The sequence below is a fragment of the Strix uralensis genome, chromosome 25 (genome assembly GCF_047716275.1).
Source record: "Strix uralensis isolate ZFMK-TIS-50842 chromosome 25, bStrUra1, whole genome shotgun sequence".
Taxonomy (NCBI): domain Eukaryota; kingdom Metazoa; phylum Chordata; class Aves; order Strigiformes; family Strigidae; genus Strix; species Strix uralensis.
The window spans coordinates 5,114,825-5,185,000 of NC_133996.1; the positions used below are offsets into that span (position 1 = coordinate 5,114,825).

General features: G+C 42.5%; 2 protein-coding genes across 15 annotated transcripts in view; both read right to left on the bottom strand.

The window, feature by feature from the left end:
* Positions 1 to 5,461: 5,461 nt before the first annotated feature.
* On the bottom strand, positions 5,462 to 38,521 carry CLIC4 (chloride intracellular channel 4). The gene is made up of 6 exons (XM_074894180.1): positions 38,360 to 38,521; positions 19,176 to 19,285; positions 13,374 to 13,499; positions 11,909 to 12,015; positions 10,519 to 10,700; positions 5,462 to 9,706 (listed from the first exon to the last, which is right to left on the bottom strand). Exons 1-6 carry the CDS (start codon positions 38,429 to 38,431, stop codon positions 9,542 to 9,544), a joined length of 762 nt encoding a protein of 253 aa, XP_074750281.1. The 5' UTR covers positions 38,432 to 38,521; the 3' UTR covers positions 5,462 to 9,541.
* A 17,965-nt stretch (positions 38,522 to 56,486) lies between these two features.
* The window catches only part of SRRM1 (serine and arginine repetitive matrix 1), a 19,875-nt gene continuing 6,185 nt past the window's right edge, over positions 56,487 to 70,176 (bottom strand). For 3 of the 14 annotated variants that reach the window (XM_074894642.1, XM_074894656.1, XM_074894655.1), the window contains 15 exons: positions 69,617 to 69,787; positions 69,281 to 69,393; positions 68,639 to 68,839; positions 67,982 to 68,185; positions 67,301 to 67,420; positions 65,503 to 65,774; positions 65,274 to 65,354; positions 64,840 to 64,926; positions 64,029 to 64,173; positions 63,732 to 63,773; positions 61,744 to 61,848; positions 60,938 to 61,399; positions 59,860 to 60,046; positions 58,927 to 59,121; positions 57,730 to 58,712 (listed from right to left, as the gene is read on the bottom strand). In XM_074894642.1, coding sequence (XP_074750743.1) covers positions 58,608 to 58,712; positions 58,927 to 59,121; positions 59,860 to 60,046; positions 60,938 to 61,399; positions 61,744 to 61,848; positions 63,732 to 63,773; positions 64,029 to 64,173; positions 64,840 to 64,926; positions 65,274 to 65,354; positions 65,503 to 65,774; positions 67,301 to 67,420; positions 67,982 to 68,185; positions 68,639 to 68,839; positions 69,281 to 69,393; positions 69,617 to 69,787 — 2,490 coding nt within the window. In that variant the 3' untranslated portion in view covers positions 57,730 to 58,607. Of the gene's footprint in view, positions 56,506 to 57,729; positions 58,713 to 58,926; positions 59,122 to 59,859; positions 60,047 to 60,937; positions 61,400 to 61,743; positions 61,849 to 63,731; positions 63,774 to 64,028; positions 64,174 to 64,839; positions 64,927 to 65,273; positions 65,355 to 65,502; positions 65,775 to 67,300; positions 67,421 to 67,981; positions 68,186 to 68,638; positions 68,840 to 69,280; positions 69,394 to 69,616 lie in introns of those variants that run through there. The other 11 variants (XM_074894653.1, XM_074894652.1, XM_074894651.1 and 8 more) reach the window with 9 other exon arrangements.

Consider the following 70,176-nt stretch of genomic DNA (forward strand, 5'->3'; position numbering starts at 1 on the left):
GTGCAGCAAGACAAAGAGCCAACCGCTGCCTTAAAAAAAACACAACACAAACTACAGGAACTCCCAGTCCCTATAAGAAATATTGCCTGAGGAAATTAAAACTAAGAAGTAGCTGAAGCAGCAAATGCCTGCCTACACCTTAAACCCACATACACAAGCAGGAGCTGTAAAAGCTCTCAGCATTTTCCTACCCTATGTCCTTGCATGGTGCATCCTGGCTTTACATGCTTGTTTGTCACAGGTAACGCCACCCAGCACGCAAACAGCGGTGTAAGTTGTCCCAAGTGCCCTGAATGACAAGAAGAAAAGGACAAGCTTCATCATTAAGGTTTGTTTCAAACATATCCACAGCAGGAGCCCATGGATACAGATCAATCCATCCAGACCAAATGAAAAAAAATCAGCTACAAGCCACAGAATCTGTATGAACGCTAACGCAGCTTTGTTGCACTGATGTAACTTCATTCCCAGCGAGCCAGTAAAGCAGATAAACAGAAGTCACTGTGACCAGCAGAGCTAATAAAAGCCGATTTCCTTAGGGCACATGCTCTTGTCCTCAAGCACCCCTCTGTACCACAGCAACTTCAGCTCCCCTCTTCACCCCACGAGCCTCCTGACACGAGGCAAGGTGCAGCAGTGCCGTGACTTGTCTGTAGTACACGTGTGCTTAGGCCAGCTCTGCTGCCAGACAGCAAATACATCAGCTGAGCTCTGCTCTCCAAAGGGACTTCATGTAGATCTCAAAGGGAGATGATTGCCTGTGATACTTTCTTCTTTAAGTTTCCTCGTTGGCAGCTACAGATGGAAAACACTAGCAAAATCTTTTAAAGGAAATTGTTCCCCTTTTAAGAAAGCAAAACTGAGACACTACAAATGGAAACAGCTTGCCCAACACAGACAAGAAATGAACTCACAGCCCCTAGAGTCAAGTCCAGGGAACTATTGTCTAGACCACTCTTCTTCCCCATTAGACTCTTCCCAACAAGAACCTCACCCCAGAAATAACCTCCAACAACTGTGCAGCTACAGAGAAATAGCTCGACTTGTCAGCTGTTCACAGGGCCCAGCTCTACTGCTTTAGAGGCTTACTGCCTTTAAATATAATGAGACTCAAGCCTCAGGCAGTAAATTGTTCAGGAAGAAGGCCATGGTCTTTGTCTTTTGCCTGGCATTCCACAACAACTGCGGGAGTATCCAGGAGTTTAAATTCTCCTCGGAAAGCTGCGCGCACACAGCGTGACACGTACAGAGCAGCTGGGCCTCCGTGAGAAGGCTGTGTTCGGAGCTACCGGGCACTGGGCAAGGCTGCCTCGCCAGGAGGCTGGGGTGGGCTGCTCTGTATTAAAGACAGGAGCCAGCTGCAGCTGTGCTCCACATCCAGCTTAATGCATCGCACAGCAAAGGCTCCAGCCAGCAACAGAGGTACTGAACCAATGGAGGAACAGGAGCAGGAGCTGCCAAGGATGGAAGATACTCAATGCTGGGGACAGGAAGGGGGAGTCAAGGCTGTCAGGTCTATATGTTGGGCAAGAGTTTGACCAACAAGCTTCCCGTTCCCAGCTCATGCCACCCTTCAAACTTTATAAGAGAAGGAAAACAAGGTCAAAATAATGACTATCTGCTTCTGGGTTCTGCTCCTACTCCAGCCACCAACTTCTAATAAGATACTGAGCAAAACAATTTCTGTGACCCACAGTCCCGTCTTCCTAATGGGAAGGACTGGAACTGGAGGCTTGAAACGCACATCAGATCAGAGGAGCCCCTCCACCGCCAAGCTTTGCCTTGAAGGTGCCTCTCACAGCTAAGCTCCCTCTTCAGCACACTATCAAACCTGCTGCCTTTAAGTGTTTTACTATTAACCGTAGCGTCTCACAATCAGCTTTTTAAATCACACATCTTAAAATTTTCTACATGTTCTACATCCAGAGCTCAGCACCGTAAATACGCTCTCCTCTACCCTGCATTCAACCAATGCGTGGACAGAGGTGGCCATTTTAACCAGCATAACCTTCAAACTCATTAAGAGCAGCAGTATCACTTTAATCAGACTCTTTAAAATAAAAATTCCATGTGCAAACTGACAAAGTCATTCTCCTAGGTCCTGCCAAGCCCTTTGCCGTAGGCAAAGGAGTTGAGACGTCCCTTAGCATCAATTTTGTTTGTTTATTTATAAAGTTCACATGTTTGATCTTTGTTTAGCAACTGTTTTCATCTCTCTGTCCAGTGGTAAGAACACAGCAGTTCTTCTCTTGAGTCAAAGAATCATGAGTTCTCTTTTTCCAGCTCTGGAAACCATCCAGCATCAGCTTTGAGAGCTCATCAGAAATTTAGCAAGACCAAGTGCAGTAGGATCTGCAGGGAGATGGGTTGCTTACCTCCAGACTTCTCATTTCTCACACACAGTTAAAAGCCAGGCTCTTTAAGTTGCCTTAAGTTAATACTTTTCAGAAATTATCTCATGACACTTGACTAACTTACCTCCCCCAATCTCTGGTTACTTTTGAACACTGCAATCACAACGCAAGTTGCTCAGCCACCACACGCTTTTGGCAGTCTTGGAAAAATACTAACCCAGACTAAAGAGCTTTGTTATTGCCAGTGTTGCTGCATTTTTTTCATTAGATATTAAACTGCTTTAAGTCTCACCACTATGCCTACTGACTTCAGGAGACCACCACAAACCCAAGCATTTGGGTGTGAACTACTCATCAGTTCAAGCTGAATATTGCTTTTGCAGAACAAATCTGATGAAGAAAGTAAAGCCCTCGAGCAGCAGTTCCCAAACGTTTGTGATTAAAATGTCAGTCAACTTCTCGTGGACCACTCACCCTGTTAACACTATCCCCTGCTTCATGTAAGCCCATCAAAGGCTCTCCTTGGCCTCCTGGACCATCTGCGATCCACTGAGAAGCGTTTGGAAACCACTACAGTTAAATATACTCTTGATTAATGAGTCACTACATCCACCCTTTCTCCTGGAGACTTTCAGAGACAGCAAAAATGTTTAGACATTCAGCTCATACTTAGCTTTCATTGTAACAAGTGTCCAAAAGCCTTCAGGCAACCACGTCAAATGAGTTCCTTTTCCATCCCACTGAATACAAAGGTTTGTCCAGGTTTCTTTTTCCTTCCATCAAAATCTCGACTACCCTCTGACAAATTGGTTTATTCCTACACCAGCAAGAACTCAACAGAGATACTTCCAGGGTCTCCTCAGCCTTTTAGCTACTGTATTTTGCCACCGTTTATAAGAAAACTGAGTTGAAGAAGTAACTAGAAATTGTTTCTGGAATTTCCACAGCACAATGAATACAACTGAAGCTTTTGGCAAACAGTATGTTTTAGCCTCTTTGCAATAAGAAAACTGGAGCTCCAATAGAGCATGCTAATTGCTAAAGGAATGAACCAAGACAATTCTGATCAATCTTCTGAAATGCGTGCAACACCCTGTGTAAAATATGGAACTATGCTAACAAAATGCTAGTTTATGTTTAGGAACTTCTTAATGAAACATCACAAAAATAAGTTGATGAGTACCTGGAATAGTATTTTCAAACAAGGTGCCAATACTTCAAGACCAGTGCCATTAAACACACATCTCAAGGTGAATGAGCTCTCAAAATCACTAGATTTCCCCTTGACTTGGTCCCAGAGACTGACAGCAATTTCCAGTACATTGTTAGGCTCGGGTGGAATAGGATGGAGTACAAACAGAAAAAAAACGATCACTTAAATATAACTGGGGTCTAGCTAAAGCATGTTGATGTTGCGGGGGTAGACAGGACACAGGAGAAGGGTGACACACCTCCCAGTAGTCACTGCAATTCTCACACTGCACTCTGCTCTCAGTCCTTACAACTGAGGTGAACAGATGTTAGCTGCTTTCAAAATTACTACTTATCACAGTTTAGATGGTCCAGATCCCAAACCACTGGAGTTCATTACAAATCTCTAGACATGGCACCATTTTTGGAGAGGTAAGGCAGAGCTATGAAACCTGGATTTAAGCCAAGTTCAAAATAATTTGGATCAGAGCTGTCCTCGAGAACAGCGAAAACGCAGTGATCAGAAACAAGTATGAAACATTCAGCCTCACCTAGCTCCCTCAAGCTCTGAAATTCTTTCCATTGCTCATGGTCAGCAGCTACATGGAACTGTTTGGGAGTGGGCTCCATAGCTTTCGCTGAAGCCGAAATCCAGCTGCTTCTTGCTAGGACATCCAGAAGGAACCTTCCACACCAGACTGGGCAGTCCCTTGAGCTGTCAAAACAAAATCTAGCGAAAAGTGTAAAAATTATTAGCTAGTCAAAAGCAGCTCTTGCAGCAAATCATCATTCTACAAAATACTTATCGCATAGCCTGGCTGTTGCCTTTGCCATGCAGGACAAGCATCATCTCTGCAGCTCAACAGTATTCCCTTTCAGTGTGCTCTTCCCACGAAGAGGGTGCTACATTACCCTCTGGTCTGCCCAGTTCCATTTCTTGGAAGTGTGTGACCAAACTCAAACAAGGCAACTGCAAATCTTACTGCAAAACCCACCTCTGATCACAAACCTTGGATACGAGTACGTAACCCTACACAGGGTTTAATTGTTGGATTTGCTACTACTACAAGCAAGTCTTTTACTTTCCCGCACATGCTCAAACTCAGATGATGGCATCCCAGATTACAGGCTCCAGGAATGTCTTCTGGATTCCACAAATTTCCTTTCAAAAACAAAAATCAGACCCCAGATACACCTCAAACACTCATCAGACAGACAGGAGATTGACATGATAATGCTTAGGCAGTTCTGAAGAAAACTTCCACTAGTGGCTGGTGGTCTTTGCTCTAAAGACCAAGTACCTAGTTAACACACTCATAACAAAAGCAAGGGTGTATGGTGTTTACCATGGCTAGTTGAGACAGACTTGAAAGCAAAAGACAGTAAGGAAACACGGCTGAAACTCAGAGTAAGAGCACTGAGTCTGAAAGCCATGAATTCTGTAGATGGGATCAGTTCAGTCTCAACTCCTGAAATGGCTATTTAGTGGATTATCTGGGTGGAAACACGCTGAACCAAACATGAGAATTTTTGATGTCTTTTTAATTAATTTTCACAGTTTAACTCTGAAAACCTAGTATTCCAGAGAAAAACAAGCTACCAGAATTTATGTTCTTAAGAGTTTCCACTTAAAATCTGAAAAAAAACACTCTTTGTAATTTCTATAGGAGAAGTCATTACTTCTCAACTCAGTTTTAAGAAAGTTCTTAATTTTGTTAAGGGGCACGACTGCTAGTTATAATGTTAGAAACAACACAGATTCTGCCTTAAATCACACCACCACAGGAAAAAACAGAAGACCCAAAATTGCAAATATGATTACTACAAAGTTTTGTTCTGTAGTTCAGCACACCACATTCAAATCGTAGCTTACACATGCAAGAACTGTAGTCTTCAGAAATAAGAGAAAGATCTGCTTGGTAGTGAAAATATAATTTTATTTTTAACAATAGCTGCCAGCAGTATACTGGTATATCTGTAAAAGATGTTCCAGAGAGTGAAAGACATAAGCAAACTACAATAAATTGTATCAACTCTTCAAGTATTTCTGCAAACAATGCTCCAATTCTTGATGTCCTGTCTTGGGAGTCTTGATATCCTATTCCACTCCACTATTCTTCCAACCCCCCCCACCCCCTCCAGAAACAAAATGTAATAGTTGGCGGCACAAGTTCTGAGGCAGATTAAATATTTTTCACTTGGGATAAAGCCTTCTTCTGAAAATATTAATTGGATGTGTTCAGATAGTACTCCGAGTGGCAAAGAGTAAAAAAAAGTTGACTATACTTAGCCACTTTTTGTTCTACACTGAGATAGGCATCAGTGGGTTTGGCTCAAGCATCTTCAATTTATTCATGTCTGTGTTCCTTTGATACGAAATGCTAATTTGCTACTTTAGCATAAAAAGTTGATTACATCTCTCTTCTTATCATGGAACTGCACGCAACTCTCAATCAGTTTAGACATGCCCATTGCGGAAAAAACACCAATTTTATGGGAAAATGCAAACATACAAGCTACATGGCTGGGACTGTCCGTGTGGGACACTTACACAGACTGGCAGTGAACAGTAGATGGACAGAAAAGCTTTGGAGTCCATGAAATTGTTTCAGAAGTTCACATGCCTCTTGTCCAACAGGCAGCTCTTACACATAAGGAATCTCTTCAAGAAGGAAAGCTTTTTTAAGAAAAAAAAAAAAAATCATGCATATACTATAATCTGTTCTCCCACACAAAAAACAGGGTGAAGATGATGGATTTTCCCTTTATGTTCAGGAAATACAGAAGTCACCTGTTTTAATGGGAATTTAAGCATATTTCAGCTTGAGAATAAAGTTATTCAGCATGCTAATACATGCAACCAACTTGCAAACTGGAATGCCTACTTGAAAGGGTAACTGCTGTTTTTAAATTGTAGAAGGGGCTAGAAGCATCATTTTAAATTTAAACAGGGGGTAGATTAATTGCTGTTTGATGAAATTAAAAATGCATTTAAAGATCAGATTGTAAACAAGTTGACAGAAGTCAAGAATTTACATAGTTATGAAAGGGCTTTTTTAATTAATGTAGCGCTGGTGATTGGGGCAGATGAAAGTGCTCTACCCACACCAGACGCGAAGCCGTTTACACACCACCCTAGCTCCGCTCTGCTCTTCTGAAGGGATCACCTACCGGGGTGAAAGCCGCTCGCTCCCCATTAGATTCCTGGCCCCTGCTGAAGCCAGCAAGAGGCCGGCCAGCTTCTGCCACAACACAACAAAACTGTGCAACAGGAAGCCTAAAAGATACCAACTCCTTTCACACAGGACAGTTAACAGCTATCCTACGGTAACCGCCTCAGAAATTGCTAACCTGGTCCTCATTTGAATTACACCTATAAGGGAAAGGCTCCGACGCTCAATACTCCATTGTACTGAGATAAGAAATACATTAGTTACAGCAAGAGCTTTAACTTTGTTTACAAGCTTTCAGACACAATCATTAAAATACTTAATGCCAAATATAATGTATTACAATTGTTTGAAGATTGCCTAAAAAGTAAAGAGAATATATTATCTATAAAAGACAACAAGCCTGGTATTTTAACAAGTTAAGTATTTGTGTGCATTGATATGCAGGCAGCGCGCACACTAGAAAACTGCATGAAAGAGTTTTCATGCTCATATGCACATAAATTGCCTGGTGTACTAAAGTGTGCACGCAATGGCTAATTTGCTTTTAAAAGGAGTGAGGCTGATTACTACAACCTCAGACAACTTCCAAGGACCATCCTGATCTAGGTTTTAAAGTAGAGTTAAAAACTTAAAGATATGCCCACAATCACATTGGTTCCTATATTTTTGTTTTTCAAGGTTAACTAAATGATGGCAAAGAGCACCAAACCAACAAGGGTTGGTTTTTTTTTTTACCCTACGTGTCCTTAAAAATGTTGTTATCTAACAAAAAAGGAAGTAACTCCTTTTTCTAGATGTCACGTTGTAGCAAAGACTGAACCCTACAGAAGATTATTATGGCTGAGAAACTTTATTCAGGATGAGAACGTGACATTAGAATACAGTAATTATTAAAAGGCTACAGTTAAGTTTTTCCTAACCAGGTCGCTCTGCAGAATTTTCTTTCTGTGCCTAAGCACCCCTGTAATAAATCCTAATAGGGTCTAAGTGTATCTATGGTCATCTTCAAAAGACATGTAACAGGATTGCTAACTGCCTTTATATTGGAATTCTAGCTCTAGGAAGGCAAGACAAGGCACCACAAGCCACGTATACAAATATGGATCTTGTACTCTACCTCTTCTATGTCAAACTAACTTCATGGGTATATAAAGTAGCAAAAGCAGGATGCTTAGAAAAGTCAGGCTGGTTTCATAAAGCCAGTGCTTACCAAAAAAATTAGTGTATAAAAGTGTTTACGTGAGCATTTCCATGTTATTGCAGAATGTTAAATATTCCAAGAACAACCTACCAGGAATAGCACTTTCCAGCTTCTAAAATCAGTTAAATATAAAAGTATCTTTACAAAAAAATAGGCATATAAGTCTAGCATTCTTTGGAGTTGTTTATGATGGTCTTTTAAAAATAATCTAGCAGTTTATTTCATGCATCAAAATCATTAATTTTTAAACAAGAAAGCTATTCCCTGGTTTAGAAACATTTGAAAATTGCTTTTAAAAAAAATTGTAGTGCTATTCCTCAGTGTTGCTGTAAAAAGATTATGTATAGTAGTGCAATGATTACGATTATGCAAAATTGCAGCCCAGGTGCACAGACAAGCAATTAGGATAAATTCAATGTAAAGGACTGGATTTCATGCACCATTTCTTTACAAGAGTAATTAATAGATCTCCTTTCAGGAAAAAATGCATACTATAATTTAAGGCAAACGTTATCTTTAAAGGTCACTTTAGCTTTCTTCAGGAAAGAAATAGCTTAAAAAAGTTCCCAGAAAGACTCCCACTTTAATGGCTATCAGTGTTCAGTCTTGCATCACTAATCATTGCACTGCTATTCACCATATACAGTAGCTATTTATCAACTAGGACACTAACGTTTACATGTACATTGTTTATGACAGCACAGATTTTGTAAGTAAATATCACCAGAAAGATCTATACAAAACAAAGGCTCTTAACTACCAAAAAGAAAGCCACTTGCAATTTTTAAGGTGAACAGACGGCAAGCATCCAATTCTTCTGGTTTCATGATGGTAAAGGGCATCCTGACAATTATTTGTTTGCTGCAACTCAGAATTTGGGACAAATGTAGGTTGCCAATTTTTTTTTTTTAAAGTGGGTTTTTTAATCTCATCGAGCTCTTGAAGACACAACTAAATACTACCTCTGAACTGTGAGCTTCCTGCTACAGTGCTCAAGCCTAGATTCAAACTTCCCTGATGTCTGAGGTCATTCAAATCCAAGTTTCACATTTGAGTCCATTCTCAACCACTACTGTGATTTCAAATCCAAGAGAAATTATTTTTAAAAACATTGTCAAATAGGCTGCAAATGGCTCTTTTGGATAATAAGTTCCCTTCTATATGTAAATAGGATAGATGAGCAGGTACAGTTCAGTGTGTCACAGATATGACAATTGTGTATAGATCTTCTGGAAAAGCAATAAATTCCAAAATACATAAATATTCCTTGTACCATATAGCGAGACAGTATCAAACCAATTTGTAGACAGGGACCAAATGTTTGCAAAGAAAAGTTGTAGGGGCAAGATAACCCTTCATATGGAAGGATCTAGAGTTACCCCAGTGCAATATTAACATAACTGCATTAATGATATTCAAACTTGCTGTGAAAGGAGGTAAGGAAAAACAAGCCTATAATTAAGTCTGCAAACTTTAGGTAATTACTGTACCTGGTCTATCCACCATAACTTTGAATAACTGCAAGTTCATGCAAAAAAAATTGCTATCTTATATGAAAAGAGCAGTCTGTTAGAAGCATTGTTACGGAATATGCAAGAAGTCATCTCTTTTGCAAGTGCCGTTTACTTAGTGAGTCTCTTGGCTACGTCGCTGTAAGCTATTTCAATTTCTTTGTCTCCAGGACAGGTATTGGTGAATTCATCCCTGCTATAAGCATTCGTCAGGTATCTCCAAATCCCTGTCATTTCCTTAGGAATCTCAAAGTTGCGGTATTTTTTGGCCACCACCTAAAACAGAAGAATTAGATTATGAATTTATATCCTTCAACTTAAACCACTTTTCCATTCCTCATCACTCTCTCATTAAGCCACCCTTCCAACACTCAGTCTCTTCTACAGTCAGCAGAAGCTGCCCCTCGGGGATATGCCTGGACCTGGCAGCGTGCTGCCTCTCTCAGTTTGCATCCCTGTCCTCACCAAAGTAAGTGCTTCTGCACCCAGGCAGAAACTTAATCTGTGGCTCCATCTGCAGTACAAACCTGACAAAGATCATTGGAGACAGTGAAAAGAAATCAAGCCACGACTATACAGGCACATCTTTACTCCTGCAGTTATCCTAGGCTACCTCTTTCTAGATTTCTTTTTTTTTTTTTTTTTAAATACAATCCTTGCCTTTCACACTGTGTCATTTACTTTGTTGCTAACAGAGCAGTTTTCTCTACAGATGTGAGAAGACATCCACTTCAAATATTAACTGGTCACGTGATGTTCACCTTCCTTCTTCTACCCTCCTCCTTTTAAGCATTGCAACTTCCTGTGACCACTGGTCAGCGCAGTAAAACAGGTTTTTGACTTGTGGCTTGTGCCATTTTATTATCTGCCACCCAACTTGTCTGCTGGTTCACACCTCCACTGAATTCGGCTGCTCTATCCCCAAAGCCCTTGTGCACTACCCAAATCTTAACGCAATTTCATGCGCTGTTAATACTGTAGTTAAACTTACATGGGAGCTTGCAAAGGGCTGAAACTAGCTGGGACTCCAGAATGTCATAACCCATAAGCATTTTGTCCTTCACTACCACATAATCCAAGGCATTTACCTTGACAATGTGTAGTTTGGGTAGCAGGTTGCAGTCTGCTAATGTCATCTCATTGCCATCCAAAAACTTGCGGGTAGAAATTGTTATATCCTCCATGCTATTTTCATCGATCTCATCAGGAAGAGGAGAGTTCAGATACTCGTCCAGTTTCTGAAGGGTTTTCAAGAGGCCACGTTCTAAGGCTACACAGGAAGGAACAGTTTTAAGAACAAAAAAGAAAGCCAAACCACAGCACATAAATTTCAAAACAAATTATTATTTAGAATATTGATATTAGTAGCAAATCTGAAAAACCAAATCCACATCACTGTACTACCCAGAACAGACCGTATACTGAAGGATTTTTAACCCTTGTACAATTTTTGTGGCAACACTGCTGCTGGAGCTGCCTTTGTGGTCACTAGCCACACTGAAACTGAACTAAAATCCCTTTAAATATCACACAGATGCAGGTTATTTAAAAGCTGGTTTATACATGAGTTGCATTAATTTAAAATACTCTAAGACTGTCCACAAGTGTTTATTTTTGGTTTAAAAAGTGGCTTATGTCAGTTTCTTAAGACTATTCCTAACTGGCTTAAAGTAATTAGAAATAAGCTATGCTAGGGTTTATATTCATTTAAATGTAATCTGTTTAATGTCACATGCTCAGTTACAGCCACGACTAAACAGACTACCGAGGAGGTTTATGCATACAGCAGCAGAGGGCAGCACACCCCACAAAATCGAAAACTATTCCTCAGCTGTTTACAGCTATTTTGCATCTCTATTTGAAACAGCAGAAAGGCATTCTGATTCCCTGACTTAAGTTCTCCTTCCAAGTACACTGAGGACAAAAGATTTGTACTAAACTATTTACAGATCTAATCGTGCATTTTTTATCCTATTGATCTCTCTCCTCCCATCTACTATGTTCTCTCTGGACGGAAAGGTCTTAATCCTTAACTCAGAACTCTGAATGGGAGCCCTCAATCCCAGAAAGGTCAAATGATCAAGCGTGCGGAAAGGCCTCGCAGCAAACGCGCGGAAACTCAACCACGAGGGCATGACACAAACCCTGCATGGAATTTGGTTCTGGATGTTAAAATCATTTCTACTTAGTTTAAGAGTTTTGAGTGACTGTTGCGTAGGGAAATTTCAATGCCTGGGATATTTACAAAACATGCATATCCTGCTAAAATTTTGATTGAACACCATCTAGTTGAAGTTCTCGTTGGAAGTCTTGAAATCTTTGTCTGTGACCATTAACTCTAAACCACAGGTTTAACTCATGAGACTCCCACAAGTGTCCCTCAACATTTGTCATTGAGACACTTCACAGTAAAGTCGCTCTGAAAATCACAAGACAATGAAACCAGTGCGCACAGCTATCAGCCCTCAAGCTACCTACCTTCATTAGCTTCTGGTCTAGAATTTTTGATAAATGCAGAAAATTTGGCAAATATATCCATTCCAGCAGTGTTTGATTCTGGATGCTTTGGTGAAAGTTTTAGGTACCTAAAAAGAAGAAAGGAGTAGATCTACAGCACATTTAGCAGAATGATTCTCATCGTATATTAGGTAGCACGGAACAGCCCTTTTGAAAAAAGGATTCCACACCATATACATTTACCAATTTATTCATTTGCAGATTAATGCGGAGCACTTGCTTCTTAAGTGTAATATCACACACTTCTATTTAAGTTAAGATTTTCAAACCCAACACTTTTTGAATCACTTTTCAGAGGAATACCAAAGCATATTTCTGGTTTCTGAAATCAGGCATTTGTTTCAAGCACAGAGTGTCTGAAGCAGCCCAGGGTCACAGGAGCAAGCTCCCTTGCTCTAGCACAGCAGTGCTGCCAAGGGGGCAGATCACAGTTCTGTGAACAAGAATATAGTTAGGGGTCAAACAGGTAACAAATTAAATACTCTTGTCCGTTCTCTGTTCACTGGAGATCTTTTTTTTTTTTTTCCCCCATTTAAATTAATATCAGCTGTTCCAGAATATAATAGACTCCAAATCTTTTAACCAGAAAGTAGTCTTGCCACACTACAAAGACAAAACAGTTCAGTCTGCTAAAGGCAGTGTCTGCATTTTGCCATTGCCTGCCAGCTGAGGGAGAAGAAAGCCAACAGTTTAGAGAAAGCTTGAACACTTTTCTCACGCCTGTGCTGTGTAATCTAATTATTTTTAGAAGTGCTCAGTATTTTCCACCATAATTTCCAAATACTCCAGGATTTATCATCATGCCTAGTATGAAGGAATTAATTTTTAAAAAATTATTTCCAAGTTGTATTTAGTAATCACTGGTTCTGTACAATTACCAACTGTTCCTCTGCTTATAGAAAGCTGGAAGGAATAAAAAAAATAATTTAACATTAAATACAACTGATATTCCTGGTGAGAACAAGGAAATGACAAATTCTTGAAGACTTAAATAACACCTTCTAGAAGAATGACTGTAAATACAAGTCTCTAAAAGGATACCACATATTTCCTTAAAACAGATTCCCACAATAGTTTATTACGGAGTCAGAATTAAGTTTTGTATATCAGGCTCATATTCATTTACAGTATTTAAGACATCATCAGAGCATGCCCCAGGCATCAAAAGGAAAGGTCATTTGGTTTGAAAACTGCAGGGAGGATGATAGGACTCTACAAAGGAACAATTTTAAAATAATCTTTAAAAGCAAAACAGTTTTTAGAGGGAGCTGGAGGGAGAAAAGGAATGACAAGCAAGAACTCCAAGCTATTTTCAGTGTCTTGTCTTCAGTTTATTGATGCTGAAGAACATCTCAATTAGCGCAGAAAACCCCTTTGAGAATGCTGTGTTTAATCTAAGGTGACAAATTATCATTTTAACACTTACTTGGGTGGAGCCAAAACATCTTCCAGGAACTCTTCAATCTTATTCACATCTGTTTTCACTTCACCATTGTAAGTTATGAAGGGTGGATGAGTGCCTGGAGCCAAATTTTGAAGGTCTGCTGGTTTTCTAGGGTGAAATACAAACCAATACAAAAGTAAGTGTGGGTCATCTATGTCCCTAGCTTCCACCGCTGCAACCACCAAAGCACTGCCTGAGGTTTACACATCCCTGCGGTTTTAAAAAGATATCACACCAGTCTGCTTCTTAAAAAGTGAGTTTACAGCTTGATTAGCATTTTGAATATATACTGGTTAACAATTAATTTCAAATAGAGACAACTGCTTCCTCCTAACTCTGGCAATGTTTTTTCTCAAGTCAAATCAATGTTGACTAGCAGGGGGGATATATATACACACACACGCACCCCCCACACACACAAACACACTCTCTCCTCCCCAAGATCTGCAGTACACAGTTTATATATAGCGTAATCTGCTATCAGTGATAATCCTCCTCCTTTACACAGAGCTTCTCTGGAAATAGGCAAGTCTGGTATAGAGCAGTATGCATAAACCATTTGTTATGTGCACACAGAATCTGGTTCTAGACAAGCTGACAGATGCTTAAACACCATGTTTAAAAAACATGCTTAAAGCTTCCTCCAGTGAAAAAACTATTTACAAATAGGAGCAGCATACTTGGGCAAAAGGAGGAGAAACCCTGACATTAGCATGGCTAGACACAAGAGAAACAGCATCAAGCCAAAATACTCAGACATTTCTAAATCTGAAGTCAGTTTTGGCGATACTTCTTGCTGTTCACTCCAGCTCCTTTCACACTAATCCGTATCAAGCTAAGCCAGTCTATTTTATAAGCAATTAGCTTCTCTCTCCTCTAGTTGTGCCTCGATGCTGTAGTGACAAGGAACAACACTGCAGGCATTTATTTAGAAGCCAGTACGTCAGCTGCACACATGTACCTACCTACTCATTCACCCCCAATGCCCAACTTACTCTTTAACGTAAAGCTCTCACATCTGCCGCGTCAGCAGATTCAGAGGCAAAGTTGAAGTCAATAATGAGATGTGGATCCATTACAAGCTATTAAATCCAAAGCATCATCTAAAAAGCTGCAGCCAATTCTTCCCCAGTAAATCATCCTGGCGTTAGTTAGTCCCATGCTAGTGCAACTGTCTCAGTGCAAAGCAGAAATAAAATTACAGTGCTGCTTGGCACTTCTTCAGTAGCAGCACTTAAAACTTCCCTCTGATGAAGCTATTGACTCCAGTCCAGGATGACTGCTCAGGACGCAGTCTAACCGACTTCTTGAAGAACCTCTCCACATTTTGGAGGACAGTCTGCAATTCCTGGTTCCTCACACCATCCCTGTGTACTAACATCCAACAGTACACACAGTCCAGATGAGGCGCGACTGTACAATTACGTTTCTGTCACGTTGACTGGAGCACACGCTACAGGATGACCACCACCTTTTGCTAGGGTTATGCTGGATGAGGAACAACAAACAATACCCAATCCAGCAGAAGGTTTGCCAGGATAAAGTTGCCCCTTTGTTACTGTTTGAACAAAGCCAAACTAGACTGTAACCCTTGAACTGCGCTTGTGCTTTGTACAACACATTTCTGAGGTAGCACCAGGCATCCAGGAACTGGATTTGGATCTACAGTTCAAGAAGCCTCCTGACTGTACTGGACAGGAAAACTAGATTAGTAACATACACAAACATGGTCACTCAGGGTAGCATGAGAAAGCAGGGTTTTCAGGGATAGCACTCAGACTCTGTAAACTAAGCACAGTTTACAAGTTTATCCTGTAAAAAATGTTGCTTTCCATTTCTTACAAATTAAGAACTGCTGCCAGAATTCCATGTCCTGCCCACCGCTGAACACCTTTTAAGCAGGGCAAACAGCTACAGTATATAGTGCCAAAGTGTACTTACAACAGATACAAGCACTTGACACTATATGTAAAACTCAATGAGAAAACTGATTTTCATACTTAAGAAGATTAAACACCCTGGTCTTAGCCAGGTGACACAAGTCTTGTTAGTAGAAGAATGTAACCATTTTCAATTTTTAAGCTTCCAAGAAGTTATTTCTCACTAGGAGTTGCCATCGCCCTCTCACTTTTAGGATTTAAAGTCTGTCATCAGTTAATGCTGTAAGTAGCTTAACACTTCATTTAAATACAGCTTTGTAACGCACAACAATTACAGGAAGTCATTGTGGCTCACTTCCAACTTCGCATGTTGGCTAGATAAAATTCCTCAAAAGGAATGTTATTTTATAAACAAACACAGGCAAGACCACCGGATTTGCAGTAATACTATCAAAGGAAAGATTTTGTTTCAGACACAGACTAATCTAATGAACTAACCAAAAAAGTTTTCCAAAGAGTCAGAGTGCATCTCAAGGATCCCAGAGCATTTTATTAACCCCTCTTGCCACTCCAGTCAGACCACCTGTATCTTTCAAGAAAAAGAAAGCAGAGATTAACATCCCACAGTCAAAGCCCAAACATAATACAGGGTTTGACTTCCAGTTTACTACCCTTGCCAGTAGATCATAAACAAACCCTGGTTTACCACATACAAGCCACAGGCTTTAGAGCACCATGAGTACACAGGAATATCCTTAGCAGGCTAAGAGTACAGCTTCCCTTAATAGCCAAACAAGAAGGCAATTAAAAATATTATAGTGAAGTTTATTTCTGAGATAAAGCTGGACAACTTTTAAAAAAAAACCCAAAAACAACACACAAAAAACTTCTGTAACCACTCAAAACAATTCCATGATAGCTAGTACCTGCCCCAAAGTTTACCTGAGTATTTGGAGGTAGGGCCACATATTTAAATATCTGGCTATCACTAGCTAATAAAGTGGGCAGGCTCTCTGACACCAGAGTTAAGGTATTAATATTTCATGGTTTTGCCACAAACCAGAATAGCAATTAGCATTCAAATAATTTCTTGAAGATCAGAAAAAAGCCAACCCCCAAATGTAATATGCTCAACAGTGATTTATAAATTACAGAAGTACTGCAATGAGTGTCTGAAGAGTAACGTGGAAAAAAAAAAAATACCAGCAATAAAAAAACCCTGTCTCCAGTTCCTAAGCAGCATATTACACTGCTGAAGTTGCATTCACCTCTGGGCAGTCTTTAATATTTACTAATCTCTTTATTTAATCTTTGTCTGTCAACATAATTGTAAAACCACACCATCAAGATGTTTAAAATAGGATTTCAAAACTTAACTGAATGCAAGCTGGCCCTGAATATTGTTACAAGCCCAACAAACGGTTCATGTACTGCAACTCTGCTCTAGTCACCAGAACAAGTCAAATCTCTGAGCACTGAAATGCTGCTTCTGAAAAGGGAAAGAATAAAGCCTCTGTCTGACTGAACAGAAGCAAGAAATGCATGATTTCTTTGAAAGGGCGGTATGTCCCCCTTCGTTTGCCTATGTGCATATTTTTGTCTTAAGAGTAGAACTGAGAACTGCAAAATGTTCTTTTGTTAGCACAGTATGATGTCCAATGCAATCATGAAAGGGAAAACTACACGCCACAGAATCAGTCAAAGCAGACTCAGTTTTTCCTGTGTCCCAAATTACTTGTGAACTTTTGTACCCAACCACGACCTTTTAAGCCTCACAAACAGACAGAGCTTGCTTTACTGTTGTGCAGAAATTACGCTATGAGGCAGAAGCATGGTTTGCATGTAAACCCTTTTTTCTTTTTTTGGCTAGCAAAATAAATTCAGATGCTTAAAACCATTACTACCCAGCTCTTCAACAACTTTGTGCCTTTAACAGGAACAAAAAGAAGAGAGGGTAATCAGCCTGAATAATGTAAAAGCAGTTTCTTGTGACAGTATTAGAAGTATTAAGGCAACATCTAGCACCTATTATCATTCTGGTAATGCTAACGGAAAAAAACACCATCTGGTGTAAAACATTTCCACTTGAGCAGTTAGCTGAATTTGATATTCTGCAAGCTACACGACTATGTATTAGACAACGCAGAATGTTATATTTGTATTTATGAAGCTTTAAATAAAGCCTAAAAGGAATTAAGTTTGTATCAACACCGATTCAAATCTGAACTAGCTTCAGTGGTCCTTTTCTCCCTTCACCAGAAAATACATTCAGTGTACAACAAAAAAAGTAGAGTTCATTTGACCTATTCCTGTGCAGTTTTTAAATTTTGCACTTATTTTGTGTTTTCCCCTTCCCAATATAAAAAAACTGAAAGAAAGCTCTCCTTCTGTAAAGAAAGGACAAGTTTAAACATCTGCAACTAATTTATATTCTAAAAGTTAAGTCTTACATCCCACTCCCCCATCCAATTAACTCAAAGTTGCCAAAAGGACACAAATAAAGGCAATTCATCAGGCACCTTTGGCATTTTAACGATATCTCTCAGACTGGTTCAGCAGTAAGAATGCTTCCAAGTATAAAATGTCTCTTTCAACCTTCTTCTCACCCCCGCCCCCATAACTACAATAGGTTAAATAACACCATCGTTAAAAGTAAAGGAAGTCCAAAACTACAAACAGTACATGAACACAAGTCCTGCTCCTGAGGTTTCCACAAACCACATGCAGCGCTAAATGGAAGATATGATATATTTGGTTTATGTGTGCTGGCAGCAACAATTCTATTTGCAGAGTAATCCCACACTGGCCAGAGAAGATCTCTGAGCTGCTACAAATGCACCCAGAGTTGACAAAAGCTGCTTTCTCCCACTCTGAGTGGTCTGCCTCAGCCTTACTACACATGGAAATATTTAACACTAGTTGCCAGCTCTGAAGCAGCAACTTCAGTGATTTTTAAAAATTAAAACAAGTCACCTCCTTCAAAAAAATTACATGAAGAGGTTAAGTTGAGCAGGGTGATTTCTTTCTTATGTTTTACACTTGATTCATTGGAGAACACTATATTTCTATTGGCTTTATTTCTGAAAATAAGGTTTGTAAGCACTGGCAGTCTCCTCTCTCCAGAGAGTTCAGTGACTAACATTACATTACATTAGTGCTGTGAAAACATTACTTCACACCAAAAACAAACACAAGGCCTCTGCTGAATTTAGCATTACCACTTCTAATAAAAGTGCAGCCAACCTTAGGAAAAGACTCCTGGATTCACATCTCACCCTTCTTAGCCACTAAGATATTAATTTCATAGATTGAGAAATTGCAAGTTAGGTGACACACAGCGTCATTACGTACCTGGCTATACAAAGGCAGAATATTTTACATTTTATTCCTATCCATTTCACTCGGATTTACCTCATAGACAGATATTTTCACATTGGTTTTATTCTTATTGCATAATAAGCAATACTACCTCAAAAATCTTTAAAAAGAGGAGTAGGCTGCACATTATTTGTGACAGTTATCCAATAAGTGTTGGAGATTTCATCAAAGATTGGTTGATCTGAAATACCCATCCAGCAGTCTTCACTTGTGGGATCTTGATGTGAAGTTAGCAAGGTTCAGTATTCAGTTATGAGACTTCATGTCAGCTATTAGTTTTACAGGAGAAGAGCATCATTTAACAAATTCAAGAGAATTTATCAGACCCATTCTTTATGGTTGAAGATACTTACAAATAACCATCAATGAATGCACCGTTTACATCAAGGTTGCCTCTTTGTGTTTCAGGACAGTTTTTCTTTTTAATTTCAGAAACCAAGCCATGCAAGATCTAGAAGCCCCAGACAAACATTTGTTACACCAAGCATACTGTACCTCTTTGTCAGATAAACTGAGTATTTCTTACCTCTTCAGGTCAACTGTTGTGACACTAAACACAACTCCCTTCAGCCAAAGAATCATGAACAGCCTCTGAGAAAAAGGACAGTTTCCTATGCTTTCACCATCGCTGCCAGCCTGCAGAAGAGAACAAATCATTAATTAGAAGGTAGGACTGTGCCATCAACACATGCTCACAATTACTGAAAGATCTTTAAATAAAGGCAGACTCAGTAACAAATCACGGGCTTTATTGCCTGTACAGTCTTCACCCCACTAACTCTTTCCCAAACCTAACAAGCCCACAGTCAAGCTCAGTATCATCTTGTAGGAACACTCCTTTGCTCTTAAAGTCCAGCTGACACACCTGGACCAGATGTCCTGAAGGTATCTACATACAATGCACAAAGATGAGCATCTTCCGGATAATGAAATACGCTTCATATACTGGGCAGGTATGCATGGACTTCTGCATCATTTTGTTTCTTTTTGTTTTTTTAAATATTTGCACCTTCTATTGATTTTTGTTGCTGCAGACATGACAATGATTTTATTACAGTGAAATCTGCACATTTATGAAGTCAACTAACCCTCTAACAGCTGCTCATAAAATCTATCAAAACAAGATTTCAGACAACAAAATAAGTTATCTTTCACACTGAAGCTGATCCAACTGCTCTTAACAGTCAAGAAAGGGCAGCTAATCCTATTCATCTGAGCAGCCACACCTTTTTGATGGCAGTTCTCCAACATTAATATAGTTCTTTGTTCTTTATTATTCTTTTTTCCTTCTTCTACAAGGCATAGCTAATTAATTGTAGTCATCTTCCAGTTTATTGCTTATATCTCTCATTGTGTAGTGCTACAGCAAGCCAACTGCAACCAGGAACTATGAATCTTTATTGCATTGCAGGTGTTGTAAGGAAAGACATAACTGTAAGTACATAGAGACTTCACTGACAATAAAATAATATTCCAAAGCCACTTTTTATAGGCAATTTATCAATAAGTCTTTGTCCTACCACAACAAAGGTCCATTACATAGCAACAGTAAACCACTCCAGGGCACCCAGTGATGGCATGCATCTCATGATTGCTCTAACAATGAAGTATGTATTGCTGAGTTGGAAAACTTTAGTTTTTAGTGGGCTAGAATTAGACATGGGAAACCTTGAGTCTTGTTATAAAATTCAATCCTCTGAAAAGAAAACTGGTTCAAGTAGTTAAAACAGCCATATATGTCAGATTATCTTAACACATACTTTACATCAGACGAGTTTTAAAGCATTTTGCTTGTTATTATTAGAGTACTTCCAAGAATAATTTTCATCAGTACAATTCTCAAAACCTGGCTAATTTGTTCATCATTACTGTTCCCTAGGCCATTTTTAACATACTGTAGAATATGCTGGCTGTACCCCTCAGAGAAATGAGAGAAGACAATGATGTTCACTGAGCACAGGGTATTTACAAGCAGAGCTACACAAGTGGAAGGGTTGAACACAACGCCTGAGCACTGACTGGCAGAGATCCAGCATTTTAAAAAAGAGGGGGTGAGAGGGGCTGGGAAAGAGGGAAGAGAAGCCAGTAAAAAGTTATCATCGCAAGAGAACTAAGCTTTAGGACCAGAACTAACTACAGAAAGGTTTAGACACTCAGGCAAAGGAACTGCTGCTTCTTCAGTTCTCTGCAGTTCCCAGCCATGCACTGAGTGGGGGCCACGGCGGGGAGAATGAAGAAAGACTTTGCAAATTAAGAAGAGTAGCAATAGGATTTTCTGGCAGCAAGATTTTCAGTCAGGAAAATAGAAAGTTTTCCCATGAAACTGTCTTAAATTCAGAGAGCTATTTTATTTTTTAAAAACTCGTGGTGCCTTTGCAGATAAGGCTGAGATTCCTTTAATACTTGTCAATAAATACCAGGACATGAGGATTCATAAACTGCTTTATGTTGCTTTGAGCTTATGGTCTCGTTTCTACAAGCATCCCTCCTGTCAGAGCTGACTATCCTTCCGAATACTTTGTTGTGGAGAATATAGAGAGCCATTTTTCTTCAAACCTTTATTAGTGTCATTAATGAAGATTTGAAAGAAAAAAGAAGTTGTCTTTCTGCCATAAATTACAAATCATCTCCTTTATCTTGAGAAAGTAAAACTTGCAGCAGATTAATGATACTAGATTGTCTTAAGAACTGGCTCGCGGTTTCTCAGTGTTCAGGAACTAAATTCTAAAATCATCTACAAAAAGAATAAAACAGAGTCCGTTTGGTTCCTCTGGGCATTCTGCTTTATACTAGCTCAATCCACAGTATTCTATTGTGCATATAACTGCTGTAAGGATTCTAGATACTATATGGATTAATGTGTTCCTACCTCCCAAGCTGCTTACATGAAGAAATACTTCACTCTATATTTCCAACAGCTGTATACTTTCATGGATGTTAATATTTAACTGCAGTGCCATCCCTCCAGACAGCACTATATATTGCAGAATTTTCCAGTATAGTTACATTACTGTGTTTACACTGGAACAGACATTGCCTGCAGGTAAATTATGCCAATGTAGATTTTTATTTTTATACTCATCTACCTTTTTTTTTTTTCCCCCACATGCAAAATCTTATCTACCTTTGAAAAATGATACTGAAAAAGACAATACTTCATCCCATCTAATGAAAATACATATTTTATTTCTGCTTCAAAGTGTGAATTAGTCTGGGCAGTACAATTCTTTAACTCAGAACTGACCTCAGGCTTCAAGTTTTATGACAACTTCAGTAATGCCACTTAAACCAAAGCACATGAGTTATGCTGCAGTAACAGGCGTGCACGCCCCCATCCAATCAAGCTTTATGTTGTTTCTTCTGATGGAAAAACTACCACACATTTACTGTAAGTAAAAGAAGGGATTTGGGCATTTACCAAAGCAAATTTACCCCAAGAGCATAAAGCCATACCTCGAGGCACCTCACAGGCACTGTTCACACTTGCTGTTCTCAAGCGACTCTGATCTGCCACCCGCTGCCACACTCAGTGGGTCTTCAGCCTGTTTTGCTCCCACGAGCTGCACTTACAGGAGCCGGTACATGACCTAGTCAGGATTAGCTCTACTCACTCTTCAGCTTTTATTTAGCACTTCTGACCTCAAAACCAGAGACCAGAGCTGGTACAATATGACATACATTGCCAGAGATCTCATCTGATACAGACTAAGGAAATCTTTAAAAAGCAAAAATAAAGGCATGTAACCACAGGAAGAACCACTGGGATGGAGCTGCCTGCCATCAACGTACAGCTGATCCTCAGCACCAAATGAAGTCCACAGGCTTAGCTACAGTACTGCAACATCAACAAGTGTAACTGAAGTATTTCCCAAGGAGATTATTAAGTTAAATAAGCACTAACCAGCTCCCCTAATTTCAAACCAATATTGGAAAAATGCATGAATAGCATCCTAATGGACAATAAGCAAATTACTAGTTTTTACAAGTCACTTTGTCAATTTGCAAGTTGCAAAACATGACTTTGAAAGACTGATTGCAGAGGGCTAAGAGCTTTAAAGATTTACAATCCATCACCAGATATAGAAAGTAAGAAGTTACTCAGAAGCCAAGAACTAAAATACTTCTGGTGATAGCAGCAAATGAAAAAGCAAAATGGTTACCCTATGCACAAAATAAACTCTTTTTGCAGACGGAACCAAATATGACAATTTGTTATTACAAAACTTCAGGGCTTTTCCTGAACTCGGGAGTTAGTCAGAACATCAACCGAGTCTTTGACTGCCCAGATTTTGCTACCTGTCAACGTGATAGGGAAAAGCAGTGACCCTCCATCAGCAGAACAAATTTCCAAGGGTACAGGAAAAAAAATTAATGTTAATGACTGAGAGATGCTAAACATTTTTATATCAGACAGACTTTGGCACTTATCAGCTATAACAACAATACAGTCTGCAAGAAAGTTCGGGCATTGGATTAAACCCCATGCCTTCTTTCATATAATTCCACCATGGAGCTTTATTATTTCTATTGGAAGATTTAAAAATTGCAACTGAAATAAAACAAATTCAAATTCAGAAGGCAGTCTCATTTACTGTACTACCAAAAAAAAAAAAAAAAAAACCACCAAAAGAAATCTTAGCCCATCTGGCTACTTTTAAGTCACAAAAATGATCAAAAAATTGTTTCAAATTTAAGGCATAGCTCTGAACTGTGGCTTTCATTAAGGTCCACTTTCCTAAGCCAAAACCAAAGTGACCAATGACAACCAAAAAAGGTCAAATGCATTTACGCTGTAATGCCAACTTGTACCGAAACTTTCCTTCTCTCCCAACACAAGCGTAACATTCACAATGAACAAACAACGAATAGCATCTGCTTTTGTTTAAGCAAGACAGGCTTTTTGGATTATTTGAATCAGAAAAAAGGATTATAGCCCACTAACATACAGTGCTTTGAACAAGACCTAATGCATTTTCAAAGCTGCAGCTGAACGGCTAAACTGAGCATAGACTTTTATGTCTACATTCAAACGTTTGTCCCACTTCTGCTCCAAAAAGTCCCAAGTTATTCTGAGCACATACTGAAAAAGGAATGCAGTCAGAATGCCAAGAAACTTTTGGCTTCAGTGCTCCTGAGCCAAGGAATTCTGCTATGTAACTGTTTGCCCGAGAGGCCCGTTTTCTATCTCCTTGTGTTTGATACGCGGAGAGCTACAGCACAGATCTGCTACAACCAGGCATCGAGAGCAACACCCTGCTGGCAACACAACATATTACTCTTTCAAACACACAAGGATTTTTTTCAGAGGGAGAAGAGTTTGGTAGATGTTTCTGTGAGAGTCGGTTCTGACGCTGATTTTCCCCACTGAATAGAGCTGTGCTGGCAGTAAACTGTAAACCTTTAAATATTGCAAGTATATTCTGAAATTCTACATGACTAGTCATGCAGGGGGTTAATCATATAATAGTTGTTGCTTAAGCCCACTATTAGAAGCCGGAAACCTGTCATTGCCTTGTCTTTGAATTCAGGCCATGATATTCCAGGATATCTTCAGTGTCTAATCCCCATCACCATCAGAGTAAAGAAAATATTATATGTTGACTTCTCTGTACTAACGTCAGCCTAGATTATCTGTTAATTCAACAAGATTATACTCATTCTATATCCAGAAGCTTTAGAGTATTACTTTAAATTCTTTCTAAAACCAGCCTGAAAATCTTTATTACTAAATAATTCCAGCCTTCCTACAACTAGGGCTAATTTTCAGTCATCACTACCAAATCAAGCTACCATTATCCACTGAAGGACATGTACTCAAGAACATCATCACACATTCACATCTCACTGAATGCCAGGTTTTCACTTGTGTGGATTAGGACCAGACAGAAAAAAGTGCAACACCACACAGAGCAAGGAAACATGGTATTTTCACTTGTGAGTATTTTGCTTAAGGATTATACTGATTGAGAACTAGCTCTGAAGAGCCTGGCTTTAATTTACCATCAGGGAAAGAACCCTGCCAAACAGTGTTTAACTTGACCATGACCCATGGCCAACTCCTGCCATGCTAGAAATGCCATCAAGCAGTCTGAAAAGCTAACAACTGCCATAGAGGATTTATCACACTAAGAAAAAACTAAATATATCCAGCTGCCTTGAAGAAAGTTGTGTTATCCACCACAAACGGACTGTAATTAAAAAACTTCTGAGAAGGTGGCAGAATGGACCTCATTAATTGTAAGAAGTGACCTGGAGAAAGAGCTGGGCATACATACACCACAGCACTCACCCTACAGTATTACACGAAAAACTAACAGGGCTACTTTTTAAAGAAACCTAAATAAGAAAGGAAGTTCAAATAAGAATGAAAGAGCTACAAGGCAGTAAAACAAGTAAGTATGCTCACTGAGAAGTCAAGCTGGTTTATCATAGCCACAGTAAAACTACTGGCAACTCCCAATGCCAAGTAGCTCAGCCCATGCAAGAGTGCCAGCTACTTGAAAAAGAAAAAAAAAAAAATCTACTTATCCCACTGTCTGGAAGATTGAGTTTAGTTGATCCAGCCAATGCGGAAGCCACCTCCTCCCTTTCTCTTCCCCCAAAGCAGTGATTTCATTCAAATGAGATTGTTTTTCCCAAAAACCCAGAGTAATCACACATCTGTTTAAAAGGCTAAACAAGCTAAGGGAAGAAAAACAAATCCATTTTAATTGTGAAATGTTTGACTTTACAGCTGCATAAAAATTAACTTGACTCCTAGCACAAGAATCTGCATGTATTTACTTTACCAAGGTAGTGCTGAAGTTTACTGAAAGACCAAGAAAAATAGACACGTAAAGGAACACTTAAGGGGACACAAAGCCCTTATTATATAGTATAGATCTTAAAGACTCAAGAGAAGAGAATTCTAGAAATCTTTGGTCCCAAAGGCCTGCAAAGTTCTTTCAAACAGCAACCAGTTAAAAGCAGTACAATACACATTTCCCAAACTGGATCAAATGACTGCAGAAATAGTAGTAAAGTCAAAGTGCATCTGATGAGAAATGTAATACAGTTCAGTCTCTGCCTACGTAAATAAAACAAAAGGGCAGAACACAAGACAACCGTTTCCTAATTTATCCAAAACAATCAAGGGAATCTCTCCCAGATTTGACATACCAGAAGCAGGAAAAAATAAAGTTTGGATGAAGAGGGGAAAAAATGCATTTTAGAAACATCTCACAGAATACCTTTTGCCAAAGACAACTACTGGGGCTATTTGATTATATCACCAAGGAAGTCCCCACTTCCCTGAATAAGAAATCTGCAATCTGCAAAGACTAGAAGATTAATGTTCCAACAAATAAACAGACTGGTGAGGAAAAAAAAAAAAAATCAGAGGGTATGTTCAAATTTTGAACTCGGCAATCTTGAAACATATCTCAGTTCTAACAGAAAAAAAAAAAAAGATCTGCTGGGAAAACTACATGAAAAAACCAGCATGATGCATACCCACTACCTCAGAACAGCAGATAACAATCACTCTTGCATGTTTCATGAACAGTAAACTCATTCCAAAAATGAGTAAATTAATAATAATCCTATATGGATTACTGCTTTGAAAGGCAATGGTTTAAGGTAAGCTAACAAAGTGATTCAAGTGAAAAACATGCAGCAATTCAAAAGTCCTGAGATAAAAGAACACAGAATACGGAAAGGAGTGGTTTAATGTTCCACACATGAATACTGCAAATGGGCTGGTAATATCAGTCTAGATCCTTGCAGTGTCTGCTCAGACCTTTATCTTGCCAAGCTGAATAAACAGAATTCCATGCTGTTTACTGAGCTGTGTTTTCAGATAAGATGTAGAGAATTACGTCCATGAAAGGACTATAACAGTATTTGATGAAACACCAATCAAACGCCTCCTCCAGATGGTGCCTCTATACCGATTGTTTTGTGTTTCTGTTCAGGCAGGAGATGGATGAGCTCCACGGATGTTATATGTAAGCATTCACCCTGCAAGCCAAAACATATCTTAAAGGGTCCCAATGGCTCAATATTAACGAAGCATCATTCAAAAGAAGAAAAGAAGGTGACAAGGTAGCAAGTTGCAGAGATCAGGACTGAAAAGGTGCTGTCTGCCACACAGAGCGTTCAATTCATTCACCCTTTCAGATTTGTTAGTTTGAGAAGGGAGTTGGTTTGGGTTTTTATGGGAGGAACAGGTCAGGGAGCAAGTTAGAGTCAAGCCCTGAACTCTGATGCTAACTGAATCTGGTTCAACCAGATTTAGTCCGAGGGATGACAAGAGGAAAAGGACACTTCCGCTTCCCAGTTCACCTTTGATCTCACCTCTCTAGGACAGGGGATAGCTAGTGCCCCAACTTACACATGAGAGATTGTGTTTCTGTGGGGTGTCCTTATGCCACTAGGCCAACCAAAACTTAACAGGGCATTTCAACACACAAGTGTGACACGTTATAATAAATAAGGCTGGTAATTGCTGACAGCCTAAAGAAGTTCCCTGCCACAATAGCAAAAGACAGGGAAGGTCAGAACTAGGAAAAAAAAAAAAAAAAACGGAGCTGGAAAGACAATTTCAACCTGCAAAAGATTCTGAATACTAGAAGGGCCTTCATGCCATGTTTCAATATAGGTCAAATATTTTATTTCTGTTAATGGAAACCTACAGCTAGTGGCAGCAGCAGGCACTGCTTGTGACATACAGGAACTTAAAATACTCATTTTCATTGTCTTAACAGCACTGAAAGTGAGTGAGTAAACTTACTCTGACCTTAATATTGAAAGATTGTCTACAGATACTTGACACATGCTGCTATAAGATACTTTTCTTTCAAATTCAGCTATCCTGGTAAGTATAAAACGGAGTACTGAAAAAAAGACATTAAACAGAAAACGTAATAAGGATAGGCAAACTAAATGAAATCTCAGGCTCTTTATTATTCACACACGTCAATAAAACAGCTATGCCAGAACAAACCCAACCTTGGACAACTCCTTCCAGCGTGTTTGTTCCCTTCTCCCACCAGACATACCAATGAGTGCTCAAGCATAAACATTGCAAAATCATCCCCTTGCTTTGATAATTAGCTAGTGAGAGCTGCTATCACCACATCCACGTGAAAGATGAATGAAAAAGGCCTGCAAACCAGATTTCTTATTCAGGGGAGCGGGGACTACACACACCTTGCCTAGCAGGATGTTACTAGCCCACAGCCATGCAGGCAGAGGTGTCCAAGAATTGTGATGTGGAACCCAGCTCAAGAGTCTGGACCACCTCACAAAGGGGAAAAAAAAAATTAAAAATCCACACACAAAAAGGATAAAGAAGACTTTAAATACTTCCCCGAGATAGTACTGCTAGGCTCAGAGATGACATTTGTCTTGACCTCATCTTTATGTTAGAAATCACATTTGGCAAGGCTGTTCAGTATCTAACACACTAATTAAGTTCCTTCAGTTCTGAGCGTTCATTACAGCTGACAATTGTCATGTTTATGAACCAACTCTCTCTCCTTTAGAAGTTTTTCTTAATAGATAAAAAAATTGTTGCATATTTAAAGATCCACATCAACCTCTTAGAAAGAGAGAGGAGCAAAGGCAAGTCTCTAGACAGCTTCAGGCTGCTGGTATCGTGTCAGGGCACAGGTTATGGGTATTCCAGCTGATACCACAGCACAGCTTTTTAACAAAGCTGCCTAACGTATTTTCAAACCTATCCTACTCATTTACTGCTAACATAAGTTAAAAAGTCACTAAAGATTCAGTCGAAGAACAAAATAAGCTTGTAGCAAGAAGATTTATTCACACTATTAAAGGTCTCTGACAAGCAAGCTAACTCCTGCAATTCTTTCACAACGTTAAGAAGATTCTAAATAAAACATCCAACATCATTCTTGTCACCTCAAAGTCAGCAGTTTGGCACCTTATTTAGCTATTTCTTCAAATTCACCTTTGTTCCTCATGTTTGTGTGTTGTCAGTAGATGAGCCCTGCAAGAAGGGCACTACTGCTGCAGCAGCCTTTTCTATGTAATCTTGTTCTCCGATGTCATTATTGACTAAGCTCCACCGTAGGTTTCCCCATACCTTTCAAATGCTTTTGAACTCAGGAGGTAATTTTTTTCATAAAGGAAGTGACAAGATAAGCAAATCCTTCACTACATGCCACCTAGAAATAAGAAAATGTCTTTCAGGAAAAGTGTGTATATATTCATTTCCAAACTGAAGACAGCTGACCTCAGAAAGCTCCGAATTAAGCTTACAGCACCTGTATCACACCCTTATCTTCATACGAACCACACTGATGATCAGTGTAGCCCCTTTATTTGACCTTTATGAGGGAACTTTGAAAAGCTTGGTAACACTGCATCGAGTTAGACTTAAACTCACAAATCACAACCACCACACACCCCATAATTTTAGTTCTACAGAACAATTTAGATAATCACTGCTACCTTAAATAGCTATGCCTTTGAGTAAAACATAGGAAAAATAGAAAACAAAAAGCATAAGGCCAGTGCTTACACCTGGAATTCACTGCAAGATGATTAGTCTACATTTTCTGTATGCTGACTGACATCAATCCCACTCAGGGAAAAAGCAACTTTAGTTACTACTGCCTCTTGACAAGCTGTATCACCTTTGCCCAATTTGTAATCAATCCACCTTCCACATCAGCTGAAATTCCTGTAAACTCAAAAAGCTTAAAAAAAAATTAACTGACCTCCCTGCATTTACTTGAGATCTGGCTATTAAACCAGGGAAAGGAATGTTTATCAGCCCATTCAAGAAGCCTCTTAAGTCATTACCTTTCTGATAAGTCCCCACTGTGTCAGGCACTGGACTGTAACAGCAACTGACCATTTTAGGTGGATGCTATTTTTAGCCCGGTGATGCTATTCCTAACAAAATAATTAGCAGACTGGTCTTGTACACCTTCCTGCAACTCTTGTTCATTGCCATGCTTTTTCACTGTAGAGCTTTTGAAAAAAAGCTATGGGATCTTCATGATGTATTAAAAAACACTTCACAATTTAGTAGAAATTAATTAAGCACTTCTAGTTCTTTGGAGAAAAGAAATTATCCCACGTTCATCCTTTGGGAGAACCAGATGAAGAGTCAGAATTGAAATCTGCATTAAATACTAACCACTATTTTCTTCAGTGAAGAAATTAGCTTAATGCTAGGAATACAAAAACTTGGGATTATTGTGGACAGCCACACACGACCACCTCCTCGCCTGACACAGGAAAACTGAAGTTGTTCATTAACGGCAGAAGCCTGGCATCTCATCTCTTCTGTCCCTCTTACTCCAACCGCAGTACCTTTAACAGAGTGATCCAGTTGTTACAAGCCTTCAGAAGATAAAGAGGGCCACACTGACTAAAATTTGCCATGTAACAGCTTGACACATTCTTGCAACATTCTTTTAGGAAACTAGAAGCAGTACTAAGGGTTTCTTTTATAGTGCTTGAAACTTGCCTTGGGGCACCTAGCACATGAACTTGGAATAGGCATTGTATGTGACAGTGTTTCTCTCCCCCAACACTTACTAAATTCGTTAACGAAGTACAATATGTGCTTTGGCTACAGCCAGAGAGACCTATTTCCAAACCACACCACCACCACCCCCCAGAATAATGAAGCATCTATAAAAATTACAGGAAAGAACTGCAAACCTTGTCACCAGGGCTCAGAAGACCAAGTAAAATTTTTATCTTTGGCATTTAAGAGTTCTTCAAATAAACCTCTGAACATGGCAGGACAGAAAAACGAAGAACTCCATTTATGGTATTTTATAACCCAATTTACAGAGTTAAGATGAGCAATGAGTTGGACAGATTAGCAGAGAGGAACGATGAAGAGCTGCTCCAACTTCACCCTGGGCCCTGCTCCCTCTCCACCAACAGCCAGGTCACCCAAGTCGCCAGGCTGACTTGGAACCCCACCAGGAGCAGGAAAGCCCACATCATGAGCCACAGTGAGTCTCATGTCAAAATGCTCCTCAAAAGCAGCTGCCTGGGAGCTTCAAAATTCTGATAAAATAAGGAATACAGCTAAAACCACAACTGCCCCCAAATCAGAATGTAAACAGCGATGTCCACACAAGAATGTGCCAACAAACAAAGAAATTGCTCAAATTCTCAAAACTCAGTGAAAGAGAGCTGCAGTTTTGAACCTGTACCCCCTGCTAACAGCACATTCAAAAGCTCTGGCAAGGAAAAACATGATCTTAGACGGAAACTGGTATTGGAATTTTTATTTTAGAGCAGTTAGAGAACAAAGGTTTTGTGGAAAGCTTGCTCTCTGTTGCTTCTGGTTTCAACGCAAGCAGTGTGCAACTCAGTCACTAACAGGCACCCCTATAACTGCATTCTACCTCCCTGGGGAGATGGTATCCAAGTTCTTCAGCTGCAGAGTAGAACTTCCTCCTCTGGGACATTTTGCCTTACCTCATTAAGCTCCAGTACAGCATGTCTCAGTAGGGCAGCTAATGCATCACTCTGAAAGACTACAGAAATATGCTTGCTTTGATTTTATTTTTAGACAAAACCACGTAAAAAACTATTTCCTTTATTTAAGAAAAGCAGCTCTCCAAAGCACAGACCATCAAACTCTAGCCAAAATAGTAATGCCTTAACAGAGCCAAAAAACTCTGAAGCTGATCCAGTAGCACTGACTAATCTCATTAGCTCTTCTCATGAAAATACAGAGATATGACTTCACTCCTGGATTACACTCCTATATTTAGTTTATACCTAATATGGATATTCAGTGTACAGAACTAAGTCATTTCCTTTCCTCGTGTAAAGCTCCTTGCCCTTTGTCTAGCCAACAATACAAGGAATAAGTTTGAACTCTCAGAGAACTCCCACACAAAGACATTTGTCATTAATAGCGGTTCAGTTTAGGTTTTTCACTTCAGCATAAACAAACACAGCATTCAGAGCCCAAAGTCAGATTGCGCCATAAATGCACGTTTGACCTGAATTAAAAAAACAAAACAAGACAGCTCAAAACAAGTTTTTAAAAATTAACTATTATCTTTTTTTAGGAAAGAAAAATATTCTAAATAAAGGATTTAAAGCTCCTGAAGTCAAAGCCCTATTGAAACATGATTTTGGGTTTCAGTGTTTGAACTGTTAAAATGTTCACAAACTCCTCATAAAACAAATGAGCACAGAATGAGAACCTAGCATCTATTTTAAGAGTAAACCTGTATCATTCCAAAGTGAAAAATATACAAGAAAAAAAACCCCACAACTTGATTAGGACAATAAGTTGTTTGTTATAGGTTATTTATAAAGAATTTGGAAGATAAAAATCAAATTAGATGGATAACAAGTACAGATGTAAATTATTTTTCCTGGATGGCCAACTTGCAAGCAACCACCATCTGAATTCAAGTTTGTTATCTTAGACAAACTAAGCGTCTACCTGGCAGACAAAACCACCTTACTTTCTTCCACACTGTCCAGTTAAGGTTTTATAGAATTGCACTGCTCAGTTGATTATCAGTTGCTGGACAAAAGAGAACATCTACTAAAAAAAAAAAAAAAAAAGACCAAAAAAAGGGCAACAAATCCAATTACTGCCAAGTACAGTTATCCAGTCTTAAAAGTAGTTCTTGTGGATTTCTAAGTGGTACATCTGGCCCAGCCAGAACTTGGAATTGATGTAGGCACTGTTATAAAATTGTGTAGGTCTTGTTAGCCACATCACAATAATGTCTCATTTAAAAGAGAATCTGAACATGCTTACATTGGTGAGAAAATAAGGACAGCCCAGGGCTCTTTTTGTGCCTTTTAATTAATGTACACTTTTAAAAATCAAACTTGCAACTTCAGAGTACAAAAGTCATTTTGCAAAGTACACAGATTACTATTTAGCTAGAAGTTCAATGAATTATCCAACTAGATTCTTCCAAACACAGATTTTTGTAAGAGACAACACAGCCTTCAAAAATCTGCAACTTCCGCTACAGAACCCACACTTCTCTGCTCACCCTATCGACAGTAAAAGACAGTAATACTCTCCAAATAAAGAACCCTTCCCTCACTGTTTCCTTCCACAAGATTAGGTCAGGATAACCAGTGGAAGACTAGACAGTGAGACCGAGTCACTTCAGGCAGCGAGGGTAATGATTACTAACTACTTAGGATGCCAATACCGTCACACAGTGCTGCCCACTGAGAGATTATCAGACCCTCCCACCCACTTCCTAACTGAAACGGAGTTTACGTAAGTATTCCCGATATCTACACGTTATTTCTCAACAATCAACTATCTTTATGTACAGATAACACATCTCTTTTAAGAGGATTCTCACTCTCTTCAAATATTTTCACGAGAACTTTGGTGTTGTGTTACGTATGCTCTTCCCTGCTTCTGCGAGTTCCTTACTGCGCATACACACAATCACAGACCGACACAAAAAAGCATCAGGAATGAGACTCAGCCTGATCACACCCTTGATGGGCATTTATCCCTGACTTTCGATAGGTTCCAGGCCCTGAAGTATGTCCCACAATACGTGCTCTGATCTACAGGCTTCTCTTTCCCCTTCAAGCCTTCAAGGCACAGCCTGAGACATTTCCCATCTGGGAAAACTGAGGACAGATTTGTCTTTTATAGCAGTATCTATGCTCAAAGAATGCACCCAGGGCACACAGCGCTTGCACGCGGCATGGAGCAACTGACTCAGAAGCACCCCGGGAGATGACGGTGCAATCCCAGCCGGCAGACCAGCGGGCTGTGAAGGGCAGCGAGTTGAAATTCAGGAACTTGGCCAGTTCTGAGACCACTTTGTGGGGAAAGGAGGAAAAGTGCACGAGTGTCGCATATCTTTCAACTGCAAAGTAAAACACAAGGTCTCTGGACAATCTGAGCTGTCTAGGTGTTAATCATTGGAAAGAGGAGGATAGATGCCAGTGGATAAACCCATTACTGCTTAAGTGTATTCAGAAGCAATTTCTGACCCAAGAAAAGCTAACTCATCTGTGTAATCCCTTTGAAAATGATTGCTAGGAGTTTTTAAGCTTACTTTCCAGTGTTTTGCAAAACTAAAGTAACAATTACACTTGAGACTATCTCTGTATTTTAAACAATATTGTACCAAGTGCACCAGTTGCTGTATTAGCAATCAGAGCCAAATCAAAAAGACAAGGTTTCTGGCTACGAGAACTTTCATAAGCAAAATTTAAAGGAATATAGTTTGCTGGCCAAACAAGGGAAAGGCCTGATATGTAACAACTAAGCACAGGATATATCAAGATGGCTACACCTCAGTTTATAAAGGGACCCCTCACAACACTTCAGTATTTGCTCACAAGAAATAAGACACCGATGAGATTTTGCTATCCATACCAAAGGTGTGTCAAAGGGGGACTGAAAAAGTTCTCAGGTGCTGAGGTTATTACACCAAAACCTCCAAAGGATGACCTGGTACATAAGGAGGAGACTTATCTAATAAGATTATCAAGCGACAAGCCTGCCCCTTCCCTTATCTCTGAGAAGCAATGTTGCATGTCTCTAGTCCTGTTATTTCCTTACATCAACATTCCTTTTAATTTTAGTTATACTGTAGTTGCCAAAAAAAAAAAAAAAAAAGAAAAAACCACTTATGACAAACAAGATCATGGGATGGTTTGTTATAAACCAATATACAGCAGCTATACTACCCCAAACTGACACATCAGAGCTTACATAAGGATATGCACAGGCAATGAGAAACTGCAAGACAAAGGCAGACCTGAGTGTGTGCAATTCAGACAAATCACACTCCTCTCACCCAGCCCTGAGCTCACACCAAGTCTGCTGCTAGAGACGCAGATGCACACATCCCTTTCCTGCCACGGGCCCCAACATTTAACTGAACAAAACGGACCTAGATCCCGGAAGACAAACAATTCACCTGCCAAATTTCTGTTTAATTCAGATATACAAAAATGTAGACAAGCTTCTGTTACAATCATTGGGAGCGTTTTAGGGTAGGGTATTTATTAAATGTGAAATCACAGCTTCTTTCTTACTGACAGTACAATTCACAGGTAAACAGATAGTAGACACTATCTAATTTTCAAAACAGGTGCCCAATTTCGCAATGACATCTTGTTTGAAAGCTGCCAGAAATCCAAGGTCTAATTAATTTGCAAGTGTACACACGTTGCACAGTTGAAGAAGAGAGCACCTTCCTTAATGGTTACCTACATCTACTATAACCCGTCTCGTGCCAGCAGATAAACAACTATGAATTTCTTGTTTGTTGAGTTTGTTGTTTTTTTCTTTAACACTGAACTTGTTGATCATCCGTGTCTTCACCTTGCTATGACAAGAAGAATGCAATCACTGACTGCCCTCTAGAACACCACGGGCTGAGCTCTGAGCAGCTTCTATCCCCAGATCCTTTGTACACTATCTTAAAGAAAATGCACAAGTAGTTTTGTAAGCTCTGTCCTGTGGTTTCCACAGGTGAGTGGTTCTATTTGACCAAGTCAGCCCTCCACGCTTTCTATGTACAATAAAAATCCACACATGATCAATTAAATTGCAGCCATTACAAGTGGCCTATACGAGCTGTATTCAGATCACAACACTCGAGTTTCTGCGTGCATGTTCAGTACAATGCAGTCTTCACTACTCTAAAATGCCACTAGGGCATATAAAAATATTCTTGTTAGACAATGGAAGTGGGCCTCCCTCATTAATAAAACATATCAACATGTGAGGAAACTAAAGGAAATCAGATACATCACTAGTTTCTCCTAATCAGCTCTCAGAGGAAGGACTTGAAAAATATTTACGCTTAGTTTAAGAGACCACAGGCAGCTCACCAGCACTGTAATGGAAAAGCTGCTGAAGCTACTCATTATATGAGACCAAGAAACAGATTATTCACCTCGGTTTCAGCACTGTAACACTTTTTTTAACCTAAGTATCCTAATTCTGCACATACGTTTCCACAGACTATGAAAATATAAGTTACAGCAGACCAATGCACTGTCTTCTTGAATAAAACAAAGCAATTTGCTGGTGACAAACAGCCCTATATAGTTATTCATAACTGAAACCTAACCATGTGTGCACTCCTCCCTACGCTGTGCCCATCCTATTTTGTTACTGATCACAATTTAATAAGATTCAAACGTAAGATTTTGAGCATGAAGCCAAACAGTTTCTCCTGCTTCACAGGTTTGTTTCTCAAGCTTTAATCCATACCTTTGTTTCATCTTAAGTCTGGCTGCTACAATCCTTTGTACGCAGGTCATACAGTTACCGCCCTTCAGCCGCAGGCATTTGGCAGAGATTTCTTTTTTGGTCAAGAAGTCTTTCCACTACCTCTACCTTAAGAGCTTCGCTGACTAACAGTGCACAGGTAGAACCAAGACCCCATACACTGTTTGCAAAGTGATTAGCTACATTGCAAAATACTCTGACATTCACTCAGGAACTTCAGATTTTTTTCTATATTGCACCCATAACCAGGTGAGACAGACTGTGCAACAGACAAAAGCAGACACTGAGCTTCCCATTTACAGGGGAAAAAAAATGGCTAAATCAAAACCCAGTGCTCTTCCAGACAGACATTAATAGTTTTATTGAATAACCATAAACATTCTGCTTGTATTTTATGAAGTGACCATCTTAATGAGACAGGTAGCAAACAAGACTTTTATTAGCTTCACAAAAACACTGTTCCAGTAATACTTAACAGCTTCAATAAAGTGTGGGACAGGCACCAACACCCAGATGAAACAACTGTTTTGGTCTGTCTGCTGGGGTGGGGGCTGTTCTTCCTCTGCTGGATTTTACAGGGAAATAATTTTTACCTGAAGATCATGAAGGCAGACAAGAATAACTTCTTTTTTAACCTGAACTCTATCCTAAAGGCAGACACTATACAGCTTGCAGCAGTCGTTCGTAACACTGGCAAAAGGCTTCCTTGAGGGAGATACTACTTATCGATAACTCCAAATATAGCCTTCTTAAATGCATGCCAATAAAAAAGTTTCAATTCAGAAGGCCAGAAAAATTATCTGCTTTTTCCCTTTCGGAGTCTCACATCTTTATTGGTCCAATAACAATTTAATCATAACCAATACATCTTCCTCACAACTAATTTTACACCTTCTTTCATTCTACTCCTCAAGCATGAAGTACCCTCTTTAAAGAGACCCACAAAGCTTATTCCCCCTGCCCCCAAATCTTTCTGCCATCAATCAGTGCTCTAATTTGTTTAAAAATAAGAAAAATGAGCCAATGAACTTCAGGACAACTGAAGATAAGGTGGAATGTTATATTAAATAAGTACTGCTATAAATAATTCAAAGTAATCTGTAACTTAATTGCTGTACTAGTAAATTCTAACCTCTACACTAAGAACCTAAATATTCTGACGAAAATCAGGTCTGAAATCCTCCACTGCAACGCTTTCCCTGGGTCCCATTACTGCCTCTCAAGGCTACTAAAAAGTCCAAAACTGGAAAAATTCAACATTTTCAGAGTATTTAAGGAATAAAATTTGTATTTAATAATTTACTTTCAAAGCTCTACCTAGTCTGCTGGAAATTTTCATGTTTGTCATCATGGTTTTTACACTAAGCAATTCCCAAGATCTCAGATGAAGGCTCTCCATTATTTTCTCACTGCAACAGAAAGAAACTTCATCTAAAGAATTAAAATACTACTTTTCTACAGAGGCTTTCTTCAAAGTAAGTTTAAGCACAGAAGGAAAAGATTTAACACCATTTACTCTCTGCACTTTTGATATCAAGTAAAAGTAAGATGCTGCATCACTAGAGCCCTGGAGGATGCATAATATTGCATCATACTGCAATATATGAATGCAAAACATGTGGAGACACCATATGGTATCTTTGCCAGATAAGGGCAGTACAACACATGTTCATTCTTCTAGCCTGGAAGAAAAACTGGTGATGCATTTACATGTTTGGTTTCTGACACAAAAGTAGACTTCTTCGGCGGGGGACCGAGGGAAAAGTAACTGGGGTTTGTGCTGCCTTCCTGCGCACGCCTGGGCACACAATGCGGAGAGCTGAACGGCGAGGGGGATGTATTGTGGTTGCACAGAGCAAGTTACTCCCCTCTGCCGCCGATGCCCTCGCTCCTGCTATGCACCAGCTGCAGCATTTGCTCCGGGGGAAGAATTTTCCAGCAAACGCACGCAGGCACACTTTTCAAAAGTGACTTCTTTGCGGTTCAGCGTTTACCGCCCGCCCCATCCGCACACAGCGACCCAGCCCCGGCTCCCCGCACCCCCGCCCCGCCGAAGGGCCCTTTTGTGCGCGGCAGCCCCGCACCGCGGCGAGCGACGGGGCGTCGCCTGCAACCGGGCCCGGAGCCGCCCTGAGGAGCTGCCACCGCCCCGCCGAGTTTGAGGGGGGGGCGGGACACACACAAAGGGGATCCCCGCGCCCAGCACAGCGAGGGGGGGAGCCCCGACAGCAGGCGGGGAGAGTTGGTGGGGGGGGTGCCAGAGGCGGTGGGTGCCCCCCACGCCGCTTCTCCTCCCCTCAGCCCGCCGGGGAGGAGCGGCCCCAAACAAGTCGCTGAGGGAAACTTGGAGCCCCCCGGGGCGGGAAAAACGGCGGTTGGGGGATGGGGAGCCCAACGGTCGGAGCGCGCGCTCTGAGGGGAGCGGCGCCGAGACGGGACGGGACCGGACGAGACACCCGCCCCCGCCTTACCTTGACGAAGAGCTCGATGACGGGCTCCTTATCGCCCTCCTTCAGCCCGTTGACCGGCACGGACAGCGCCATGCTTCAGCCGCCGCTCAGCCTCGCCCGCCGCTGCCAGCCGGGACGGCGACGCCGCTCCGCTCCGCTGCGCTCCGCTCGCCTCACCCGCCCTGCGCGCGACTGCGGCCCGCCCCGCCCCGCCGGCCCCGCCCCGCCGGCCCCACCGCCCGGGGGTGGGCGTGGCCAAGCGCCCAAGGGGCGGGGCCGGCGCTGAGGGGGCAACGGTTTCCATGGCGGGCCCCAGTCCATGGCGGGCCCAAGAGCGCGGTGCTGCCTGAGGGGAGCGGGGGTGGGGGGGGATCCTCGGCGGGCAGGGCCGAGGGACACCCCCGGGGCGGCGGGGGACACCCCCGCGGTGAGGCCGGGGACACCCCCGCGGTGAGGCCGGCGGCGGGTGCGCTGCCCGATGACCTCACGTCTGGGAGCGGCCTGCTTGGGCCCGGCCTTAGCGGAGGCCGCAGCGCTGTGGGCGCTGCCAGGCCCAGTGCGGGGGGGGGCGCGTGTGTCGTAGTCGTGTCCCCACACACACGCACCCCGCCATCGCCTCAGCCCCCGGGGCTGTAGCGCGCCTCGCCTGCGGGGAAAAGCTTAAAAACTAGAAACTTCCCCCTCACGGCCCCGCCACGCACCAGGGTGCGGGACCTGCCACGCTGTGGGTGACTGCGCCGGAGCAGCAGAAATAGCTTCTTTCCTGGCTGGGGGAAAAAAATCTATTTCGAGAGGCAGGGAGGAGTGTTTCCAGCCTAGTTTCTTGCTCGCTATTAAGGACAGGGACTGAGGAGCTGGACAGAAAAATGGGCAGGAAAATTGGGTGAAACATCGGAAATGAAATTAAACCGTTTGCCCTTTTTCCAGTCTTTTCACCAAAATAGCACAAGGCAGCACACAGCCCTGCCATCACATTTTCCCCATGCGACTTCACGCCCGCGGAGTCCAAGCCGCCGTGAACAGAGCGGCTTTTATGCCTCGGCAGCACCCGCCCTTGCTCCCAGTCCTTCCTTTTTTCAGCCGCTCAGACTCTATTTTTAATAGTCTGAGTTCAGCTGCACCTGAACGTCTGGGCAGAGCCGTTCCCAGGGTAGGGTGCGCTGGGGCTGTGGGATACCCCGAGGTGGCATTGAACTACTTGCAGACGCAGCTCTCCGCCTCTCCTGCTTTAAAGTTGTCTGTGACCCGGCGCTGGAACCAACCTCCCTGTAATTTGCACCCAAATGCAGCCGTACAGCCAGAAATGGCTCCGGATGAAATGGTTACCAACGGAGCATTCACTGGTAATAACAAAACCTCCTATCTCTCCAGGCATTTTACTACCCTCAGTTCTGCATAACCGGATGTCTTTAAGTAAATTTTGTCTTTGAATGCCCTTGAATTGTTCATCTAGAGCAGGAAAAACTGCTGTCAGCCCCTCTCCAGGTGCTGATGGAGCTGGGCAACTGATGTGACCCAAGTCCTTTTCATTTCCATTTCTACAGCTTGTGTACAGCCCTCCTCAGCTCAGCAGGCTCCCTGGCAGTCGGTGGAAGATTCATTTCTGTTTGTTTTACAGAGAGTCCAAGGAATCTCACTGATTCATGGGGTGGGACAGGCTAAATTGGAAATCGGTGTGTCACTGTAACCAAACCGATCTGAGAGCAAGGCAGGACTCTGCAGTCCAGCCCTCCCCAGGAACATCCCTGAATAATCACCCTTAAATTAATTGCAGCCTGTACCACAAGGACATGGTTGTTGGAACACGAGTAGGATAGAAGGGAGGGAAAAACTTTTACCTTAAATGGGATTATCACAGAGACCTTCCACGAGTATCAGTTTTGGGGCTTTATGTTCACTTTTTCCATATGTGAGAGTAAGAAATTTGCACCAGTTGGGCCAAATGTCCCCAGTAGATTTGGGAACGGGTAACAAGGGGCTTGTATTACAAGGCCATTGCAGCACGCTGGCAGGGGAAAGTCGTTATCCTCTGCCACTTGTTTGGTGCCTGCTGGGACAGGCAAAAGCTGAGGCCTCTGAACTGAGGCTGAGCAGTGTCAGGATAAGGAACGCTGAACCAGAGACCTCCCGCTCAGCCAAGGGCCAAGCCTTCCTCTCTGTGCTTCACCATCCTCCTCTGCCAAAACTTTCAAAATCACAGGGTTTAGCAAAACTTGAAGCATCGTATAAGCCTCCCCTCCCCAAAGCAAAGAACCTACTTTTGAAAAGACAGTGGTTTTAGTACAAAGAACTAGCTCTCCCACAGCGTCGCTGAAGGTAGGTGTAGAGCAACAAATTTGAGGGCTGCAAGGCACTCTGTGCTTTTTTATGTTTTACCAGCCGTACAAAGGAGCTGCCAGGGCCATTTTTTTCCTCACTACCACTGAATTTCTTCTCTAACAAAAGAGTTCACATGCTGTTATCTTGCAGAGCGGCTAATAGCTAGCTTATTTCATTTATATCCAGCTGCACCAGCCTTGTCTGTTGCTTAATATCTTTTCAGTTATTTTACTTTTAGATTACATTTTCCTGGTTTCCAGCTGCTACTTACCAAACCCCTCATCCTCCCCATTCAAATGAAACCTCTTTCTCTAACAATGCTCAGAATGATTTTCAACATTGAAAGCTTTCGATTCTCTCCTAGTTCTGTAATTGTTGCTTATGTTACTCTGGAAGATTTTTTTCCGATAATACTTAGAATTAATTTGTCCAAGCTTTAAAAAATAAATAACCAGTCCTTCTAATGATCCATAGGGAAGTATTACCCACTTTTTACAGCTGTGAGGAATGAGTCAGAAAATTTAAGTGACTTATTCAAAGCTAAATTTGCACCGAGTCAGGGAGTCAGAACAAAGCAATTCTAGACCCCCACCTATGCTTAGATCAGTAGGTCACTCCCTCTATATTATTTTATGCTGTATTGAGAAGGCTTATTTCCATTTGGCAGAGCAGCAAAACAGCATATTATTGTTTCACTTCTCTAGCACTTTTGGCCTTTATGCAACAATTTTCCATCTCAAACTTTCCAAGTGCTTTTGAAACTGGAGGCATCAGATGTTAAAGATATCAAAGCGAGCGCTCTCCTGCCCCGGCCCTCGCTGTGCACATTCAGGCGGTGGAATTCGCTGCCGCATTGACCCCGCGGTTCAAAAATGGCTTTTTTATTTCTAAGGGGAGTTTTTCAGGCACTGGAGGAGCTCAGCGTGCTCGTCATGTTGCAGCTCAGTGGGACTGCATGCCATATGAACATCCTGGATTTTAAGCATAATTAAACTGCTTCCAGAAGAGAGGGTGCTGAGGGAGGTTTGGAAAGCTGAATGCAGCACGGCAACTCGCTGGACCATCCAGCACCGGCTGCGGCTGGAAGCGAGAGCCTGGCCTGACAGTCGGGTTTGTTATAGCTCCTTAAAGCAATGGTGAAGAACCTGCCCACAGACACCTATTAAAAGAAAGGCAGAAACGACACGCCCTGGTTTAAAAATACCAGCATTCTCATTCCAATGCTAATTCGGGTTCCTGGGCTTGTCTGCAGGCTGGGATGCTGCAAAGTCCTTCCCTGGAGACTTGAAGCAGAAGAGCAGTGACCACAGGCCTGGAGACCACGTGTCCCACGTGCTCGGCTCTGATGGTGCCCCTTTAGCAGAGTAACTCGGTAAGCTCCAATTTCCTTTAGCCTCCCATCCAGATTTTGGGCTCCATCCATCACCTGCCACCTAGAATGGACTGTTTTGTTCTGCTGATATTGCCCATTCATATTTTATTACCCCTGTGCTGAGCAGTGTTTGTTTTTGATCGGAGGGTGTTAGCCCGCCAGATTTACAGGGAGTGCGGGGGAAATCAAACTTCTGCTTGTGTCAGACTGTTTGCAGTTTGCTATAACTCCCAGCCAGCTGTCCCTAGATAGCTCATTTTCATCCGGGGCGGATGCCAAATTTTAACATTAACTGCGGGCTCATGGAGCTGGCCCCACGAGGCACTGAAGTGAGCAGCTGAGGACACGCAGCGCCGCGTGGAACTGGACCCAGAGCTAACATCTGACACTGGTGGAAAATGCAGTGGCAAACAGCTCTCTGCTGTGGGCTGAGGCAGAATTACGGGAGCAGAGGACCCATCCCGTATCATTATGTGGGAAGTTGACTTCACCCCACAATTTCTGGGTCGCTCCTCTTTTGCACGGTCCAAGTTAACGCTGCTCCAAGCACAGAGGTTGGAGGACTAAATGTTTCTAGGAAATGTTAATCAAGAACTTTTAGTGGCAGTAATTGCAGCCTGGAGTCATTTAACAATCAATGTACTTTCCATGCAATAGCATGCTTTTTTTTTTCCGGTTACTGGCATATGGTCCTTACCCCAGGGAGCCGGACGGTAATTAATGCATTTTGTGGTTAAATGTTTGGACTCAGCATCTCACGGCGCCCGAGGAGAAGGGAGGTAGACAAAGCAGGCATTGTCTGCAGGTTTCCCTGGGCTGCGTTAGGTCCCCTACACTGAGGCACGGTGGGGGCAGGTTTACGGGAACACTGACACAGGCAGAGTTTTCACCTCGCTTCCTTTAGTGTCGCTGAAACACTGGCAAAGTTAAACTGCTTGGCATCTCCCTGCATTTGGAGGTGATATCCAAAGGAAGGGAGAAGGAAAGTTGGCTCTCAGGACTACACAGACAACAAGAGTAATTGAATGCCCAAATCTCCTCTTTCAGCGGGAGGCTGTTGCCATGCCTCTTGTCGCCTCTCCATGTATTTCTCACTGCCCTACTTTAAAATTCAGATATCAGCCTTTTTCTACTGTGAGCATTAGGAAACAAAGATTTCAGCTTCACCCTTTTGTAGAAAGGGACCTGGAAAGCACCAAGAGGCAGAGTTTGAGCCTCAACTAAGCACGAACGGAGCTGGAAGCCAAGTCTGGGTGCTGGGAAAGCTCCTGGGACACGTCCCTACAGCGGCACCGCACAGACACACACGCACCAGGCACCTGGAGTTCCTTCAAGAATAGCCCAAAATCTATTGCGGTTCTGGTTTTAGAAGTTATTTTTGGGGAAAAAAGGACACTTTTCCCTGTGCCTGCTTATGTAAAATCTATATTTCCCCACCCTTAAGTATAGAAGTTGTCTGAAAGTAAATAAATTCAGGTCACTGGCTGTTTTCTTTTAAGGTTAGTCTCTGGGTGATTCATAGAGCTGGACTGATAACGTGATTTGTTTAAAGAAAAAAACACTGTGCAGCCTGCTTCTCTCAGAATGAAAATACAAGTTGAGTTGGCTTTGGTTGAGTAAGTGGTTAAATCAGCCACACTACCCTGAAGCACAACAATCAAATGCCACCACCTAGGTTTCCTCCTGCATTTCTCTCCTCTGAAAAGCCTGCAAGTTGCTGGTAGCTGGGGACTCCCCTAATGAACTCGTTCCATTATATCCCAGCAGCTCCCAGCTGGGTTTCAACACTGCGGACTGGCTTCTGTCATGAAGCTTAAATGGAAGAAATGCTGTTTGATGTGGCTTTTTAATGGTCTGCAAGTTCTGTAAAAGACCCCGGGGGAAGATGTGGTGTCGAAAGCCAGCGCACAGCACCGGCAGCCTCTCGTGTCCTGCAAGCTCCATTGTGTGTGAGCAGAGAGTGGAAGCACCAGCCCCTTCCCCATCTTTCATCAGCCCTCAAATGGCATCTGCAGAGGATCAGTCCAATTAAAGTAATGACACCGAGCCAGCCTGTTTTCTTTCTGGGGTGCAGGCTAACATCAGAGAAAAAAAGAAAAACACAAATCCAGCACCAAAACCTCTTCATCCCCAGGCTTGTTTGATCCAAAACCATGCTATCAATGTAGGCACCTGATAATCCAATTTATTGCAAGACTGTTGCCTTTAAAAATACAAACCTCTCTGTGTGTTTTCGTCTCAGTAAAGATACTGCTGATGTTCTTTGCTTCCCAGCAAAGCTTCAATCACAGGAAGAACCCCTGAAGGAGAGAAGGGGGCTACTTTCTGTTCATGAGCAGCTGCCAAACACGCGCAGCTGATGAAGGTGTGTGGTGCTACTCCACACCAATGCTCAGAGCCAGCAAGGGCAGAGAAAGGAAAAAGCAAACAGCTCATTCTAGGCCCCAGCGAGGACCCCGTCTTGTTTCACTGCAATATGTGCTAAGACTCAACTTGCACCCAGGGTCTGAAATCTCTTTATTTACATATCTGCATATGAATTGGGATGAAATGGGCCCCTGCTCCGACCTGGCAGGGTCTTCTACTGACCTGGCACTTGCTAGTGTGTCAGCAGCGATTGCAGTCAGCTTGCTTCAGAGGGCCCATCAAAACAAAATAATTCAATTAATTTCTTCTCCTAGGGGAATGGCTGGATGAGGTTAAGTGATTTGCCTCAGGATCGCCTGCAGAGCAGCAGATCCTTCAGCAGCGCAGGTATAAACTAGTCAGCATCTGAAGTTTTACATCTCTGCGAGCTCCCAGGGCTGTTTCCACTTCTAGCCATGACGAGGAGCATCGTCCCTCCAGGCTCAGTCTCTCTTTCCTTCCCAGGTGCCAATGCCCAGCCCCACTTTGCTCCCTCTGAACACCAGCCCAAGCCCACTCTCAACACAACCCCACTGACCTCAGCAGGGCATTTGCTTATCTGGAGCCTCTGGTGGTCCAAGTGGAGATACGTCAAGGAGCTGGGGCTTGGTGTAGCCCTGGGGTGGGTGTTCAGGACACGGCATGGCAGATATGGTCAGTGCCAAACCCTCATGCAGGAGGGAGGATTTTCCAGCTCCCCCTCGCTGCCCTGAGCACTTTTCCATTCCCAGTGCCCTATAATGTGCAAGAGGGAGGCAGGTCACTGCTCCAGCCCGGCTGGAGATGTGTCCCCATCACTCATGTCCTGCCCCAGGTAAGGAAAACATCAGTGCCCTCCTCTTCGTCCCGCTATGAGCCTCAAAACTGAACGTGGCACCGGGGAAAACACCCTCATGCCGTAGGCACAGAAACCCTTTGTGGTGCGATGCCATTTCAGCAGCCGCCTCTCTCCATCTTTTCCCCAGGCAGCAGTCTCTGGCTCTTCCCACAGCGCTAAGCCTTGAACATCAGACAAGCCTCGTCTAAATCCCTCAGCAGATTAGGCAGCTATCAGCAGCAGCGAGGGACCCAAATTGCCTCCCTGGGTGCATTTGCACCTCAAGCCTGGCAGGCAGCAAGATACTGATGTGACAATTTAATTGTCTTTTTATCACGTAAGGACAGCGGGATTACTAGAGCCCTGCAAAGGGCTGCTTCAGGGCTAGAAATCGCAGCCAAAGCCAGCGGTAACAGGGGCAGGACTGTGCATGGGATGAGGACTCGCAGGGAGCACCGGCCGTGGTCGCTGAGCGGTGACACGACGTTACTCCTGCAGAAACACGAGGCCTTTGCAGGTTGCTGCTCTCCCAGCTCAGCCCTGCACTGACCCCCCCTCGATGGGGTGAAGCTGTGCACCACGAAGGAGGCATCCGAATTCCCCTGAGCTTTTCAGGTGGTTCTTTGGGCAAAGTCCACATCTAAGATTGATTACGTTCATCCAAAGGAAAAAAGCAAACACCCATCACACAGCCAACCTGCTCCAGACTAATGGCGTAAACACCGATCTGACTCAAGCGGTGACATGACGAATGTGGATTTTATTTCCTCCTATCTGAGTCATGGTAGAAAGAGCCAGATTTTTCGTCAAAGGACTCGAGAAAGAGAAGGAAACATAATCAGTACGAGAAGCCAAGATCTTGCTGTTCTACCAGGACTCAGAAATAATCTTTCTGATAAAATTATTTGTATTGCAGCAGCACATATAGCGCTGGCAGCTCTCTAAACACAGTGACAGAAACTCCTCCACCTTCTTTAAACCTTGCAGCCTGAGGCAGCACAGTGGTGCCAAGGGAATGACATCCCAAAGCCCCGACATGCCCACAGCAGGACAGAGACCTGAACATAAACCTCCTGAGTCACAGCTTAAAACCTCGCAGAAGCAGCTGTGATCCACGTCGAAGCCACTTTTGCCCTGCAGATGGGGAGAACAACAATCCTGCAGGGCAGGACCAGAGCGAGGGTTTCCCAAATCTTCCCATTACAAGAGCTGGTTATCTGCAGCACACGCTCTACCTGCTCAGGCTGAAAATCTGGTATTTCTGAACACCAGGTATTTTGATTTTGCAATTTTAATAATCACCTCTTTAACCCAGTGGTTTTTCTGTGTAACAACCACTATAAGACACTCTTCAGGCTCCTACTAAGTTATGATAAGAGCCATTTAGAGCCAAAAGTTTAGGCACAAAACTGAGGCAGATATTTGAGGGCTGGAGCCATCCCTCTGCCCCACAGCCCAGCCCAGCACAAGGGCTGCCTGAGCCCACGCAGCCTCTGCACGACAGCTCTCTGAGCACTAATGCTGCTGAGATTTTCCCCTTTTAAATCCTTTTCATCTGTCCTGGCCATCAGTCGCAGTATTTCTAGGTGATCTGCATTGCTTCCCTGGCTGCTCACCGCTGCGAGGTGAGCAATGGGACCGAAACGGAGCAGCGCACGGCAGCGGGCACGCATTGTCACCAAGGTGGTTAAAACATGGGCTGCTTTTCTACAGCTGTCCTAATTAGATGCACAAGAGGTTTTTATGATTCAGGTTTCTTTTACTGATTTAACACTTACTCCGGTAAGCAAATGAGCAATTAGCAGGGCTGCATCTGTGATGTCATTTAAATTCAAATGACACCCTGGCTGCTCATTAATAGCAGGGATGTGCAGTTCAAGACAATAAACCCAAATCCTCTGTTGGCAGCGGGCAGAATTCACACTCCCTGCACACCCCTTCTGCCAGGAGATTGGGGCCACACATCCAGCCACACCGGGCTGGCTTCAGGGGATTCGCCCCAGGGACGGACAGATTTAGGGCTCCCTGAACACCTTAGCAACCCCCCCACCTCTTTGTAGGGAAGGTCCCCGCTGCATCCGGCCTGTGCCACACCATCTGCCTTGGTATCATGCTGCTAATCCACTCGGTCACGTCAGAAGACACCTTGCTTTGCATCGATGGGCACGATCTGGGGGAAAACTCAACGTGCACAACTGCTCAGGCTTCAGCCCAGCAGGGCAAGTCCCTCTTTCTAGCACAGCAAACCTGTGCAAGGTTTGGTTACATCCAGACCCGCTGATTTTCACTTAACCCCCTGCTCTCGGCACTCCCAAAGAGGTCCCATCCCACCGAGCACAAGGCTCCAAGAGGTTATTTCCTTGCTGGCTGTAGCACAGCTCCATCTCAGTTCCTACATGCCACAGAAAACCGGAGCAGCAAGCCCACCCCAAGGCTCACCCGTCCTCGGTCCCAGCACCCAAGGTCCAACACATGGCACGTCACCACGGGGGGCCACCACAGCTAGTGCTGGGGAACTCTGCTCCTCACTTTTTCCGTCCTCGACGTCTCCATCTCCGGGGAATGCACAGGCAGGGAGCCATGGGTGGCTTCCACGGAGACACTGACGGGCCACGGTGGCAACATGCAGCCCAGAGGCCACCACGGGAGGAGCTGGAGAAGGGGCTGGTGCCACCTGGGCTCCACAGGCAAATTCCACCTGCAATCGGCCAAGATAAACCGGTGCTGCTGGTTGCATCCAAATACCGCCTTGATTCTTCCCTGATACGGAGGAGACCCACACGGCATCACGCCAGGATCTGGCCACCTGCTGACCCAGTTGGAAAACCGGTGACCAGCACAGGCAGAAGTGGGCTCCCAGAGCCCAGATGCCCCCCAGCACTCCTGCTGCACCAGCTGCAGCACTGGAAAATCTCTCAGCCACGACGGCAAAGTACGTGGGTAAAATTACTGCAAACAAATCAGGCTGACATGGACAGGAAATTCAGCGCATTTTTTTCTTCCTTCAGGGGCCTCATTTCCAGCAATAGATGTTAATTTTTTTACAAAAATCAGGAGGTTTGTGGTTGATGGCAGGTGGGTGTAACACATCCACAGCAAAGGCAAGCCATGGCCATCGCAGTGGGTGCAGGAAGGAGCAGGGGGGACCTGGACCTTTTATTCATGTCTGATAATCCAAAACCTGGAGAGCAGATGTTTACCTTCGGGGCAGGATGGTGCAGCAGGGTGTGTGGTGGGAGCACCGGGACTCCAAGGATGCAGGACTTGTCATCATTGGCTCATCCCTGGAATTTTGATATGCAGCATCATTACAGCTTGCCCAAAAAGCTGGGGAGACAAGGCCCCTTCCCAGGTGGCCATGGGGCTCACACTAGTGGCATTCAGAGCCACGGTCCTGCCACAGCAGCACAGGGAAGGTCCCGACGGAGCCGGCACAGTGCCGGTGCCAAAGCAAGGCCAAGGTGGGCAAAGGGAGCTGCAAAGGACCACGGCAGTGGCCGGGAGCTGCAGCGACTCTGGCCAGCCCGAGCCCATCCCACACGCACGGCCCATTGCCACTTGCTTTTTTTGGAGTGAATGGCACAGCCAGGAGGGTATTTCTTTTTCCACTTGCTCTTATCCCTTCAACCATAAAGCTTCATTTCCCTCCTCTGTTCCCCGTTCCAGTCTGAACTTTAACCAGAGCTGGGATCTGGCCATGGGGGACCCCAGCACCAGCCGCCTCAGGGAGCTTTAGGAAAAGCATCACATGAGTAAATGCACCCCAAAGTGCTGCCATGGTACTCATGGGTACTGCTCCTTGGCCTCACTGCAACATCACCTCTTTAACTGCCACAAGAGTCCCAGTTATCAGAAAATGATGTTAATCACATGACCATCGCCAAGAATTTCATCAATATGAATCTTCATTATGCCACCAGGCAATGCTGAACCCACTGTACTGATGGGGAAACTGAGGCAGGAGGGAGGGATCCCATGAGTTGCCCAGCTTTCCACAGCAAGTCAGCATCCCCAGATCAGCACCAACCTCATCTCCCTCCTTCTCCCCCAGCGAAAAACACCCAGAAAAGGACACTGAGCAGTAAATTAACATTTGCTGCAGTTTCTCCGCGCTGCTGCGAAGGCAGTGGAAGGCGCTGAACACTGCACTGAGGGCAGGGAGGAAGGAAGCAGCAGCTGGAGAAGGGTCAAGTTCCCGCTGGCAACGCGGCCGACCTTGAGACAAGGTGCTCTGTGCGCGCAGCGTAATTTGGGCGAGTGCTGTAGCAAAGCCTTGGAGATGGAGAGCAGCACTTCCAGCTCGGGCCGATGGCTGGAGCAACCCCGACAGCCAGGCCAGAGCTGTAAGGAGACACTTGGGTGACTTGGCTCCTAGGATGCACCACCTGAAATAGTCCGATCGCCCTTGGGAGGGTGAAAGGCTTTTTTTCAGCAGTGAGATTTACCCTGTGGTGGCCTGGGGAGCCCACAGACCGCTGACATGAGCCCTGCGCCCGTGGAGATGGTCTCCTCCTGGGTAATGCCCCGTTCTCCCACAAAACATGCAAATTACTCCCTTTTCACACAACCACCTTCACTTATCTCTGTCCTGGATAACAGCGAGGTGTCCACTTTCCTCGGCTGGAAAGAAGAGTTGAAGCTGAAAGCGGAGTCTGCCTCCTCCTGAAGCTCTGAGAACAGCTCCCTTTATCCTCCCACATAAATAATGCAAGGATTCATTCACATGCTTGTAATAGATTAAAAATAAATAAATAAGAAAGAGCTCAATTTTGTTTTGCCAATCATGCACTTAATGTAATTTTCCCTTCTTGTTCCCTTGTGCCGGTGCATGTGGACTCGCAAAGATTTTAATAAGCTGGAAAGGCGCCAAACCATTTCTGTCTCATTAAAAAAATATCATCGCAGTGACAAAGGTAATTTTTTCACATCAGTAGTCAAATCTACTCACTGAATTAAAATCCAGCTGACAGAGAGACTATCAATTTTTAATGGGACCTTCCCCCCTCCTGGAGAAAGGAAGCATGTGGGGGTTATTCACAAAAGGGATTGAAATTTTTCACAACCGCTCCACTGGCTTCAGTTTTGTTTGAAGCATGTAGCCAATTATTTGTAAAACCTGAATGAGGAATCACAAAAAGCTGCTGCCCCCCCCACCCCAGGCAAATACCCTTCCGTGAGGTTTCCATGCAGTGCCAGGAGCCCAGGCCCAGCCTGTCCCACCAGGGACGTTTGCTTCTTCCACCGCACGTGCCGGTGGGCGCCACGAAGGCAGCCGAGGTTTGTGCTCCTGGGGACGGCCCGGAGCGGGACACAGCATCAGCACAGGTCAAGGGTGGGGAGAAAAAGCAAAGGAAGATCTGGCCAAGCAGATAAGTGATGCATGTGCTTTTGTGAGTCTGGCTGCACGAGCTGAAACTTCTCTCCAGGGGCCCTCCCCGGGCTGACGTCGGCAGCCAAAACTCCATTTATTTCAGTGTAGCCACAACAATTTACAGAAGCTGCAGCTCTGCCCCTGCATTTAACACAAAGCTTTTGTGGAGGAATTGAACAATTCTTCCCCCTGAGAGTCACTTTCCCAAGAGAGCCGTTTTCCGTGTTTTCTTTTAAGTGAAACAGAAGAATTCAGAGCTTCCCAGGCTGGGGATTCAGAGCATCACCCACACCTGCCTGGGATTAGCAGACGCAGCTCACGTGCGCCGGACCAGCCCTATTTCTCTTCCGCAGCTGGAAAGAGCAACCTGAGCACGCAAGTATCTGTTCGACAACATCCTTCTCCATTTCTCCACAAGCACCTCCTACACCCCGGATTTATTACCTTAATGCAAGTGCAAGACCTGTCTCCAAACAGGCTGCATCACCCGCCCGTATCGCTGTCGGTGCCGCAGCCCTCGTGGCCACGCCGCCAGCTCCTGCTGGCTCCTGGCTCATCCCTCTTCTCCCGCACGATGACTGCTGCTCGCCACGGGCGCAGCTGTGGGCTCTGTGCCACGCACAAAAGTGGTGTTGATTTCGTGAGCGATGGTTACCTACGGCGCTCTGCCCGAGGGGCAACTGCATCCTGCTTTTGTATAGGAGGAAGGATGCAGCCAGACCCCACATCCCTTCTGCTGTTTAACTCGTTACCTTGTGCATCGCAGCGTGCCCTGGCTGGGGAAACAGATGTGGGAGTTAAAAATGATCCCCGGGCTGTGCAACCTCCCCCCCAGTCCCTGCTCATGGCCTGGAGGTCAAGTCCTTCACCACCGGCTGCAGCAGGTGTTCACCAGGCGACCCCCAAGGGATTGATCCCAGATGAGAAAAAACACCATTCTTGAAGACTCTACCACAATATGAACTCCTGAAGATAATTAATCTGCGATTAAAACACCTTGCACTGAAGGCTCAGAATCATCCCCCTCTGTGGCAAATCCTCCCCAAGCCTCTGGGGAGCTGCGCTCCCAGCACTGACACTGGTCCCAGTTTGGGAGCCAGGGCGCTCTTTCTGGTAGCGCTGATCTTTGGGGTCATCCAGAACAATCTCGGCAGAAAACAGAAGGGAACCATTCCTGAACCAACGGGCAGGGATGGCACAAGGCAGGTGCTGTCAGCCTGAGTCACTCTGCGCTCTAATCCCAGTTTCACCCAGCCAAATTAGGGCATCAAACGCTGACTCACCTGCCCCGGGAGTCGGTCACGTCCCATTATAAAATACGACACTCCCAGCTAAGGAAGCATTTTCGCAGCATTTCCCCTCCCCGGGACACTGGGGCTGGCTCCACGCGATACCTGTTTGCTGCTCGGGCACAGCCCCCTCTCAGCTATACAAGACACCAGCAAACCTCGTAGGAAGCACGTTGCAGCTCATGTTTGTAAATGAAAGACTGGGAGAAAAAAAAAAAAAAAAAGGAAAAAAAAAAAAAACAGAAAACCTCCTTTCCAGTAGCACTTTTAGCTCCATGACAAACTGGTTGTGATCCTTCTCCCTTAAGCAACAGCTTGCAGTTCATCCCCAGACCGGTGAAATACCGGCAAAACCGCTTGCAGAGAAGATATAAAATCCAATTAAGTGGCCCACTCTGCACCAGGCCAGGGCTGGCTTTGCTGGTCCAGATGCAGAAATCACCCTCTCCATCATCTGCTATCTCGCCTCCAGCAGCAGCCGTGAAGACACCAGGCTCTGTTCTAGCAGGAGGCCGAGAGCTCCTGGCTTTATCTTGCTCCAGGAAGGAGGGGTGGAACCAATGGTTCTTATTAGCCTGCTTGAATTAATTTAAATCACTAATCCTTGCTTAAATTAGCAGACAGGGAGCATCTTTTCAACTAGTCAGTTTTATCCTATTTTGCATTTGTAGTTTTATTTTTCTTAAGGAAGGTAATTGGTAGAACCTTTAAGGGTGTGATTTACCCTTCTATAGTCTCTTGACTCTAGATTTGAGGCTAATTTTTGTGAACTTGATACACCATCCCTGTACACTTTTAAACTGTTGACACACATAGTTGACACATATGTGTTCAGATTTTGTTAAGTACATCCTTTTCTTTTGGGGTTTGGGGTTTTTTTTTGACTACCACAATTTTTACTCATTTTGTCAAATGACCTTTAGGTGAAAGTTAATTAAAACACAAGAAACATGAGAACATTTTTTGGTGGCTGTTTTGCAATGACTGATGATTTTAACAGCTCCTTGCCTCTTCAAAAGCTGAGCAATTCCCAGGCTACTTTGGTAGGTTTGTGGACAAGCTCAGTCTGGCTGCTTCTCCACTGCCTGGAATTGCATCAGTTTGAGGAATTTTCCTTTCTTGCTGCTCTTTCCAAGTTTGAGACAGCAGAAAGCACACCTCTTCCTTCAACACATGTAGAGTTTAAAACAGTTTTGGTAGAGTTTGGTTTATTTTCTATATTTTTTCTTTGAAAAACCTGTTTACCACTTTGCCACGCTACGCATCTGTTCTTCATTAGTGGTCATCAAGAGCTGATGCTTTAGTGAACAGGGCAAGGGAGTCCAGCACTATTTCCTTTTCACACTGTGAAGAAATTAAACTTTTTCTTAGTGATGAACTGCTGCTACTTAAAGACTATTTTACAATGCTAACAATGCTTTTCTCCCACCAAAACACCCAAATCTTGGGATGTTTGGGTCACGGACTCAAATTCTGCACCAATGTTCTTAAAAATGAGGCTTTGTGCCCATCTTCTAGTGCTCTTTTCTGAAAGTTACTGAACTTTTCAATAGGTAACTATAAATTAGACTTTAACAGATACGATTTTAAATAGCGATTCTTCTTGAAACATGTTTAATTTCGATTGAAGCAGCAGAATTCAGTTAGAGAGGTGGCCCTTCCCGCCGCGCAGCCCTGCCCTGCTCCCAGCCCCACCTGGTGAGAGGCACTTGCAAGTGCATCCGGGCCCGGCAGAGCGCAGCCGGGGGGAGCAGCTCCTCTCTCTGCTTCTTCAAGGGTATCCCAAAAGGCACAAGCCCGGCAATAACCACAGCTTGCATTTGAGGCAAAAAACCCAAACTACTTCCCTTTCAAGGTGAAAACACACGGATTCCCTAAGGTGAATCCCCCTCCTCGGAAGCATCTTCAGCTGCTTAATCTATACGGCGCACACAGCGTCCGAGTTACCGACAGAACTCCTGTTTGTGTTGGCTCCCTCCACCCACCCCTGCAAAACAGCCCAATGTGTTCATGATAAATCCACAGGAAATAACTGAGGACCACCCCTCTGAACAACACAGAGCACCTCTAGCTGTGTACTGGTTGCTTCTACTACTTTAAGGTCAATTAAATGAAATCCCACTCTTCCCAGCCATCTTCCCAAGGCTTAATCCACGCACAGGATCGGGCATATAAACAACCTGCCCACGTATTTGCATGCTGATTGCTGCCAGGCAACCAAGGAAGCAAACACAAATTATCACAAGTGGGCCGTAAGACCTGCGAGGCGTGATGGATGTTAGCTCGCTCTGACGGGGAGGAAACGCAACTGAGTCAAGTCAGAACTAAACCTGAACGAGAGAAAACTTAAATCAATCTGCTGCTTTCAACCAGAGCCTGGCTTGAAACGAAGACAGGGTTGCAAGATAAACAGTTTATGTATATTAAGCATTCAAGAGGGTAATACAGCAGGAGGGAGGCAATGTTTTTGTTGTACTTTAGGCAGCTGATGGATTTCTGTGACAGAAAGAACGCAGATAAGGGTCACTGTTACAGGACATCACCTACGTCCCGCCAGCGGGGTGGGGAACGAGATCCATCTTCCTGCTTCACGCCGTAGCTGAATGGAGTCGAGCAGTTGCGACCTCTCTGAACTCGTTCTAGGAGAGCTGAAGTAAAGTTCAAAAGTTAAACTGTTGATTTAAGTCTGGAAATACACAACTGCCTACGCCATTGTTCTCCGATTTCATAATCTTTTTCTTATCCTTAAAGAGATACACTACTTTTACAGTAACTTATTACAATGACTGAGACCTGATCAAGAGAAACAAACAATTCCACTGGAAAGGTCTGTGAATATGACAGGGGAAGAAAAAATATTGTACAAGAGGGAAACCAAGTTGCTATTCAGCCAAGCGAAGGAAGCTGGGATGCCACATGGAACATAGTGCCCTAGGGAGCAGCAGCTGTCCCTCGCCAGCCGCAGTCTCTACCACGGTTTGGGACACCAGCTGAGAAGTGAATCGAGTCCCGTCAGCGCTGTGACCGCCCGGCTGGGCGCTTACGGGACATGCAGCAACGGGCTTTAAGCAGAGGATTCAAGGTTTTATGAGCAGATGATCCTATACTGAAACATAAGTTATCACACGACAGCTGAAATGAAAATCAATCAAAATACAGTTCAAGGCCCTGCTCTTCCAACAGCCCTCGTTATACCAACACACACCCAGTAATAGATTTGATGTTTGAGGAACAAAGTTAAAAATTAAAAAAATGCAGGTGATGTTTAAGCTGCTCCTCCAAGTTAAGTCACCTCCCGCTGCCTGCACGAGCCAGTCCTCCAGGTCTGGGCCTCTGCTTCGATCGATTTGTGTCAGACAACGCGGAGCTGAGCACGTGTGAGCTGTAACAGGCGAAGCTTTAGTCAGGGCTCTGCGCACCGAGCTCTGCCTTGGTGCTGTTCGTTAACAGTCACATTATGTCAGCGTTTGGGGACTACTAAATATTCTCCAAACCAGCAGCACAGTCTTTGTCCAGAACATTAAGGCAATTAATTCATAAATTAGTTTCAGGGTGTAAAACTGCAGTGGTTAAGCTCAGGAAGCTGGTCCACAGAACTCCCTGTGCAAATTTCCAAAGTCACACAAGTGGAAAAATTTAATAATCCAACACGGAGTTTCTATAAACTTCAAACTACTGCACACACACCTGCTATTGTCCCATCTGTTGACACAACAAACACATCTTTCTTTATTAGGAACTACAGATATTGACCTGCCAGTGACTCACTTCATCCTTACGTTCACTCCTGTGGACTCATTATACAACCCAATTAAATTTGAATTTATTAAATTCCTTTTTGCGTAGTTAGATAGAATTATTCCAGCAAGTCACTTATCTAAGCCCAGGTACCTGTCAGTTCAGGAAGGGAGCCTTGATTAACAGCAAACATACAGCACGAGCAGATCCAGAACAAAAAGCGTGAGCGTGATTCACGCACCAGAGGTTGCACAAGGCGTCCTACGCGTTACTGTCTCCACTACAGCAGCTCAACTACAAATAACAGGGTTCAGAACACAGAGAGAGGAGGTTAACCGAGAAGATCGAGTGGTGAACAGCTCAGACAAGTTTGGGTTTGGATGACGGGAGCTCAATTACAGAGGATCAGGAGAGGAATTCAGTGATGTGAGTCAACAGTTCACCAGGCCAGAGTTTCAGTGCGGACACGAGCGCTGAAGGTGCTCGGCGCGGCGGAGGGATGGGGGGCTCAGAGCAGCGCTGCAAGGGCAGCCAGAGCAGCAGGGGGCTCACGGGAAGACAAGAGGCAGCTGGCTGTCACTGCGCGGGTCCGAAGGCCATGTTAGTGTCTGAAAGAATGGCTAAGTCGGGAGGAATTAAAATACTAAACACTATCTAGAAGTTACACTCTTCTGAAAGAGCGTATTTAATTGCTCCTTCTTTATGGATAGATGTTAAAAAGAAAAGAGGAGGAAGCACCTAAGAATAGAAACTCCAACAGAGAAAAAAGGTGGGGGAAGACCTGCGAGTCTTGGGAAGGTCTGGCCTTCCTCCATGCCCAAAATCCACGGTGAAGTCCTTTATCGAAGCGCAGTCCTGGAGGCAGGAGATGAAAAACAGGTATGAGGGAAGATAAGCAGTCAGTGACTCAGGTACTGAATACATTTAAAGAACTTCTATTAGTCCTAAGATTAAAAGGCACACAGAGGTCACAAAACCCAGATAAAAGTAAGATTCAGATTATAAAGAACGAGGCAGTAACTCCGTGTGAAGACTGCACACGTACAGGCTTTTAAGATTGAATTTCAGAATCATTTGTGTTGCCGAGGAACATCGCAGGAAAAAAAAAAAATGAACAAGGCAAAGAGATTAGCACAATGCGTCGTTAGGTTCTAGTTTCATAAGCATCAAATTCACTCAGATGTACTTTTTAAAATGTGTTTGTCCAGAAAGTTCTTGGAATTTATTATACACATTTAATAACAGATGATACTCAACATTCAAGTGTTGTTGAACTAAGTTTACAAGCACTTTAGCATACAATGTATACTTATGCTAAGAAACAAAAGATTCAGCATATAAGGAAGTGCAGAAGGAAGCTACTTTAAAGATATCCCCTTCCATCCAGTATCTACATAATACCTGTTTTATTTTAAAACCCTACACGATGTCAAGTAAAAAGACTAATCAAATATCCACACTTAATTGTGCACATCACATCTACTTCAGATGCAGGACAAAAATTTTCAAAAGCATGTTCTATTCCTCCTTCCAGAGGAACCTCAGACTTCAGAATTGACTTGATTTCAGAAACAGAGCTTGAGTTTTTAAAAAAATTCAGTAGCAATCCAGCAAGTTTCAAATATGATCATGAAAAAGGCAGCGAGCCACCAGGATTCTTTAGATGAGAATTCCAACCAGTGTTTACATGACTAAAGCTTGTAACTAAGTTAATGCAAACCTGCCATTCATTTTTTTTTTGCAGGACCTCGAAACGTTTAACTTGCTAAGACAAGCAATTTTCACCAGCAAATGTTGTGTGTGTTTGTTTTAAGCTGATCCATCCTGACAGAGTGCTGACCAGGTAGACTGTTTTACTCTTGCTTTGCAAGAACACCGATCCAGACACAACAGGAGCATCGCTGAGTTAACAAAGGGCTATTTCTGCTACCCCAGGACAGTTAAAAACAAAAGCCCCAATTTTTCAGAAGCCAGCGTACTGGATCAAATACTTTTTCGTTATCTGTGTATTCATTAACCCTGTACAAAAGAAAGCTGATTAGCAAATGTAAATGTTCGTATAAAAATAGCCAACATCTGTTTAAATTTAGAAATTTATTTTGTTTAATCCACAAGCTTTATATAGCTTTAGTTAAAAAAACAAAAACAAAAAACAGTGAAAACATGACAATATCCAAAGTTCAGGTTCCTCAAACTTTCAAAGACCACATCTCTGAAAGTTGCTTATACCATTCAGAAGAACCGTAACGAGACAAGATTTATGAATGGGGCAACGACATCTCACAAACAAAATTTATGTAACTGAAGGAATTTTTTCTGGGACTGCTGATCATGGAAACTGCCCTTTAAAAAAAGAACATAAAAATACAAATGAAATTCCAGTGTTCCAAATCAACATGTTACATCAATATAAACCCACAGTGTCCTGGTAAACAACATGCTTTCATTTATGTACCATTCTAAACTGCTATTCTCGATTCGCTTTAATGGAGACTATACAGGCAACAGTAGAAAGCATTGAAATATATGTACTTCCTCAGTAATTCTGCAGTGGTTTTACTTCTGGGCAAGCTTACAAACCACAAAGGTTAGTAGCATAATGTAAGTGGATACAAAAGAAGTCAAATGAGACCCTCACAAATTATGCTAAAGGCTTTGTTGAATTTCAAAGAAACTAGGGAATTGACGGTCATGTTTAAAACCTTCAAAACAAATTCCTACTGCTTCTAAAAAGTCTCGCTCTAAATGAAATTATGTTGACTGTCAATGAAAGAATGTCACTAGTACACTGTGGACACCTTTTGTAATGTAAATCCATGCCCTTTGTACATGGTGAACCTCAACCTAGCAATTATTACAACAAATGTTATATTCTAAAGCTCAAACACATTTAGCAATTTGAAATTGAATTCTGAGTACAAACCAAATAAAATGTACATTATATCAAAGGATTCAGCCTAGGATGGGGGTGACACTTGCGCCTTCCTCATCGACCTCAGTGCCTTCTCTCGCAGGTGCTTTTCTAGATCATCAAGGTTGTCTTCGGGTTCACTTTCCGTCTCCTTCAAACAAAGATAAAGCATTTCTTCAAACACTGAACGCTCAGCCAGGCTGCAGCCCTCCCAGTACTGCAAAGCATCAAGTAAAATCACGACACACCAAGCTGCATTTCGGAAGACTGCTGTTTAGAGCACCCAGAGTATATCGGTATATACGCATATATAAGTTCTTATATTGGACTCTTAAAAAAGTAAAGCCCAGGTACCAAATTCCTACCTTCTTGGGTTCTGTCTCTGCTTCCTGGTCTTCCTGTGCTGAGGTGGTATCTGCTGCAGCCACAGCAGCAGCTGCTGCAGCCGCCGCAGCCTTCTCCTTCTTGTGTTTTTTGTGTTTCTTGTGCTTTTTATCCTTTTTATGCTTCTTATCCTTCTTTTTCTTCTTCTTCTTTCCACCCCCTTCTTGATCTGAATTCTGTAACAAACAATTCAAGAGATATTACAGCTTGTTCCTAAGGCTTCAAAATGTTGTTAAAACAAACCCACAACCGCCCTGGGAAATTTGAATGGACCACAGAGCCACATCTGAAACTCAGTAAACATCGTCTTCATGACCGGGGGAAAAAAATCACATTCCCATCAACTGACAGAAGCAATCCTGGAGGACAGATACTGTAACGCCCGGCTGTGCTGGGCCTGTTTAGAACAGAACACAACACCACGCAAACTCGCCGAGCTGGTCACAGCAGCAACTGACAAACCTCTTCATTAAAATTAATGCTGCAGGTGGAGCCTAACTCCGCAAACACTCCTCTGGCAAAGAGTGGAAGTGTCCCTAGGAAACACCTTCGGAGAACAGATAAGGACACCAAACAATCTCTTCTCTTCCCATTAGGAACAGCCTGAGTTTGCATGTGAGACTACTAAGCATAAATAAGATCACCTCACTTCGTAGACTGTGACACTCATGTAGACTCATGAACTGGGAAAGTCTTTTCTTCCAGAAGCTAAAATTTATATATAATAGCACTTTTTTTCAGACTCAGAGATGTTAAGTTTGAAAAATTTGTTATAAAGTTTTTAACTGTGAAAAATCACTCCAAAGATTTTGTTTCCATGTGAATAAGCTTAGAGCTTTTCAGCAGCTAAGACTTAATGAAAATAACTTGCCATCTAACCCAAAGTAGCATTGTTTTTATTAGCAAACAAATACCCTTGCAGGTGATGGGCTCTGAGTTGGGCTTTTAGCCTTTTTTGCAGGTGACCAGTTTGCAGAAGGAGAACGAGACCGAGTGGGAGATGGAGGTCCTTGGTGTTTTTTCGGTGCTGGCTCGGGTGATCCTGATGCAGACCGTGACGACGACACCCGTCTTGCAGATCGTGGGCTTGGTGTGGAAGCCCTGAAAAACAGAAGAGCCACAATTAGAGATAAGAGTCAAAACAAGAAGGTAAAAACTAACAAAAAAGCCAGATGAACAGATATGCTTATAACATGCTTAAGCTGCCACTTAAAAAATGATTAGTTACTTTGCTGGCGTATGTTACAAAAGGCAAAACAATCTAATACCGCTGTGGAGCCGTAATGCAAAAGGATATTGCAACGTGATAGCTTGTTAAACAATACTGCTGCTGTTGGTCAGAAAGGATTGCTCCCTTTCTTCTGATATGACTAATTTATAAACACATTAAAAGTCAAGAGAATAGCAATGCTGCGTTATCATCCAATGAAGAGTGCAAGACATTACACTCAACTACGTTTTCTTTCTGAAAAAATTAACAAGCCAGCACCATACTTTTGACTCACTGCTCATAAAAGCAGCATCACACTATAAAAAAACATTTAGAATTTTAGCAGTTTATCTTGGATGACCACTTATGGAATGATTTATGAGCTAATGAAGTGTTGGTTCCCTTTCACAGTTAGCTTTAAAATAAGAGAAAGCTGATTTTTCTTTAAACAAAGCTAGTAACAAAACTTCTCTCAAAGTTCTTTTCACCAACTCAGTCCCAGTGCTTTGTTGTGCTCTTATAAGATCCCTCAAACTCTACATAAAGCCTCTTTAATGCCTCTCCCTGTGTTGCACTTTATTTTAACAGATGCTTCCAATCTAATAAACTTCTGAAAATCAATGTTGTGACGATGGAAGCCAAACAGAGCCACCAACACTTGAACAATCTCAAGATATGAGAATCATTTTAATGTGATTCCCTACCTATAGCCACTGCAATAAAACAAAACAAACAAGAAAACCCCTCACAAAATCCCCACCAACAAAGATGGATTTTTTTACTTTGTCTTCTTAGGTTCTGGCGTTCTTGACACCCTCCTGATGGGTCTAGTGCTTGGAGATGGAGACTGTCTTCGCTGGGGTGAAGCTGAAGCTCCCCTTCGTGGTGGTGGTGGGCTTGCAGAGGTATGAGAAGCTCTAGGCCGTGGTGAAGGTGAATGCCTTTTGTTTTGTGGTGGTGAACGTGTTTCCCGATTGGACCTACTGGGAGGAGATCCCTTCCGGTGCTTGGAGGATATCGAAGGCGAACGCCTTTTAGCGGTCGGTGAGCTCCTTTGTTTTGGCGGTGGTGAATGGGAGACTCTGCGTTTCGACTGCGGAGAAGGTGACGCCCTTCGTTTAGGCGGGGGAGGAGGAGAAGCCGTTCTTCTCTTCGGTGGTGGAGAAGGAGAATATCGTCTCTGTATCGGCGGAGAGTATCTCCGTGGAGAAGGTGAGCGTCTGCGTGGGGGTGGGGATGGAGACCTACGAAGAAAACAAATGTTCAGCTGCCACATGGGCATGTGAATTAGTCACAAGTGTCTTGCAATTCACCCAAAGGAGGGAAAAAACTCCTCTAAAAATGCTTTAAAACTTCATTTAACACCAAAGTGACCATCAGCTTAATGGGTGTTATTCAGTATCTGACACAGCAATCAAATGATATTGGGGCCACACACACACCACACAAAATCTCACGAGCAAAACTGCACTCCCCTCAGTAAGCTGTGAATCAAGGAGATGGTATCAAGGTGTTTCTTTTTACATGTCATAGTTGGAAGTCAACAAACCCAAAGCAACCACTTCATAACAAAACTACACTACCCTACCTTCGACGAGGTAAGGAAGGTGACCGCCGCCGCCTGGGAGGAGGGGCAGGTGAAGGAGAGCGTCGCCGCCTCGCTGGTGGGGGCGATGGACTTCTCCTCCTCCTACTAAAGAGATAAAGGGATTTCTCAGAAAAGTTGCAATTGAGCCATGAGGGTTTTTTGTTCTTCTGCTTTCACTACACAAAATCATCTTGTTCATGCATTTCAAAATGAAATTCTATTAGAAGATGGGAAAAAAATATACTCGTCTTCCTAAAGAGTGAGACAACACATCATTTTACTGTAATTCTCAGAGCCCACTACAGCAGTCACAAGGCAATCTCACATTCTGCTTAACCTGGTCTATTCACATCTGGTAGCCAAAGAGGAAGCCCAACTCTCTCCCACTTTCTTCTCCCGAGAGCTCATTTCTGCCACTTCCCTTGCACTGAAGCTAGTGATCACCTAGTGAGTCAGACCAGGTTACTGACCCATCAGGAGACTAATCCAACAAAACCTGTCATCACGCAGTGACACGATTGCTAGATCCAACACAAGGAACTGGGAATGTCCAGTTGTGCCAGGTGGACCAGAACTGCGGTCAGCAGCAGTCTGAAGCTGGATCAGATTAAGCAGTGTGAAACTGTACCCCTGAACACAGCTTTTAGTTATAGATCTGAAATCCAAAATGACTTATTTCTTGAAATACAGAGGAAAAAAAATCACAGCTGTTGCTAAACTGCAGCTATCTGGATTAAAATTATTCACAAAATGAGCCATTTTCTGCTCTGCAAGGTTTACAACAGACTTCTGAGAGGGGCAATTTTAATCAAACACATACCTTCCTTGAGTTTTAAAGGAGAGGAAGATTGGTGTTTTGTGAAGTAAAACATTCCTATTTTTTGGTAAAGCAATTCAAATAAAATGACTGGATAGAAGAAAAAAATGAGAGTAATGAAAAAGCAAAGAAGCTCATCTACATAAACTGAGATTTGATTTCAAATAGGTTGGCTGTTGTTCTCCAAGCCAATGGGTTACACTTTTTATTGGTAAGAGTTTGTTCCAAAAGACAACATTCTTTTATGATCTGAAAAAACGCCAGTCTTCAAATGCCATGGTTGCCTAATTAAATGTGTATTTACACAATAGGCAGTAGGTGAATTTAGTCTGTTGCAGAACAGATAAAGATCTTTGAATTCCAATCTGTTTTGCATAAAATTGTTTGACAAGATCCATAATTAGAATGGTCTACATTTGTATAGTCATACTTAATCTCATATATTATTATGTATGCTGCAACTATACTCTAGCTCTTAATTACAGATTGATCACAAGGGTCATTACATCAGATTAATAAACCCATCAAGCACCCAGCTTCCTGCACCCTCCTATATTCTGAGATCGACACACAGCAAACAATTTCACAAGTAAGTGTTAACAATACTGCCTACACAAGAGAAAATAAGTAGGTGTTCACTACCAGTCTACTACTAGTAGTTTCAAGTATCTAACAAACTGAGGAATGAGACTTCTAAAAATTCCAATTATCTGTGAGACCCAGAACATCAAGATCTTAGTCACTTATTGGAAGCATACGGGAGGGTTTTACCCAGAATGTCAACGGCAGCAAGAATACACAGTAACGCTCGCCCACCTTTCCAATCTGTGTATAAGGAATTAAGAAAACCCCCGAAGAATACAAGCATTCAGCTGTTTTCAGGCATCAGTGAGATGCTAATAACATTAATGTTAATAGCTGTTGCAGGTTTACATGAATTAATAAATAGTGAGCAATGACGGAGACAGAGCAGGTGTTCCTCTTTTTTTTTTTTTTTTGCCAGTGAAATGGTCCCAGATCCAACACATTAAGGAAAACATCAGTCTGAATTCCCCTCACTTTAAGTGTGCAAGTCCAAAGGATGGCAAGTATTTATCTATGACAAAATAAATGAGAGCCTAAATGATTTTCTGTATGTAAATCCTACTTAACAGATTAATTTCTAACCAACCTTTTCATCACTGGCGATTGCCACCTCTTTTCCATCTGCATCCTGATAGCAGTGGAGGAAAAACAAAACAAAACAGATCTATCTGCCATATATTTGAGGCAAAAATGAACATATTCAAATAAAGGTCAGAGTAACTCTTACCAAATGAGCATAACGAGCATGCAATCTTGAAACAAGATTGGGCAAACTGGACGTGACAATTCTGTTGTGTATTTGCTGACAGTTGCATAGCAAATAAACAACATTAACTAGTTAGAAAAAAAGACGTCAGTTATGTTCAACTTAAGAAGAAATTACCGAGGGGAGGATTCCTTCTGTCGTTTTCGTGGAGACGGTGATGGACTGCGTGAGTGTGAGTGGCGTCGGCGTCTACCAACTTCCCCATTCTTCACGTTGGATCTTTTAGGTCTTTCCTCTTCAGATGAAGACGAAGAACCAGAATCTATAAATGTAGAAGAATCACTCTCTGGAAAATTATTCTTATGACACTGTTAACACAGTTAGTGATAGGGTTATACTGCAGTTTAAACTACAAACCTCCTCTCCCGCGAAATAAGAAGCCTCTATTTAAAAGCAGTTCAACTAAAAACGTTAGTTAAAATCAAGTGATAAATAAATCCATCAGAGCTGGGTAAAAATATCTGCAGCAACCTAACTGTGCACAAAAATCTGACAGGTAATTTAAAAGGTGAACTGCGGTTACTTATAAAAAGATTAAGTGGACAAAAACCTATACCAGACCCAGGTTAATTTACTGATCTCAAGCATACAAGAGTCCAAAATATTAGGAAATAACCTATTGCAACAACAGGTTTAGGCAATCCATAGCAAACAATATTTGTGTGTGATGTTACGAGTTAAAAAGTGCAACTTTTAAAGATGTCAACCCATTAACAAGAGATATATCATAACCTTTAAAAGTGATACTTGATTCTTCACGAGCAATAATTAAAGTGACTTAATTATACATCTACCACTCATAATGAAGTTTACAATAGCACTGTAGTACACGTAGCAAATAATTTTAATCAGTATTTGAACTTAACATTAACTACTTCCTGTGAAAGTAAACTACAATCCAGTTTTAGGAAATCTATGGCACCCATACCAGATGAAGACTGTTGGTTTTGCCGTCTGTACTGACGCCTCTGTTGAACAGAGTCTGCTGCAGCCATTTTACCTCCTTTATCTTCTTCTGAAAAGGTACATACATGGACAGAATATTTAAACCAAAGATCTAAATTCGCCTTATTCAGGCAGAAGCAAAGTCGTATTAGAGTAGATGATCAAGCACAGGGGGTTTTTTTGCCCCCAAATCTTCAGATAACATTGAGGCTGGAATACACTTTGGCTGAGCTTTTTTCCAAGAAAGCTTGGGTAGGAATGTTTGAGGCAGTACGAGAGATCTTTACACTTCTGAAAACTCTTGCTTTCAGTGCCAGTCTATCAAGAGGGTTCAGCACTTTACCACTGCCTTTTATTGTCCTGCATCTTTGACTAAAAACCCCACCCAAAACCAGTGCTGAAAAGGGAGAGCCATACCTGATTCAGACAGTTCTGCTTTCCTTGGTTTTGGGGCTGGCGAAGGAGATTCTCTTTTTTCAGTACTCTTATGTTTGGGTGCTAAAAGACAAAGTCACATAATATGCTCAGTTGGAATTCATGACATTCTGGTGTGCTTTTCCACTCGTACAAACCGCACACACCATCTCTGAGAAAACAAAAGCACAAAATGATAAAGCTGCTGGAATACACATTTTTATTTTATTACCTGATGCTCTGCTAGGAGAAACAGAGCCACGGCTTTTTCTTGCACGATTCGACTGCTGGGGTGTTGGAGACCTGCGTGGTTTTGGCGGTGGACTTGCTGGTGGGGATGGTCTGTGCCTCCGCCTAGGAGGGCTGGCAGAAGGAGAGAGCCTACGTGTTTTACGAGGAGGACTGGATACAGTTCTTTTAGGTGGTTTCTTTGGTGGTGACCGGGAACGTGAGGAGGAGGAGGAAGAGCTACTGCCGGATAAGGATGCTGATGACCGTCTTCTCCTGTAAATCAAAGACAACATTAGATTCTGACTAGCCAGCTTAAGAAATGTTTGAGCATGAACACAAAATGGCATTTGTTTGCAAGCACATATACAGAGCCACATACAACAGCACTTCCAAAACATGGTGGACAGCCTTCAACACTTGGTTTGTAGAAGAGGAAAATAACCACCAATCTTTCAGTTACTTTTAAACTACATAGTGAGCAAAAAATTGTTAGTGTTACCTCTGCTTGCTTTCTGTCAATCTACAGACTACAACTAAGCTTTTCTCCTGGGAGCAATTAGTTTTGTTTGGGCTCTCTAACTTTTGGATGGTTAAGAGAATTCTCCAAGTTAGCACATGTGATTTAATGACCTTCAGAACAGATCTGTTTAAGAGTTTAGTGTGCGAGTACACTAAAAAGTTTTTATACCAGGAGGTAAAAATTTCAGACAACTTAACAACTTAACAGTTCAGAATCAATCTATCCATTCTCATGTTTTAGTCTTTCATCTTTACTTTGTAATTTTAAAAAGGTAGGGCCTCTAGAATTCTGCGGCAAAATTTGTGGCAAGTTCTGTTGCAATTGTGTACCTGCAGAATCCACCTTTGGCTGCAGAATTCCTGAGAACCTGGAAAAAAGAAACCCTACCTTGAGCGAGATAAACATTTGCTGAAAGGGAGCTCTTGTACATCTTGCAACGTACTGGTTTGATACTTTTCACAGTTTTCCCAGTAACTGTGTGAAATGAACATCTTTACAAACTCAGGGAAAAAAAAAAAAGAATAGTCATCACCTTGTCATAAAAAGGAAGAACTGTTCCTTCCTAAAAAAAGAACAACTGCTGTACACAGGAAGCATCACTTTTAATTCTCTTCCTATGAAGAGGATAGAAATTTATTCTCTTCCTGTGAAGACAAACGCCTATTTTGACAGTCTGTAACTTTTTTTTCAAGGCAACTCAGGGCTTTGCTACTAGAACAATTGTTTATGCTGTGAAAAATGTAGCCTTGAACAACAGAGATCAGACCCTGAAGATTTTTTAAAGTAAGAGAACATGAAGAAACACATTTCAAGTCAAAATTCAATTTTGATTTTCATTTTATGTGATGGGAATGTCATAATTAAAAAACTCCCAACAAGTAAAATCCAGTTACTTGTTCTAATTTTTTTCCCCAGGCAGGAAAAAAAAAGTATTAAGACTTAAGCAAAATGTCATACAAGATGTCATGTCAATCTATGCTGGGAACTCTCCAGAGCCATTTGAAGAAGTTACAGTTCTGAAATTGCCACTTTTCAAAAAGGTGGCATTCTCATCACTATTTCAACTCCAAAGAAATAATTTCACAGCTACTATTATGTTCCCCCACAACACACTTATGAAATAGGACACTGCAGTTTTTACATCACTCAAATCATACACCTGACAGTACTAAGATAAGATGAACATGGTAATTCTGGTAACACTCATTCCTCACAACTAATGTTCCCTTCAACTTTCAAAACTTAACATTTTCAGTTGTCTCAGGAAAGGGAATCTTACCGCCTCACAGGGGATCTGCTTCTTCTGTGTCTGGGTGGGGGAGGCATTCGCCTTGGAGGGCTCCTTCTCCTTGGAGATGGCCGTCGTCTTGGGCTTGGTCGCCTTCTAGGGGAGTAAGACCTGTCATAATCAAAAATTCAAATGAAAAGCAACTATCTAATTTTCGGATTTGAGGAAATTTATCCTCAGGGCACTGAGCATAAAAAGTTGCTTTTCTTCAAGTGCATCACATTAAAGTAGCATTTAGATTATGATGCGAAGTGTACGTTCAGACACAATCAGTGCTTTAAAGTTTACCTACACCGCTATACTAAGTAGTACAATAATCCAAAAAAAGGAAAAAAAAAAAAAAGGAATTTAGAACATCTTCAGCATCAAACCTATCTCCTAAAAGAAGGCTACACAATTCCCACTATCTAACAACTAAACAGCATTAAGTACCCTGTTCCTTCTCTGGTCAGTGTTAGTCACCGTGAGCATCTTCTCACAAACTGATCAGAAAAATCAGCTCCTGAACACGTTTATCCACTGCATGCATCTTTCTCATTCAGCCTAAAACATCCATAGCTTGACACCTCTAAAAACATCACTACTTTAACTGAGAACATTACATTAAGTGGCGCCTTCAGAAGAAAACATTCTGTTCCCAACCTTCACGATCAAGACAAATTGAAGTCCTACCTTGACCGTGATCTATGACGCCTTCTTGGTCGAGAATGAGATGGAGAACGTGACCGAGATCTTGACCTTGACTTGGACCGAGTTGGGGATCTTTGACGAGTCTTCTCTTTTTCCTTTTCTCTCTCCTTCTTTGAATTACGTTCTGGTGAAGTTTCCTTAGTCTCTGGTACAGGAGGTTCAGGTTTAGGAGCTTTTGGGATATCACTGTTAAAAATAAAGACTTAATTTATAAGCACATGCAAACCAGAGCCCCTGGAATAACATTTTAGAAGCTGCCACGATATTCCCCTACAATGAACATTCTCCTGCCCATTCTCTGATAAGTTAAGACATCCTGCTCCAAAACTGTGAAAAGAATTAGAACATGATACAATGATTCAAAGAGAAGAAAGAGTAACATACAGGCTATGCGTCAACTTGCTAAAGAACAAGTCAGAACTGGAACAGACGTCCAAGGACAATGAAACCAGCGGCAGCTAAGCACACTGCCTTTATAATTCTACACAGGAAGAAAGAAATCTTACTGAAGATTATTAAATAAATTCTTTTGCCACTGCAAGGGGACAGGGAGACAAGTCAAGCTCCAAAAGGTATTAAGACAATTTCCATTTTTTAAAAGGTAATATATAGTTCTACGCACAAAGTTACCACACTTACTTGTTTGAAGTTGCCTCTTGAACAACAGTCTCCTTTGGTTTCACAGAGGGTTCTGGCTCAGGAGTCGCCTCTTTCTTTTCTGGTGCAGGGGTAGCACTACGGCTCTTAGTTCTGTGATGAGGGGAGCGAGAGTGGCTGCGTTTCCGCTCTCTTCTGACAGGCGACGACCTCCTTCGAGGGGAAGGAGACCTTGATTTGCGTCTAGAAAAAAGAAGGGCCATTTTAATAGCCTAACATAATGAAACGATGTATAGGATAATAAAACCTGTGATACGCAGCAGCTAAACGCTCTTCTGAATCAGGCAGACTCTTAGTCCTGTTTACAGCAGTTAAAATAAACATAGGACTACTTTGCATTTTCTGCTAGTAATTGGCAGCCAAATTAAGATGTCAAACAAACAAAAAACCCAAACCCCCAAAACCAAAGTCTGGAACAGATAAACCATTAAAAACAGTTCCTAGTGTAAACAATACCTGTGTCAAAGCTGCTCTAGTTTACTTGTAATTACTGTTCAGTAGTAAGTCAAGCCAGCCTGCTAGAAGAGCTAAAGAGAGTATTTCCAAAGTTCAATTAATTCCCCTCTGCCATGGGTTCTTCACTCTGTTCTAAGGTCTTGTTGATACATTGTGCATTTTTATTACCTTCTTGGACTCCTGGATCTGTCTCTTTTTTCTCTGTTGTCTTTGTCTTCCTTATCTCTCTTCTCCTTGTCTTCATCTTGTTTCTTCATAGAAGCCAGTTTCTCTTGCTCTATCTGTGCAACCAAATATCATCACTTAACTCAGAGGCATCATAAAGACCTTATCACATATTTATGTTGAACAACAACAACAACAAAAAATACTGCTTCAGGGCTAAAATACGTTGCCCAGAGAAGTTCTGCTGAACACAAAGCATCTACTGAAATACCAATAGTTGCACAGCCATCAATTTTGCCCAGCACTACAACTCATCCACAGCTCTATTAAAAATCCCACCTGTCGCTGTTTTATTTCTTCTTTCTTCAGTTCCAGAAATGCAGTTGGAATACCAGCAATGTTTTCTTGTGCACTTAATAGCAGTGGCCACAGTTCTCCCATGAACTCCCTAGCATTTTTCCCATTCAAAAAACCAGTCAGGTTGATTTGCATCATTTTGGAATCTGGATTCTGCAAAGAGATATGACAGGAAGACAAACCGGTTATCTGAAAAAACAACATACAGTCTATATTAAACTTAAATTAAAACTACCATGGGGGCTAAAATACATATACACTCAAGAACTATTTTTTTTTTAATCTTTCCCTAGTGATTTTTCATCAATATAAGTTTATTGTACTATTAATTTTTCTTTTGTGTCTTACCATAAATATTGGAAAAGGCCTGTTAATCCTTTGTGGGTTTCACAAGTATTTCTGGACTGTGTAGCTGCTATACAGGAAATCGGGGGGCCTTAAATTTAATACACAATTACAACGCTGCTACGAGTTTTTATCATTATTTTCTAAACATTTTTTCCTGATCATTTTGATCCTCCTTCCTTGGAAATCTTTCTTAA

What these genes read in the sequence shown, in the direction of transcription:
- CLIC4 (XM_074894180.1), bottom strand. Translation starts at nt 38,431, where the DNA reads ATGGCGCTGTCCGTGCCGGTCAACGGGCTGAAGGAGGGCGATAAGGAG. An exon ending in GATGTTTTGGCTCCACCCAA is followed by an intron (nt 12,016 to 13,373) that starts GTAAGTGTTAAA and finishes TCTTCTTTTTAG; the next exon opens with GTACCTAAAACTTTCACCAA. An exon ending in CCAAACTACACATTGTCAAG is followed by an intron (nt 9,707 to 10,518) that starts GTAAATGCCTTG and finishes CTTCTGTTTTAG; the next exon opens with GTGGTGGCCAAAAAATACCG.